General features: G+C 39.7%; 1 protein-coding gene, 1 long non-coding RNA gene and 1 pseudogene across 9 annotated transcripts; all 3 read left to right on the top strand.

The window, feature by feature from the left end:
- Positions 1 to 16,524: 16,524 nt before the first annotated feature.
- LOC148874363 (Calcium-binding EF-hand family protein) lies at positions 16,525 to 58,201 on the top strand. 8 transcript variants are annotated; one of them, XM_088952297.1, is made up of 7 exons: positions 16,525 to 16,983; positions 17,088 to 17,127; positions 54,804 to 54,971; positions 55,269 to 55,518; positions 55,943 to 56,145; positions 56,580 to 56,754; positions 57,824 to 58,201. In XM_088952297.1, the coding sequence occupies exons 4-7, from the start codon at positions 55,320 to 55,322 to the stop codon at positions 57,937 to 57,939; spliced, it is 693 nt and encodes a 230-aa protein (XP_088808423.1). In that variant the 5' UTR covers positions 16,525 to 16,983; positions 17,088 to 17,127; positions 54,804 to 54,971; positions 55,269 to 55,319; the 3' UTR covers positions 57,940 to 58,201. The 8 variants fall into 8 exon arrangements, with proteins under 8 accessions (XP_088808423.1, XP_088808410.1, XP_088808401.1 ...); XM_088952284.1 differs by having other exon boundaries at positions 16,643 to 16,983; positions 17,088 to 17,139; positions 54,856 to 54,971; XM_088952275.1 differs by having other exon boundaries at positions 16,705 to 16,983; positions 54,856 to 54,971.
- Positions 58,202 to 58,224: 23 nt separating this feature from the next.
- On the top strand, positions 58,225 to 58,749 carry LOC148874362 (uncharacterized). The gene is made up of 2 exons (XR_016101387.1): positions 58,225 to 58,311; positions 58,439 to 58,749. It is a non-coding gene; the product is annotated as an uncharacterized LOC148874362 (long non-coding RNA).
- A 1,401-nt stretch (positions 58,750 to 60,150) lies between these two features.
- LOC148874361 (uncharacterized) lies at positions 60,151 to 60,416 on the top strand (annotated as a pseudogene).
- Positions 60,417 to 72,089: the final 11,673 nt, after the last annotated feature.

Here is a 72,089-nt window from a genome sequence, read left to right as displayed (position 1 = left end):
CCTTAGCACTACATTCCAATGTGGGACCAAAGGTTTCTACATGAACTAACTCGCCATACTAACCGCAAATGAAATATCTGGCCGAGTAATGGTTAGGTAGTTTAGTTTGCCTACAAGTCATCGGTATCTGCCAGGATCTTCAAATACTTGACATATATCATTGCTCAGCCTCGTATTTGTTTCCATAGGTGTCTCAGTCGGTTTAGTACCCAACAAACTTGTTTCTTCCTGTAAATCAAGCACATATTTCCTCTGACACAAATTAATGCCATGCTTAGACCTTGCTACCTCTATGCCCAAAAAGTATTTCAATTTGCCAAGGTCCTTTGTCTGAGAGTGTTCCTGTAGGAATGCCTTCAATCTGTCAATGCCCATTTTATCATTCTCAGTCACAATGATATCATCTACATACACCACCAGTAGTATTTTGCCTGTTGGAGAGTCATGACTGAAGACAGAGTGATCAACTTGGAACTGTTTCATACCAAACTTCTTGACCACCTCACTGAACCTACCAAACCATGCTGGAGGGGACTGTTTAAGTCCACATATAGCCTTCTTAAGTCTGCATACCTTACCATCCTCCCCCTGAGCAACAAACCCTGGTGGTTGCTCCATGTAGACCTCTTCGAGCAAATCATCGTGCAAAAAGGCATTTTTGATATCTAGCTGATATAGAGGCCAATCATACATAGCTGCAAGGGAGATGACAACACGAACCGATCCTATCTTAGCAACCAGGGAAAATGTCTCTGTGTAGTCAATGCCATAGGTTTGGGAGTACCCTTTTGCAACCAATCGCACCTTCAGGTGCTCAACACGACCATCTGGCAAGTACTTAACGGAATACATCCACTTACAACCGACAGTCTGTTTCCCAAGAGGAAGAGTGGTGAGGTCCCAAGTGTGATTATGATGGAGGGCAGAGAGCTCTTCTTCCATAGCACGACACCACTCTGGAGAGGTAAGGGCTTCCTGGACATCCTTAGGAACAGCCACTGAGGATAACAAAGAGATGAACTAGCGATGGGAAAACAAAATTGGAAATAGGGTGAAGGGTGCAGGTGTACTTACCTTTCCGTAAGGCAATAGGAAGATCAAAGTCGAAGGCTGGTGTCGGATCTAGAGCTGGATCTGTCGATGATGATGAAGCCGGAGGAGTCGCAACTAGTACATGTGGGCGATGTGTATACACGTGAATGATAGGTGGACAGTCAACGGACGGTGGCATCGGAGGCAAGGATGTGGGCACGACTAGAACCAGAGGAGGAGGATCAGCCACAGGAAGGGGAAGAAGAAGAGGTGATGTGGAGGAAGCAACATCACCGGACCCCACAAAGAACGGAGTAGACTCGAAGAAAGTAACATCAACACATACCAAAGAACGATGAGAACTGGGATGGTAACACTTGTACCCTTTCTGAGTCAGGGAATAGCCAAGGAAGATACACTTAAGGGATTGTGCATCTAACTTGTCAGTCCCGGGACCCAGATTATGGACGAAGTAGACACACCCAAATCCCCGAGGAGGAAGCGGAAACGGAGACATGTTGGGGAACAAGACACTAAAAAGAGAACAGCCATCAAGAATAGACGTGGGCATCCGATTAATTAAGAAATAAGAGGTGAGCATTGCATCACTCCAAAAGGGTTTAGGAACATTCATGTGGTGCATGAGTGAGCATGCTGTTTCTACAAGATGTCAGTTATTTCTCTCAGCAACCCCATTTTGTTGTGGGGTGTAGGTACATGAAGTTTGGTGTATAATGCCATGTTTGTTCAAGTATTATTGAAAAGATGAAGACAAGTATTCACGGCCATTATCAGAACGGAAAATTTTGATGTGAACGCCAAATTGATTGCAGATCTCAGCATAAAATTTCTGGAAGATGGCAAATAATTCACTTATTTCTTTCATTAAATAAAGTCACATTATTCTTGAAAATTCATCCACAAAAATATCAAAATATTTGTATCCATTATATGACATCATTTTATAAGGACCCCAAACATCTAAATGAATTAAAGAAAAAAGGACTTGACACACGGTTATCAACCCTAGAACTAAAGGGAACATGGTGGTGTTTCCCAAATTGACACGACTCACAATCTAGATCAGAAAGTTGACTCAATGAAGGGACCAAGGACTTCAACACTTTCAACGAAGGATGACCAAATCTACAATGCCAATGGAGAGGAGAAATAGATGACTGAAGGGCCATTGACGTTCTTCCACCACCATCAAGATAATACAGTCCACCGGCTTCATGCCCTCCCCCAATCTTCATCCCCGTCTTGAGATCTTGAAAAACACACATAGAGGGGTAAAATGTAATGGAACAATTAAGGGACTTGGTCAGCTTACTAATAGACATAAGATTAAATGGAAGCTTAGGTACATATAAAACAGAGGATAGGGATACAGAGGATAGGGATACAGGGTCTAGGTCAACATTACCAACACCACGAATAGATGATGTGGAGCCATTAGCAAGGGTAACAGATTGTGATGTTGAGCAATGAGTGAGAGATGAAAACACACCTGGAGTTCCCATCATGTGATCGGAGGCTCTAGAGTCAATAATCCAGGGGTTGGGTGTGGATGCCAAACAAGCCATACCTGAGTGTGCAAAGGTAGTTGTGTTCTGCTGCGATGTGGATTGAACAAACCTTTCATACTCATCACGAGGAACACTCACCATCTCTTTGCCTGAACCATTTGAAGAGGTAGAAGGCATCTGGTCAGCTGATCGGTTCTCCTGTCTAAAGTTGGAACTGGTGTCACTAGTCATGGCATGGTTAGCCCACGTTGAAGGTGGACCATGTAAATCATAGTAGTAGTTAATAGTATGTCTATCCAAACCACAATGAGTACACCTCCGTGGACCCGAGCCACATCCTCTACCACGAGCTCCCCTTGAATCTATGCCTCCAGTACGACCACCACCACGGATATGTGTAGATCCACCACTACCACTCCGGCCATACACTGGACCACTACTGCCACCACGACCAAGCTGGGCTCCTCAAGCCCCACTTCTGCTACCTCGACCTCTCAACACTACAAATACTGATTTATCTGAGATATTAGAGTTTTTCATAGATCCAATGGAAGTCCTCCGAAGACGAGCAAACACCTCCTCTAAAGATGGAAGGGTAGATCCTCCTAATATTTGGGCTCGTACTGGTTCATACTCAGACTTCAGCCCCATAAAAAACTGAGTCACATCAATCTGCTCTCTCTGTTGCTGTTGAACCTTGACAGCAAAGGTGAGAGGATGATAGACATTTAACTCATTACAGATATTTCTCATACTGACATAGTACTCCTCAAGGTTCTAATTTCCTTGTTGCAGATTGAAGTATTCCTAAGATAGTTGATATACCCTAGTTGTATTATCCTGATCAGAATACAATTTCTTAGCATGATCCCACACCTCTTTGGCTGTGTCAAGAAACATGAAGTTCACACCGATTTTGGGTTCCATACTGTTCCACAACCATGTGATGATCTGTGCATCTTTCTATTCCCAGTCTTCGTACTCCTGAGAATCAGTTGGGGGTTTCTCCTCTCTTATGTGCTTTACCTTCTTCTTCGCCTTCAGAAAAACCTCTACAGACTTGGCCCAAGGGACATAATTCTCTCCATTCAGTTTAATAGAGGTCATTGGGACATTCAGATAGTCAGTATATATCATCACACTAGGCTTACTATCACTGTTATCTACCATTGCCGAATTCCCTTATCACTGAATCCTGAACACTACACACTACACATTGCACACAGACACTTCACCAAAATCTACACACTGATTTCAACAATAATAAAGGCTGAAAGCCGTACTTGTAACACCACAAACCCTACTCTATAGCTACCGGAAGTTTCACCATTAAGTAAACACTACTTCCCTTCAAATCACACACAAACCAACATAAACCCTAGTCTACTGCAATCTGAAAACCCATCATACGATATGTACCACACCTCTCATGTGCTCCATAACAGAATTTATGCATAAAAAAACTCCTTACCTCATCGCCTGAAGGCCAACCACACGAAGGAATGAAACACCACTGCACCACACGCATCAACCCTACATTAATTAGGGGAGGGCTTATAAACCACAACAACCAATCACCAACGACACCATCGAAGGCATAGAAGCCTCCAAGGGAAGAGGGCGATCACTCCTTTTCATCCCTTTTCCCAATCTCCAACCAACGATTGAGAAATCCAAGAGAAACCCTAGTTCGAATGCAGAAAAACAAAATTCTAGAAAGTCTGATTTGTTTAATGTGGCTCTGATACCATGTTGAAGTTCGGCCTGCTCTAGAAGTCTGTTTTGTTTGTTAGCTGAAAAGTAAAGTAAACAGCAAGAAGGAAGAGAGGAATGAAGAAGGAAGAAAGAGGAAGAAAAAGAGAAAAGGTATGGTTCAAATTAGGAAAAAGTCAACCCTAGTTTCGGCCAGACCTGCTATTATATTATTAATATAATTGGAAAAGACATAAGCGCCCTTATTTTAAGTAAGAGGCACTCGAACTAACATAATAGTACACATCAGCATTCTCAACAGGTACAAAGACTTAAATACCCCTTCACTAACAGAATCAAAGTGCCAGTTGTAGCAGGAACCGAGCCCAACACCGTCCGGTTTGAGCACACCTTCCTGGTGGTTGCCACCTCGCCCCCCCTACAATGCAATTCTAGGTTAGACCATTTTGCATGCACTTCATGCAGTGGTGTCGACCTACCACCTCTCGATGAAATTTTCGACGAGGTATGGAGTGGGTGTCGTATAGGGCAACCAACTGGAGTCTCGGAAGTGCTACATTGTGGCACTAAAGGGAAAAGTAGAGCTGGCAGACGACGTCGAGCTGGAGCCGCCTCCTGAGCATATCGATGAGCGAGCTGCATCGATGGAGGATACAGTCCAGGTCCTGGTCCCTGACACTGAGCCCACGAAGACTATCCAGATCAGCACTCGCTTGAATGAGCCACTTCAGTCTACTTTGGTATGTTTTTTACTTAAAATTTTAGATGTTTTTGCATGGTTGGCATCCGAAATGCCCGACATAGACCCAAGTGTGATTACTCACAAACTTAATGTGGAACCTTTAGTCATGCCAGTCAAGCAAAGGAAAAGAAACCTTGCCCAGAGAGGTGGAGGGTAGTAGACGAGGAGTTCGAGAAGCTCCTTGCAGTAGACTTTGTTAGAGAGGTCTAGTACCCAAGCTTGGTAGCCAATCTTGTGCTCGTTAAGAAGGCCAACGACAAATGGCGCATGTGCGTCGACTACACCGACCTCAACAGAGCTTGCCCAAAGGACAATTTCCCACTTTCTAGAAGAGACCGCCTGGTAGACATGACCTCATGGCACGAGTCGTTGAGTTTCATGGACGCCTAGTCCGCTTACAACCAAATCTGAATGGACCTACCTAACCAGGAAAAAACTGCATTTGTAATAGAGTTGAGTTGGGGCTATACTATTATAAAATCATTCCCTTTGGACCAAAAAGTGATGGAGCAACCTTCCAGTGATTCATAAATAAAGTTTTTGAGCCTTTGATAGGTAATAAAATTGAGTGTTATGTTTATGACATGGTCGTGAAAACCCAATTTTCAAATTCTTTAATTAACGATTTAAAATGCGTTTTTTCAAATCTTAAGAAAATATAACATGAAGATCAACTCCGACAAGTGTGTCTTCGAGGTCACGTCAGTCAAGTTCCTTGGCTATATAGTGCATCGACGTGGTATCGACGCCAACCCGGATAAAATCCATGCTATTTTAAATATGAGACCACCTAAGTCAATAAAAGAAGTACAATGTTTAATTGGTTGAATTGCCACCCTAAATTGATTTATATCTAAGTTGGCTAGTCGATGTTTACCTTTTTTTAAGGCCATAAAAAAGAATGAGGACTTTGAGTGATTCGAAGAGTGCCAGCTCGCGTTTGACGAACTCAAGAAGTACATAAGTTCACCACGTGTATTGACCCGACCTGAACCTGGAGACAAGCTAAGACTCTACCTCTCTATGAGTGATGAGGTAGTTAGCTCAATACTAATAAGGGAAGTAGACCGGGTCCAAAGACCCATCTACTATATCAGTAAAGTTTTGCAAGTAACTGAGACCAGGTACCCCGACATCGAGAAGTTGGCATTTGCACTAGTCATATCAGCTTGGAAGCTATGTCCCTACTGCCCACACTATTGTCGTCTTAACTGGTAGAGCTCTGAGGCATGTTCTTCAAAAGCATGAGGTCTCAAGACGGTTGATGAAGTGGACCATCAAGCTAAAAGAATACGACATCTGGTTCGGGCCATGCCCAACAATTAAGAAACAAATCTTGACTGACTTTGTCGCCGAGTGCACGTTCAGTATGCCTGCCGCTTAGGTGACTGAACTGACCAACACGTCAGAGGCACCCACCAGCACAACACCCATTCTGACCAGGGAGACCCCGGCCTGGGACAAGGAGCCCTGGATCCTCCACGTCGATGACTTATCTAATCAACGAGGAAAAGGAGTTGGACTCATATTCTATGTATCAAGCGAGGTGAAGCTGGAGTACACCCTCCAGTTTGCGTTCAAAACATTGAACAAAGAAGCGGAGTATGAGGCACTGATAACCGGTTGGCATTGGCGAAGGAGGTCGGTGCAAAGCACGTCGTGGTATGCAGCGATTCTCAGTTGGTTGTGAACTAGGTGAATGGTGAGTACGAGGCTCAGGAACCTGCCATGATAGCTTATCTGGCCAAAGTGAGGGAGATCCTGCCCGGCTTCCACTCCTAGTTCATTCGACATGTACCAGGATAAAAAAATGCTAAGGACAATGCACTTTCTAAGCTAGCCAACACAAGCGACCTCACAATGAGGACAATGTACATTGAAGACTTGCCACAACCTAGCATTGTGAGGGCGACAGAAGTGGTCACTCCTGTGTTGACTATAGAACCGAGCTGGATTGATCCGCTCATCGATTATCTACTCCACGAGACCCTACTAGCAGATTGTAATGCAACTCAAAGGGTTGAGTGTCAGTCAGCTCGCTATGTTCTCATTGGTGAGCGGCTGTATATGAGATCTTTTACGCTCCCCTACCTACGCTGCTTGTGGCCCTCAAAAGCAAGTCAAGTGCTACACGAGATCCATGAAGGTCTTTGTAAAGGACACCTAGGGGGTAGGGCGCTCGCCCAAAAGGCGCTAAGGCAAGGATTTTATTGGCCTACAATGAAGGCGGATGCACTTGAGCTCGTTTGGAAATGTGATAGCTACCAGAGGCATGCCAGCATACTTCACCAGCCCGTGGCCCTTCACTTAAGGGGGTATAGACATCCTCGATTCGTTCCCCCTGGCGACCGGGCAAAGAAGATTCCTAGTTGTGGTGGTTGACTATTTCATGAAGTGGGTGGAGGTAAAGCCACTAGTGACCATCACAACCTGAAACATACAAAATTTCTTCTAGAAGAATATTTTATGCAGATTCAGACTACCGAAGGTGCTGATATCCGACAATGGGAAACAGTTCGAGGACATAAAGTTCCAGAATTGATGTGCTGAGATGGGGATCTAGCAGAATTTCACTTCGTTAGCACATCCACAGGCAAATGGACAAGCCAAGGTAACAAACAGTGCAATCCTCCGCAGACTCAAAGCTCAACTTTCTCAAGCTAAGGGTTTGTGGGTTCACGAGCTGCACACTGTCCTTTGGGTCTACTGTACTACCATTAAAACTGCAACCGAAGAGACCCCATTCAACTTGACGTATGGTACAGAGGCCCTCATCCCTGTCAAGATCGAAGTACCGACCTTGTGGTTGGAAGTGTACGACGAGGAGGCCAATGACAATGAGCTACAGACCAACCTCGACCTGATCAAAGAAGTGCGCGACTTGGCTTATATCCGGACTACAACTTACAAACAATGAGTAAATCGGTATTACAATGCCGGAGTCGAGCGACAATACTTCCGACTCGGTGACCTTATACTTCGGAAAGTCATGGTACTTGAGCCCGGTATAGGTAAGCTGGGACCAAACTAGGAAGGTCCCTACAGAGTATGATAGGTGTTCGGTGAAGGGACATACGAGCTCGAGACATTGGAAGGGAGGCAGGTATCCCGCGCTTGGAACGTCGATAACCTAAAGAAGTACTACATATGAGCTTGGAAATCAAGCATCCGCCGCATCAAAGTTATTCTAAGTATGGATGACCGCTTGCTTCGACAACATGGTCAAACCGCACAATGGATAAATTATGTATGGAAGAGTGAATGTTGAGTCACTCTAAGCCTAAGGGCCCCTGTACCGAGTTGGTGATGACTGCACCACTGCGATAAAGTAAGACCCAGTCGCTTTTAAGCATATGGGCGTTTTAGTGACATCTTTTATTATGCCTTGTTGGTGGATAGGTAGTTTGGATTACATCCCATACTATGCCTAGTTGCCTCGGCTCACATTCACTCTGGGTTATCCCATACCGTGCCTAGCCATTCTAGAAGTTAGGCACCTCGGGAGAACCTACACTTAGAAAATTTTTGTGAAGTTGAATGTATAGAAGATGATTGTATGTGAGGTGGTCAAAAGAGAGATTGCATTTTCATTACTTCAAAATGTGAGTTCATACATCAATGTAAAAAAATTGAAAATCCTACTAGACTAGGCTTGGAGGCTCAGTGAGTAATGTTTGTACAATGGGGGTCCAAGAGAAGAGTCAAAGAGAGAGATCAAGTATTCCGGGGCTCCTTGCCCCCATCCTCCTCAGCAGTAGTGGTGTCATCCTTGGCTTCGTCAGTTTCCATGGCTTCATTTGCATCAGCATCCAAATCGTCTTTTCCCGCAACTCCCTTGTTGAGGTTGTCATCCTCCTCCTCGGAGTTTGGGTCTTCTTTGGCCCTGTCCAACATCGTCGAAGTGACGACCGAGGTGGTGATAGATCCAAAGTTGAGCTCGAGAAATGCCTGTCTCATCATCCAGCAATAGAGTTTAAAGCCCTTGCAGAATGCAGTGGTACTGAGGTTCTGTCTATCCTCGTGAAACTCTACCGAAGCCTTATATTTCTTGACAATGAGAACCTTGGCATCTTTGATCCCCTTAAGGAGAATAGATTTTCGCTTAACAGAAGTGGTCTTCTGGTCCTCGACTTCCTTCTTTAGCCTTTTGTTCTCCTTCTACAGTTGCTCTATATCAAGCGCCTGTCTTTTGGAGTGCTCGTGTTTCGCCTGCACCTCATTCTTTAATTTGCTGATGACACCAACGACCTTCTCCACTTTGACCTGATACTCAGCCACTGCCACCTCGACACTCTTCACCCTCGTAAGTTGTTGTTCGAACTACTTCAGGAGTGTGTGAGTCATAGAGTTGGCCTACAAAAGGAACAAATTTCAGTAAGTACCAGAGATAACATCTTAGCAACAACACAATAATGAGGTTGGGACATACCACCATGAGATAGCGCATTATCTTCGCGCCCAATTTAGCACTCTGATGCTCAGCAAGATGGGAGACCTCCTTGGGGAAAGTAGCCTCCATAATCTTTTTGAGATTGGTCCAGAAGTCCATGATGCTTTGGTTCTCCTCAAGGCCTTCACTTGAAGAGTCGGCCCCAAGATGATTGGACCGCAGCTCGAAAGACCGGGCCACCTCTGGCTAACGGGGTGGTGACCTCCTTTCTTGGTCCTCCTTGACCAAGTTAACAACTGGAACCTCCTCAGCCTTAGTAGGGGCGGTGGGCTCAGCTGTCGGTTCATGAGAAGAATTGCCTCGGGGTGCCTTCCTCTTCCTCTTCATGTCAGAGAAGAGCCCTTTCATTGAAAGATCAGTCATGATGCCTGTAGAAGACAAGTAGAAAGTCAGTCAAAGCAACAGAAAAGTGAAGTAATATGAAAATAGGTGCCTTCACCCGAAGTGGTGACCTACTTGGAGGACTAAGCCTGGCCTTAACCAGCTTCTCCTCGGTCAAGTAATCCTCTAATTTCAGGCCGAACTCTGCCAGGTTGTACATCTTAATGCCTTTCCTCCAGTGCGTTGGGAAATGCCACTCCTGTCAACAGCAAGAGTAAAGTATCTCCTTTTCTAGGTCAAGACTTTTGAGGGGTACTTGTGAAGGAGTTTGTATCTAGGTTGGAAGGACATATAATAACTAAATTTGTCCTCGGCCGTAGGACTAGAGGGATTTTGTTCTATTGAGCATACCAAGCCGAAGGTGTTTATTTCTAAAGGGAGGCCAAAGTCATGGAAAACAGAAATGGTGCTGACTAGGGTACGGGCCGAGTTTGGGTGAAGCTGATTAATGGTGGCATCAAAAAATTTCAAGGCTTCAACGATGAATGGGTGAAGTGGAAAGCAAAGCCCATCCTTCAGGTGCTTTGTGAAGACAGTTATCTCCTCGTCATCATGGTCCTAGGGAAAACCTTTTAAGGGAAGGCTGAAAGAATGGTAGGATCCATCTAATGGATGCCATAAAGGTTGCGGAATGGGTGGGCGAATTTCAAAAATTTCCTACCTTCTCTCAACTGGGAATCATATTCCCTAAATTTAGAATACAATATTCAAGGATCCTACTTGAACCATAATCAAACCAGATCTGTACCAAAAGATAAATGGAAGGAATATACCTGATCCGGAGAAGCAGTATCTCCCAAAGTTGGTGTTCACGCCCAAAGAATGCTCCAAGATCCGTTCCTGCTGAAGATGACACAGCTGTGAATGGAACAGAACCAGCAGGGTGCGTCCTACACACTGGATCCTTCACAAGAATCCTCTGGAAGTATTAAACACTGAATCTTTTTCAGTCTTTCTTGCAAGACTGATGTCAAGAACAGATTTCTTGACTTTCTTTTCTGCAAAGATCTAATCTTGCAATGGCAGATGGCGGCGGCAGGAGGAGATCTCCAAAACGAAAAAGGCTGAACTGCTTTTTCTATTTTTCTGGAGAGTATGAATGAGATCCTCTCTCAATTCGCAGGAGATATCCTATACCTCTTCAAGGTGGTTCGAAATCTCCTCCTTTCTTCTTGATTAAGAAACCTCCTTTTTAGGAGTTATCCCAATCCAAATCAGTATTTGGATAGGGGATAATCTTAATCCTTTCTGCAGATAGAGTTAGCTTACTCCTGATCTTATCAGGAGGTTACCAGATTCAAATCTAATTTGAATTTGGTCTCTAAGAGTGGATAAGGCTAAAGGCCCAATCCTTTTACTAACTTTAATCTCAAATTCGCCCCATGGATGGGTGATCATATCAGCCCACCTCGAAATGGGTTTTTGGCCCATTAAGTGTTCAGTGTCTAATTACTTTCCAATCTGCTGCCCAGTTGGGCTTCTTTGTATGGCGTGGGACCCAAGCATTGATCTACACACTAGCCACATGGGTTCGGCCCAGCCTCTAAAACAAGGCCCAGCCGAATTCACTGAAAAACTCAATGAACCCCTTGAGTCCATCATATGGACCCTATGGGCCCAACACTTACATTAAATGGTCCCTGGGCCAAGCCATCTTATAAAAACCCAGGGACTGTGGGCAGGTGCAAGATTAGCCCATCAGGTATTATCCTCAATGGTCTTACACTTAACCTCTCAGCCCTTAATGATCAAGCACTGCCCGACAAGAGAGGACCTCTCCCTCGGCTGCAAGGAACAGTGCCGCACTCTCCTCTCACATGGATCCTGGGAATTAAAACCATTTGCAAACAATTCGAAACCGTACATATATATATAAATATATTAATTTTGCAAAAAAAAATTCCAACGATTGAAATCAACTACCGGCAGTTTGGTTTCCATCAGAGAGATTGCATTCCCGATCATTACCCTTTGTCCGACAAAGTGGCTGATTCTGTCACTATCATCACCCACTCAGATGAATTCTCAAACTGCCCCAACATACCCAGGTTTTGATCCCTGCTAAGGATCTCACTGAATGGCATATCAAAGGCAGCCTGATCCAACACCTAGTGAAATGTCATAATCGAGTCTAGGGGTCAGGTGTAACTTTCCAGTTTTGCCCATCTATCTCCAAGGTCCAGAGCAATACTGGAAATCAGGTCCGGTTCAAGGGTTCAAGTAATCTCATACTGCATGTGCCTCGGGTCTTACCCTGATGGCTGAGACAGGCCATTCCAACACTTGGTGGCACACCAGTATCAGTCTTGGCAGGATAAATCTCCCCAGACTTATCCAACGGCTGTGAACATTTAAAACTAACATGAGTCTCTATAAATGTCCAGTTTTAGGGTTTTACACAGAATTAAACCAAACAACATGAATCAAACATGCACTTTATTTATTTCCACTAAATAACAAAAGTACATCAAATCAGATTGAAGCTAAGGGCATACAAAACTGTCTAACAGTAGTAACAATACCGATCATGGAATTTGTACCAAGCAGCCAAAGCACTAACGTCTTCGGTAGACATCGTGGAAGGACCAAAGCGGTCTGGTTCTCTAGGACTAGCTATGTAATGGGAAGACAAGGCCCTTTTATGGGAGACTCACCGGTCCTGAATCAAGGTACCCACCTCGTCCGGACCAGACTCCAGGTCTTGAGCCAAGGTACCCTCCTCGGCCTGATTAGACTCTACTCCCTCTTCACTAAACACACTACTACTAGACATGATTTAAAGAAAAAGAACGAGCTAGAACAAAGGAAGATGGCTTACCTAAGGGAAGAGGACCGATGACCAACCTTGAAGACAAAAGACTGAAGACCGACCTGGTGACATCGAAGCTAGTGCACGACCTCCAAGTGCGAGAACTTAAGCAAGACAAGGAAAAATGGTCCCCAAGGGCCCTATTTATAGCTGGTATGGCCGATCATGGACGGTCCAGATTAATCTGATCCAACGACTCCCAAGAGGGTAGTCACTCGACTTTCGAGGTCAAATTTGGTTGAGCGTGTGTTTGAAGTCCGCAGACTTCATAGTTCGCATGACATCTGCATGTTCTTGAGATGTGATCTAATTCTATTGTTGAGCCAATTGGGTTGTTCAGGTTTAACCTGTAAACCGGATGTCAGCCCAGCTAGAGACTAGACCAAATTCACCAGGCTCGTCGTGAACTCCCGCACTGAGTTGATCACCTCTAGCATGGGAGTGGGAGGCAATTTATGAGGGGTAATTTGGTCCAACCTATTAGCATGCGGGCACATGGAATGAGCTGGTGACTAGATGACGACTTGGCATTTCTTGCCACCTCAGTCGGCTAGGTCCGCTCGGGTACCTTGGGCACCTTGGCCAAGACCGAGGCCTGGGCAGTTTGTGATGGCCTGACCTATCGAGGTGACACGTAGCCAACTGTCTTTGACCTTTCTGGGATCACACCGCACGTCTACAAAGCCTCATCCTTATCCCGCCTGGATCAGACAAACTTGATAAGGCTTATCAACTCACACAAAGTCCATCTTCGGGTGCGGAACAAACTCTTGGTAATGCGGGCTAGGGATCTCGGAGGTGTTTCATAAGACCTATGACAGCTCACCTATATAAGGGCTTCAACCCCAACGTTAAAAGGTATGCGCGATATTAGCTCACTAGCTCTCTTGCTTATAAGCTTTTCAACTTGCAAAGTCTATTAGCTAACTTAAGCATCGGAGTGCCCACGCCGGTTAAGCCACCCCAAGTCCTTTGATCATACTTTCTTGTAGTTTGTCCAACCATCTAAGCAAACCGACATCTAAGCTGCCATCCAATTAGGAGTGACCAGATCATGAACCATTAGAAATGAATAATAAATAATAGTTATTTAAATAATAAATAATAGTTATTTAAATAATAAATAATTATTAATTATATTTTCACATAGAAATTGTGCCAATGCATGTTTTATGGTGGGATAGGAGAGTTGGGTTTTTCCCATCCCATAAAGCATTAAAACTTAAGAGTTATAATTTATATATTATAGTTAAGCATAGGGTTTTTAATGAAATTATAATTAGCTACAATATATTTCTTCATAAAACTATTAAAATATATTAATTTAATGTATATACACCTCATTGATGTCTTATATTTAGTGTTATGTATTTGTTAGATAGTGTATGCCCTTAGCTCCAATCAAATTGATGTACTGATACATTATTGTAAATGAGTAAAAGTACATAATTGTTTCATATTATGATTTGTGTGTTTTTGTGTAATTACCCCTTAAACTAGACACTTATGGGACTCATGTTAGTTTAGAATGTTCTCAGCTATTGGATAAACTTGGGGAGTTTATCCTGCCAAGGTTGACACTAATGTACTACCAAGAAAGTTGGGGCAGCCTGTCTCAGCTGCCAGGGTTGGACCCAAAGAACATGTAGTGTATGTTTGTTAGAAACACTGAACTTGGACCAATTTCCAATTATGTCTTGGACCTTGGAGATTGATGGGCAAAACTAAAAAGTTATACATAACCCCTAGACTTGATTATTGTACTGTATCGAGTGTCAGATCAGGCTGTCTTTGATATGCCAATCAGTGGGATCCTTTGGGGGTCAAAACTTAGGTATGTTGGGGCAGTCTGAGAATTCACTCAAGTAGGTGATCATAGTGATAGGATCAACCCATTAGTCGAAAAAAGTGAATGATCGAGACTGCACTCTCTCTGATGGAAACCAAAACTACCGGTAGTCAATTTCAACCGTGTTTGAATATATATATATATATATATATATATATATATATATATATGTTTTTAAGAAAAATGTTTGCAAAAGTTTTAATTCCTGGGACCCATCCAAGCATAGAGTGCAACACTGCACCTTGCAGCCATGGGAGAGGTCCTTCCCTGTCGGGCAGTGTTTGATCATTTTGGACTGAGAGGTTCAGTGTAAGAGACCATTAAGGACTGTTTACCTGATGGGCTATATCTTACTTAAACTGGACTCAATGATCGTTTACTGTAAATGTTGGGCCCATTAAGAGTCCATATTGATGGACTTAGGGATTCATTGTACTTGATAGTGAATTCAGCCAAGCCTTTTCACAGAGGCTGGGCCGAACCCATGTGGGATTATGTAAGGTCATTGTTGGGGTCCCACGCCATACAAAGTGAACCTAAATGGACCAGCAACTACCTAGGGACGTGAGCCACTTACTTATTGGGCCTAAAGTCATTGATTAATTTGATTAATTAGGGTGTTACATGACAACTTTAAGCAGTCATGTGATTTGGGTGATATGGGTTTGAATATGAGTTTGGATCAACCATTACGATAAGAGGATAAGTATTATCCACATAGAGAGTCGAAATCTAAATAAATATTTGGATTATGAACCTCCTTATTTAATTAGGAGTGATGACCCTTAAGACTAAGAAAAGAGGAGATTGAATCTGCTCCAATTAACTTTGCTCTCAGTTCTCTCTCTCTTTGTTCTTGTCGCCCTAGAAACCGTAATTCGACCTCCACTTTTTGGATTGATCTTGATTAGTTCCACCTCTGATTTTTGCAAGAAAAATACAGAGAAAATTCGTGCTCACCTCCCTTATACGATCAAAGGTGTTGGGTTGTAGTTTTGTTGAAAACTACGTTGCTGAACCGGCTTCAATTCAAGTTGCACCATCTTCAATGGAAGCTAGTTTTGGGATTTAGTTTGGGTGTGAACTACCACTTTGAGAACTACATTTATGGAATCTGTGTCAGATATATTTCTTCATTTCTTTTGATTTCATATCTGGTCTGGTTTCGATGCAAGAACAATTCTAAAAAAAGGCAATTTTTCTAAAATTGGGAAGACGATTTTCAGAAAATTGCAAGAAAAATTTTTGAAATTTCACCCAACCATCTGACATGGTTCGGCCATCTATACGATGGATTTCACCTTCCTTCATTATTTTTATGATTTATTAAAGTATTTATAATATTTATAATATTTCCAAACGTATCTATACGTTTCTTAATTTTTCTCTGATACACATACCTATATAAATATATGAAGCGTAACATCTCTTAAAATTGCCTTTGCTATACATTTAACGTTTCCCATAATATCAACATCGCGTATGTACTCAAGCTCCACCAAAACTTGAAAATATGTTCGTTTGGTTTCTGGGTTTTGACAAATTAACTGGTTAATCATTATACGAATGTTAGGTTGGCTCCAACCGATGAAGACAAGCTAGTTTTCAATAACAGCCGAGAGATAGACCGGAGCTCCTACACCAACACACTCAATATATTTGCTGGCTTTGAGAAACCTGGCAATCCTCCCCACGGGGAACTGTAGACCGGCCTTCTGAGACCTGAAAACCGATTTGGAAGCCTTTGGCATTCCCTTGCCGCCCTTAGTTGAAGCTGAGGAACTCATCTCTCTCATATTCGGTTCTGACCAATCGTATTACAGTGTTATATCCGTCCCTTCTTCAACGGTAATTTTTGAAGTGATAAATTATTAACAACGGATGCTAAATTAATGTTTTCTAAAATTTAGATAGGGTGATACGATTTAAAGTTGATGGATTAACTTCACACTACCCTGAAGTACAGGTGACATGATTTTTGAAGTTCAGCAACTAACTTGAAACTACCCTAAAGTACAGGGTACAATCTGGAATTTTTCCATTATTAATGATCGATGATATTCTAAATGCACGGCGGGATGTGCTGCTATACACGGTGGGATGTACTGTTAGGATGACCCCTCTCTGTACGTTGAGAAAGTAAAGCCGTACAAGTGTAAAGATGACAGATAATGCGTGGTAGGTTAGGCGCACGTCGTGGGTAGAAAACCAATAAAATCTGAGGGACTCAAACGAACTCAATTTACTTCTCCCCAAGGCAAGTGTCCTCTGGGTTCTGGCAGCACATTTCCTCCACTTTCCCCTCTTGTGCAAAGATATCCCATGGCAAGCACTTACAACATCCGCAGCAAGCTTAATTACAATTAAGTCTTTCTCTCTCTCTGCTCTGTTTCTTTGGTTTGTTCCTTGCAGATTCGTTAAAGAAGAGTGGGAAGATCAGACATCTCTCTGTCGATTAAATATTGGGTGCATGCAAAGGTCTGCAAACATGCATTAAATCTATTGTTTGAAATTCTTCTGTTCCTCAGTGTTTCTGACTAGTGCGTTCTCGGTGGCATTTGCTTATTCTATTCTTTTACCAGCTCTATGGAAATTCAGTAACAAAAGGCTGGAAAGACCCAGGTGACTTTTGTTGTGAGTTTCATGCCAAATTATTATACTATCCACTCCATGTCTATAGGCATAGTTAAAATAAAAAGAAATGGGATTCTTTCGAGATTAAATCTGATAAAGAGGCATCTTCGGTTGTGAAGTATCTCATTTATTTTACTTATTTCTGTTTAGTCGATGGAAATTTCACTTTTGATCCTTTATGGATATCGATTTTCATGTCCTTTATTGTTTTAACGGTTATCCATTTCACTTTTGATTTACTTATTTTTCTGTTGTCATCATTTAATAGACATTGCAACTATTCTATGCTTTTCTTTTACATACTTAAAAATGTGTTTTTTTTTTTTTTCCTTTTGATGGCTATGCAGTTTTTTTTTTTTGTAACGGATCACTTTGATGGGTTGGCGCTTTACTCAAACGTGCAAAGATGATAAGAGAGTTCCAAGGAAATGAGAGGAAAGAAGAGTCTTAAGATTGTTTTCGGTTCATGTTTATTTTTAGATATGTTTAGGTCTCATGCTAAGGAGATCTGGAATTCCAATACCAGGTAGTTAATGATGCGTTTGCCATGTATTAGACAGGCAACGGGGACTGATTTTCTTGGGTTAAACTGAAGATTGCTTGGGTTCAATTAACCCTATCTCTGGAAGTACTCAGGAGGGTTGGAGTTTCAGTTCTTTTTGATGAACATGGATAATTTGTCTTTGGACATAAATTCATAATATCGTTCTTTCAGGCATTCTTAGGTATGATTCATACATTTTCTATTGGGTTCTTGTTTCTCAAGGAAGAAGCTGTCTTTATGTTATAGATAGCAGGGCCAATGATAGGGATAGGATAGGACTGATTAAAAGGAGGCACCATGTTGTTTTGCCAGCTTAATAGGGTAGATAAAGCCATCTATAACAATTAACAAAGTAAATGAACAAGAAACTTCCACAAATAGAGGCTAGACTTTTCCTTGGACAAAGTTTCAAGTAAATACTAATAGATAGGGAAACAGAATTGCAGATTATGGTCATTGTTGTAGGTAAAATGTGTCATATGGGATTGGTAGATAAGATGGAGAAAATTTTCCAATGCTTAGTTTAAGGTAAAGCTCCCATCTTTAGGCACCAATGCTGATAACCATGTCTATGTTTATTACCAATCACGTTTCCATGTCACTGTGTATTAGTCCTTAATTTGAACAACATCAAATGATGACATGGAGCTGGCTCTGTCTTGCATGGTGTTTGTGTTTCTATTGTTGAAGTAGGTATTCTTCTATTTCATTATTAGATTGACTTTTTGGTGACAAAATTTGCCTTTCTAGGCAATAGATCCTTGGGACCGTATGATGATTTGATGGTAAACGACTTGTTTTTCTTTTTGAAAAAAGGGTAATGATTTTATTCAAAAGGAGAGAAATACAAGAGAGGATACACAAAAAAGCAAGGGCTTGATACAAAAAGCCAAAAGCCCAAATCAAGATATATGTAAGCTATTTCTTTTAGATAGGTGACATATGTAAACTATTTGCATTATACAATAAGTTGTCAGTGCAGTTCGAACAAGAGAAGACAAATAGATTTTGTGGTGTTTCTTGTGTTCAACCAAACCAAGAGAAAGGTATTTATATTAAAAAGAAATGAAATGGCACTTTCACCCTTACGATACAAGAAGTAAAAGTATATAATACAAGAATAATTGAATGTTTACAACAAGAACAAGTAAATTACAACTTTAACCCTCATTGTCTCTACACTCCCCCTTAAACTGATGCAAGGGCACTAGCATTAGTTTGCCCATAAGAAAAGTATGTCTGGCTCTTGTCATAGCTTTTCTGAAGATGTCTGCCAATTGAAGGTTAGAAGAAACACGAGGAAGTGAGATGTGGTATGTAGTAAGGAGATCCCAAATAAAGTGGCAATCTACTTCAATATGCTTCGTCCTCTCATGGAAAACTGGATTAGAAGCAATCTTGGTTGTGCTAATATTGTTAGCCAATGAGGGGATAATAGATGATTCGTCAATATAGAGATAACGGAAAAGTGACTTGAGCCAAATAATTTCACTACATGCCAAAGACATGGCTATGTTTTGATTCAGTAGAAGAATTGGAAATGGTCTGCTACTTCTTCTTACATTTCCAAGAAAAAAGTTAATCACCTAGAAAGATACATCACCCAATATAGAGTGTCTAGTATCTGGGCAACCAATCCAGTCAGCATTTGCATAAGTTGATAGCTGGAGAGATGAAGTGGAGGGAAAGAAAAGACCATAAGATAAAGGTACCCCTAACATATTAGATAATAGGATGCTCAACTATCATGTATGGCTAGAGAGGAGAGGAAACAGATTGCTATCAATCTGAACTCTAAGATATGTCTAGGCGTGTCATGGTGAGATAAATAAGGCCCCCCACGAGTTGACTGTATAGGTAAGGTTCAAAATTTCAATACCATATGCCCCATACGATGGGGCTTCGAGAGAGGAAATAAAGGGGCTTTGGGAATTTGGGCATTTTTAGGTGGTAGGCAAGCCTAAGATTGACCCTAGACCAATTTTGAAAAAAAAAACAAAAAAAGTGTTTTGTTGCATCAGAACACCTGATACGTCTGTTTGTGCATATCAGATATGTCAATACTTTAAACCTAGGTACAAAGTAGCATCCTATTGACTTGGAATATCAACTTGGTATTTGTATGATGAGCAATCTTGACCAAGTTAGTAGCATACTTTTGCTGATTAACGAAGTAGTCACAAGAATTATAATCAACTTCTATGCCTAGAAAGTATGTCATAGGACCTAGATCCTTCATCTTGAAGGATTGACTGAGAAGTTGCTTTAGCTGATGTATACCACCTTGGTCATCACCAATTATGAGAATATATCATTAACATAGAGTAGCAAGTGATACCCTAAGGACACTATGAGGTGAAAAAAGAGTAGTTTGAGGAGCTTTGAGTGAAACCATCAATAATAATCGATCTATTCTCTTAAACCAAGCCCTAGGTGCTTGTTTGAGACCATATAGTGACTTCTTGAGGCAACAAACAAGATTAGGATCATCACAATAACTAGGGGGTGGCTTCATATACACTGTCTCCTTCAAATATCCATGCGAAAAGGCCTTTTTCACATCCATCTAATGAACCACCCAATTCTTTGTTGTAGATGAAAAGATGAATTGTTACATCCAAGTTTTCAAAAGAAAGTAAAAGAATGGAGGGAAGAGGATCAGATGGAGTTTAGATGGAAGGGATTTAGATTTTATAAGAAGCTACAAAAGCTAAAAGCCAGGAAAGCTTGGAACAAAGAAGAGTTTGGTAGAATTGAAGACAAAAAGGAGGTTATTAGTAAAAGGATTTAAGAACTTGATGTTGCTGAGGTGGAGAGAGGATTGAGGCGTGAAGAAAGGGAAGAGAGATGGAAGTTGAAACAAGAGTTGGAGGAAATTCTTAAAAAAGAAGAGATAGCTGGAGACAAAAATCAAGATGCAAGTGGTTGAAAGAAGGAGATGGTAATACAAGATTTTTCCATAGCTTGGCAAGTGGAAGAAAGAGGAAGAACATAGTAGAAAGTTTGGAATGGAATGGGGCAATGTTGACAAGAGAGGAAGGAATTGCAAAAGCTTTTGTGGAGCATTTTAAATCCATTTATGACAGCCTCAATAGAGTAAGAGAGACTCTAACTGGCTTTGAGTGGCATGTTGGAGAAAGGGAATTGTTGGAACCCCTGGAAAGACCATTTGAGGTTCAAGAAATAAAGGAAACAATTTTCTCTATGGAAAGATCAAAAGCCCCGGGCCTGGATGGATTCACTATGGCTTTTTATCAAGACTGTTGGGACATTTTAGGTGATGACCTAGTGGAGGTCTTCTTGGAATTCTTTGAAAGAGGAAAATTAAATGCGGGTGCAAATGCTACCTTCATAGCTTTGATCCCTAAGAAGGTGCTTGCAGTTTAGCTCAAGGACTTTAGACCGATCAGTCTGATTGGGAGTTTGTATAAGATCATTTCTAAAGTTCTTGCACTAAGACTCAAGAAAGTCGTTCATTCCTTAATCTCACCGAATCAAGGGGCCTTTGTGAAAGGGAGGCAAATTATTGATCAGATTTTAATAGCCAATGAATGTGTGGATTACAAAAAAAGAAAAGGAGAAAAGGGTCTGATCTGTAAACTTGACTTAGAAAAGGCTTATGATTTGGTGGGTTGGGATTTCTTGCTAGAAGTGTTGAAGAATAGAGGCTTTGGGGAGAGATGGTGTAAGCAGATGAAGGGTTGTATTACCTCTTGTCACTTCTCAATCTTAGTGAGTGGAGTAGCTAGGGACTTCTTCCTTGCAAAGAGGGGCCTTAGACAAGGAGACCCTTTGTCACCTTTCCTCTTCACCTTAGTAGTGGATATCCTAAGTGTCTTGATTTCTAGGGCTGATTCAAGAAATCTACTGAAAGGATGGAGAGTTGGGAGGCAACAAGTGATTGTCACTTACCTACAATTTGCGGATGATATCATTCTCTTTTGTGAAGGGGAAATTGAGGAGATGGATAATTTGAGATTGGTGGTGATGCATTTTGAGAGTCTCTAATCTGAAAATCAATTGGAACAAGAGTTGTGTAGCGGGGGTGAATTTACGGGGTGATGAAGTGTAGTTGGTGGCTAGGGCTTTAGGTTGTGAGGTAAGTGGTTAGCCTCTGGTATATTTAGGTTTGCCCCTGGGGGGAAATTCTAGAACAGAAATCTTTTGGTACCCAATTTTAGAAAGATTCACTAAGAAGCTAGCAGTGTGGAAGAGAAACTATATCTCACTAGGGAGTAGAATCACTTTAATCAAGTCCACTCTGGCAAACCTTCTGGTGTATTTTCTGTCTACCTTTAAGCTTCTTGCCAAGGTTGCCAATAAGTTAGAAAAGCTCACGAGAGATTTTCTGTGGGAACCGGGTGACTCAAAAAAGGACCATTTAGTGAAATGGGAAGTAGTTTCTAGGAAAAAGGAAGTGGCGGGTCTAGGCATTGGCAATATCAGATTTAGAAATGTAGCTTTGTTAGGAAAGTGGTTGTGGAGATTTCCTTTGGAGCAAGACAGCTTGTGGCACTTGGTGGTGGAAAGTATTCGTGGGATGGAAGCTAATGGATGGGATGTTGGCGTCGACCCTAGGGCTTCTCATTTCTCCCCTTGGAAAGCAATTGCTGGAGTCTTGTCTTCCTTTTAGCCTTTCATCAGATTTGATGTGTGCTCAGGTAATAAAATTTTGTTTTGGGAGGACCTTTGGCTTGGGAACGCCCCCCTTAAGGATAGATTCCCAGTAATGTATTCTCTTTCCCTAACTAAATTCAAAACCATTCTTCACTTCGTGTGTCTGAGGGGACTTGGGATTTGGGTTTGAGAAGAGGGTTGAGGGATTCAGAATTGGCTTTTGTAGATGAGTTATTCACTTTGTTGAATTCAATTTTCCTAGATCTTTCCTACCCAGATAGTAGAATTTGGAAAGAGTCCTCTTTAGGGACTTTGTCATGTTCATCTTTTCTCAACGCCTTAGTTCAGTCTTCTTTTGTGTCTGTCTTTTTTCTTGCTAAAGAAATATGCTATTCTCCTATGCCGCCAAAGGTTAGGGCTTTTTGCTAGGAAGGGGCTCTTCAAAAGATCAATACTATGGATATACTTCAAAGAAAAAGGCTTTCCCACATGTCTGTTACCTTTGCTTAAGAGATGGTGAGACGGCTACTCATCTTTTGATTTCTTGTCCTTTTGCTTATTATTTGTGGGATTGGTTCTCTTCTTTGTTTGGTTACAGATGGAACCCCCCTGGGTGTGCTGAACCTTTTTGACTCTAGTTTCTTCCGATAACCAAGGATAAAGGGGCAGGGTAGTGTGGAGAATAACAAGAGCTGCCATCCTATGGTCAATTTGGGAAGAGAGAAACAATAGGATCTTCCTAGGGCAAGAAAAATCCAAGTAAGTACTTGTGGAGGTTGTCACCATCAAGGTTATGCACTGGTTGAAAGTACATAATCTTCCAAGGATTTCTCCTCGGTGAACTTAATTAGAAATTGGAGTACTATAGCTATATCCTCGCCTTCTTCCCCTGTGGTACAAGATTGTTGGGTACCCCTGTGGTACAAGATTGTTGGGTACCACCACCTCAGTTCAGGTTGAAGCTAAACTTTGATGGAAGCTCCTTCGGTAGTCCATGTCAGTTGGGAGTTGGGGGTGTGTACAGAAATGAGGAAGGAAAAGTCTTGGCCCTTTCCTTAGGCCCAATTGGGGTGGGAGATTCATTAAGGGCAGAAGTAATGGCCTTACTTCAAGGTTTGAAATTGATGAAACAGTGGGGAATGCAACATTTAGAGGTGGAAGGAGACTCCAAGCTGGTAATAGGGTGGATGCAAACTAGAAACCTGGGAGTGTGGTCTCTTAGACAGCCTCTAAGAGAGATTATTAGCTTAGCAATGGAGATTGGGGTGCATTTTAATTGGGTATGAAGGTCAACAAATGGAATGGCTGACACTTTAGCTAAGCAAGGAGTTACTAGGGAGGTTTTGTTTTGGGCCTGTTTGTAAGTTTTTGATTTTCTTTTTCCATCCATTTTGTGGGTGGTAAGCCTGTAATATTTTCAATTTTCTAATGAAAGTTACCGTTTCCTATCAAAAAAAAAAAAAAAAAAAAAAGAAAAGATGAATTGTCGTCATCTTGGCTATAGGAGCAAATGTCTCATCATAGTTAATTCTATATTCCTACTTGAAACCTTGAGCAACCAATTTAGCCTTGTATCTATCAAGGCTACCATCGGACTTCAACTTTATTGAATAAACCTACTGTCTTCCTATAACTAGAGCATCAAGAGGAGGAACTAGCTCCTATGTATCATTCTCAAAGAGGGTAGATGGCTTATCAATTTTGATCCCTACCCGTTTGACCCACCCATACCCACCAATTTTAGTAACAAGTCAATATAGGTTAAGTAAAAGGGTTGGGTTAGGGTGGGTCATGGGTACTCATAGGGTCAGTACACTAATCATTTAGGCCATTTAGGGTTTAAAAATCATATAATAACCATTTGCCTCCAATTCTCAGTCTCCACCACTCTGCCTATCTCTCTCTCTAGAATTGAAGGGAAGCATCAATGCCGTCTCCTACTACATGTTTACATTTGCGGTGGTCATCATTGTTGACTATTGGAGATGCCTCGTCAAATAGTTTATCAAGTTGGATTGAATCCTATATCAAGCAAACCTCTCTGCCATCTCCATTCCTACGGTCCATTGAATCATACCTTCAAAGATCAATCTCACCAACGACAACAAGACAATTAATCACAAAAAGAAGTAACCTAATATGAACGCTGTAGATTTCCAACTGCCGCTCTTGTGTTTGACAACTCGATGACCTTTATAATCCATTATACCTTATATTGTATGTCCTCCCAATGATGAAGTTTCACTCGTTGAAGTGTCAAAAACCTCCTTCTCTCTCCATCAAGAGAATTGTGACGAAAAGTTTATGTGCAATTAATGCCTCTCGTGGCTTCTTCACGTCATCTCTACTAGGCTTTTCTCTACTAGAAGCTTTTTAACATTTTTTGCATTTCTTTGCAATTATTGTTTTCTAGTTGAAAATTGAAATATATAACTTTCTGAATTTTTATTATTTTTTGTCTTTTTATCTTTTTGCAATTTTTGGTTTTTAGTTAATATATATATATATTTAAATATGAAAATTTTATCATTTTTTTGTATTTTTATACAATTATTATTCTTGTTTTTAATTGAAATATACATTTCTATGATTTAAGTACTAATAGTTTAATAGTGGATATGACTTTAAATAGAATGGATTGACAACACAGGATACATGTAGCCAACCCCATATAGTTGGGATAAGGCATGGATGATGATGATGATTATGATGTCAGGTGGTGGAAACTATAGTAGAGTGACATAAGGGAGGAATGCCTGTGGAAGAAGCAACAATAATCAACAAGAGGGGGTGGCACCCTTACAAGGACTGAAATAGATGTAGAACTATGCTTTGGAAGAGAAGTTGTGAGCATAGGAACTGGAGCAGCTACCCGTTTCCTGAAATAAGTTTGATGTGGCAACCGAAAGAGAGATGATATTGAAGGAGCAGGAGGTTATGTGATATGTTGAAAGGAGAAGCTTTTAAGAAAGATCACATTCCAAGAAATTTTAGTCCGACGAGATTTTGGATCATATCAGACAAATCTCTTATAATCAGATAACCAAGGAAAGCACATAAAGTAGACTAAGTATATAGCTTAGTACACTCATGAGGAGGAAGATGCACAAAATAGATACATCCAAACACATGTAACATAGAAAAGTTAGGAGGATATTTGAAAAGAAACTAATGTGGGGATAAGTTACCAAGAATAGATGATGGAAGAAGATTAATGAGATGCATAGCAATGTTAGCCACCTCCACCCAGAAAATTGTAGGAGCATGGGAATCCAGAGGAAGGGTCTTGACAACACTCAAAAATGGTCATTCTTGTGTTCAACAACTCCATTTTTTTGAGGAGTGCCTAGGCAAGATCTTTGGGACTGTACCATGTTGCTACAAATAGGTTTGAAACTCCCCATCAATGTATTCTCCCCCTAAGTCCAAACGAAGGGTACAAATAGTAGCATTAAACTATGTAGTAACCTTGGCATGAAAAAGTTTAAAAACAGAAAAGTTTTATGATTTCTTGCGGAGAAAATATATCCAAGTGTAGCATGTATGATCTTCAATGAAAGTTACAGAACATCTAAATTCCATTCTAAAATTCATAGAAGACGACCAAACATCACTATGCAATAACTAAAAAGGAGTAGTAGCATGTCTAGAAGAAACATGAAATGGTAAAACATGACTTTTACTTAAACAACAAGACATGCAAATTTTATTTGCATTCCTTGAAGTAGAAGCATCAAGCATATGAAGGTAAACATCCCGATGAAAAAAGTGAATCATGTTTCTTTGCAAAAGGATGGCCTAAACGGTGTTGCCATAGGTTTCAATCATTATTACGAGACAAAAACTTAATGCTAGCAGTGGTAGTGAATAAACAAGAACTAGTATCAGAAGCCGGCTTCTTCTCAAATTCGAGTGCAAATAGTTGTCCCAGTCTACACCCCTTCCCCTCCACCTCCCCAATGCGCTGGTTCTGTATCAAACAATTTCCATGTGAGAAAGTGTTAGTATGACCTTGCTCAACAAGATGACCAACAGATATTAGATCAGTAGTAAGTCTGGGAACAAACAAAGTTTGATGCAATGAGAAGAGAAGAGCAAGAGGTAGACAAAGTCGGATTATTACAACCAACTATATCAAGTTTCTGACTGTTGATTGTAACTAACTAACTATATGCTTATTAGAAGGGAGAGGATAAGAAGACTGACCATAAGTGGCCCCCGTCATATGATTGGAGGCACTAAAATCTATGATCCAGAGATGAGTAGGGGATGAACAATAATAGGTAAACTCACTAGACAATTTGAAAGTGGAAAAGGTAGAATAAATTGTCAGGACTCTGCTGAATCTTCTCCTCAGTCATAACACTTTAAACATTTCCCTTTGTTTGTGTCATTAATTAAAAAAAAACTCCCTTTGTCTGAGCAGTAGAGGATGATCTGTCATCTGGTCCCTCAACCAAAGTCTGATAGGCCTTGTTTTAATTTTTCTTCCCTCTATAATAGTTCCCTTAGGTGGTCAGGTCAAATGGGGCATTCAGTTATAATATGCCCATGTTTCTTGCAATAGGTACACATGTTCTTCTTCATGCAATGAGATACCACATGACCAAACTCCTTACATTCATAACATTGCACTTTGGACAAGTCCTTTGATTGGACTTATTTACCACCAAAAGCACAGTCTCCACTCCACATTTAGCACTCACTGCTGACTAAGTAACCATCCTAGTTTCTTCACGAAAGCAATTCATTGAGAATAGTATCAAGAGATGGTACAATATCCCTACACAAGATATTTGACCTTGTCATCTCATATTCAGGCTGAAGATGCATTAGAAAATGCATCACTTTCCTTCTGTCAAAATGTTCCATCAAGTCCATAATACAACAGATTGATAACATCTGACCCATGTGGACTAATTCATACTCTGTCCAAAGATTAATGAAACCCACATAATACTCCTGGATTTTCCTATCACCCTGATTATATGAGAAAATTTCTATCTCAATTTTGTACTGTCCCTAGATGTTTGCTTGCTGATAAACCTTCTCCAGATGATACATCTCCTTGGCTGTTTGTAGACCCCTCATAGGATTAGCTACATCTATAGTAACAGAATTAAGAATCCAGAATGTGATTTAAGCATTATTAATGCTCCAAGTTTGTAGTCCCTTTGAATCAGTCTCATTTGGCTTGGTGGTAGTTCCATCAATATACCCCCACAGGCCCTCTCCCTCGACATAAAATTGAAAGTGAACTTGTCATAGGGCATAGTTGGTCCCATCGAACTTAATAGGAAGCATATCACCATTTCAACAGTCCATAAAAGGATGCTTAAAACATTTCAACAGTCCATAAAAGGAAAGTTCACATTTAAGCCGAACTGAAGAAGGGATCAAAACCCTAGCAAATCAAGTCTGATCCTCACCAAAAAAAAAGGCTGAAAGAACAGCCTAGGGTGACACAAAATCTAAAATTTCAGCCATAACAGAAATCATTTTGAAGAAAATAGTAGGTTACCAGTCTGAATGGCATCTTTCTCCAGAAAAAGGACTCAGATTGAAAAAGTCTGAGGTCAAAGGCGAGAGGATCAAACCTACTCCAATACCATGTCAGTGCAGTTAGAACAAGAGAAGAAAAACAGATTTTGTGGTGTGTCATGTGTTTCACTACACCAAGAGAAAGGTATTTAATTTAAAAAGAAATGAAAGAACAATTTTGTTCTTATGATACAAGAAGTACACGGCAAAAGAACAAAAAAATATGTACAACAAGAACAAGTAAAATTACAACTTTAACCCTCATTGTCTCTACAAAAGTTCCTCTCCAGACTGGATGGAATCATCCATTCAATTTATTTCTCTCATTCATCTATAACAGCAGCCAAGGGAAGTAGATATCACCTTGATTTCATGCAGGAAATGGGCCAGCTTCTAGGGGCCAGTCCAAAAATTGCTAACCCAGCCAATCAAATTTCTGGAATCCCCCCTCCAGTAGGAAAGAACCAACTTGGAATCTTTGGAAATTCAAAGGCCTTCAAGAAGGGCCTTGGAATAACAGGACTTCTAAAAACAGACACACACACATACACAATTCCAGCCTTAACCTGACTGGTATTCCTCAAACTACCATCAAACTGCAAAAAAGAAGGCAGTAGGATGTCTTGGGTGTAAAGAAAGATTGGGTTGAATAGCCAAGGGGGAGAAATTTAGGATTTTGACCAGGTATCTATCAAGATCACCATAGGTCAGTCCAAATGAGCTTTTATGAATCAACATCCATGAGTTCACCAAAGAGAGGATATGCCTTCTGAGGTCTAAAAAGGAAGTGCATTTGTTTTCAAAGATATTGTGTTCTTCCCAAATGCACCACATCACAGCACGAATGATTGCTTTCATGTAAATCCTTCCATGTTTTCCCATTTTACTTCCTTTGGTGGGTAAAATCATAAGTGGTGTTGTGGGGGGAACCCAATAAAAGTTGCCATCCTGTAACAGATCAAGAAAAAAATTGTCAGTCCATGAGCTGCCCTGCAATTTATAAGAAGGTGACCAATTGATTCACCATACTGGAGGCAAAGGATGCAAACATGGGGTGATAGACAGATCTGTCCTTTTCCTATTCACCGAAGATTATCAACAGTATTAATCTAGCTACAAGGATCTTCCCACAAAAAGAAAGAAACCCTAGGGGGAACCAAGGAGAGCCAGATTTTTCTATCCAGAAAAGAGGGGAGGGTGGGTCCAGCTATTAGGCAGAGAAAGAAAGACTTAGTTGTTAAAATGTTATTGGGACTGAGGGACCAGATTAGCTTATCGGGAATGGGGGGAGAGAGGAAAACATCATCAATGGTAGAAAGTAAAATGGAAACATCAGGGATTTCTTATTCAGTTAGGTTAATCAGAAGTTGAGGTCATAGGACAAGCTATTATTGTCCTGGACAAGTACTGACGAAACTAAGGCTTGTTTGTCTAGGGTGAGACTGAACAGATTAGGGAAGGATTTTCTGAGAGGTTGGTGACCCCTCCAGGTGTTGGTCCAAAAATGGATGAGATTACCATCTCCTAGTCTGATATGAGTGAAGCTAGAAAATAAAGGAAGGGTTTGGGCAATACCTTTCCAAGGATTTGAAACAGAAAGTCTATTGAGTGACTGAGAGATGCCCCTTCCAACATCATACCTTCCATATTTGCTGCAGACAATTGAGGCCCAGATAGGCAGAGAGAGTTTTGTTCATTCACCATTCTCCAAAGCCACTTCCCAATCAGAGTAGCGTTCCTTTTCATGATGTGACCCAGTCCCAAACCACCTTCCTTCTTAGGTTTGCAAGCAAATTTACAATTAACTAGGTGATCTCTTTTCTTTCTGTTGAGTTGGGTCCGTTCCTAGTTATTGGGCCTAGTTATTTATTTCTTATTTTTAAGTTGCTAAGTTAAGAAGTTGTTGGGCTTTAGGCCCATTAGTTTATGTTTTTTAAGTTGTAACTGTTCAGCTACTTAAGTAGCCTTCCTACTAAAGGCATTCTTGTAATATCTTCTTCTTTTAAGTTGAGTATATAATACAAAGGGGGGCTGGCGGCCAGAACTAATTCAATTCTGGTTGACATCCTACTCATTTTCTTCTCTACTGCTGAAATTCTTAATCTTCTTCTTCTTTCTCTTCACAAGGAATTTATCTAAACCTGCAATCAGTGATTTCTACTTGGTATCAAAGCAGGCTGAAGGTTCCTTGAGCTGTTTTATCATGCAGCCCTAGATCGATCGACTGCATGGTGATTTAAGAGGCTGATTGAAGATCTCAGGTAAGCCCAATTTTTGGATTTTTTGGTGGATTCGTTTTGTCCTATAGCTGGTCTAGGGTTTCCCATCAAAATCAGGAGAAAATGGAAAAAGGGGGAGAGTCCTGTTTTTGTTGTACTCTTCAATTTTGACCTAGGAAGTGGCGCCCTAATTTTTTAGGGTTCCTTTGAGTTTTCTGAGGGGGGCAGTTCAAGTCCTACCTGTTTTGGAGGTTTTTGGAGAAAGCGGTTCAAGCCCTGCCTCTTCTCTCTTTTCTTCTGTACCGCAGAAAATGAATCTTTTATGGGAGGACCATCTAGGGCACCAGAAGGGTGTCATTGGTACCAAAAGTGATTTATTTGATATTCTTGCATATTATAGTAACCTTCTACTCCCTTTTTGATAATTATGGAGGGTAACGGAGTTGAAAACAAGCCCGAGAGTGAAATAAGAGCAGTGGGAGGAGGTGTTGGAGACCTTTTCGGGGCTGGAACCATTACTACAGTTGAGTTGGATGGTTCAAATTACTTAGAGTGGTCACAATCTGCAAAGATGGCCATTGGTGCTCGTGGGAAGTTAGGGTATATCACTGGTGAAGAAGTGAAACCCGAAACGAATAACTCCCAATGGGTACAGGAAAACTATATGGTGATGACTTGGCTGTGTAATTCGATGTTGCTCCATATAAGTAAAACTTTTTTGTGGGCAAATACAACTAAGGAAATATGGATGGGGTTGCAGAAACCTATTCACAGAGAGAGAATGTTGCTAGGACTTATCAGTTGAGAAATTAGATTATTGCTACAAGACAGGGAGATAAACCTATTTTTGTTTATTTTTCAGCCCTTAACACCTTGTGGCAAGAGATTGACCATCTGGAGACAGTTGTTTGGGAAACCACTAAGGATGCAACTGCCTATCAGAAGCTCCTAGAGAAGTATAGGGTTTTTGAATTTCTTGCTGGCCTTAATCCCTAGTATGATATTGCAAGACAACATATTCTTTTTAGGGACAATGTTTCTCTCCTAGGCATATGCCTTTGTGTCAGGGGAAGAGAGTAGGAGAAATGTGATGATGAAAAATTTTGGTTTTGATCAATCAGCCATGGTTAGCACTGTGAGACCTAAACAAAGTGGAGACCGGGGTGGCAGTGAAATAAAAAAGGAAGACAAAAAGGATTTAATTTGTGACTATTGTAAGAAGCCTAAACACACAAGAGATACTTGCTGGAAGCTTCATCCTCATCTGGTGCCGAATAGACTCAAAAACAAGAAGGGAAATGCTCACATGGCAGTCACTAGTGACATACCAGCCCCTCCTACTACAACTACTATAGAATCTGTTGCAGCTGCTGCAATGAGGCCCGGACTTGAGAGATGTGAGTCAGGGTCTGTGAATCAGATTATGCTTTGGCATAATCGTTTAGGTCATTTGTCTTTTTCTTCTTTGAGTTTCTTGTTTCCAAAGCTTTTTGAGTCTGTTAATTTGTCAAGTTTGGGGTGTGAAGGTTGTCAACTTGGAAAACATTATAGACATTTTTTTAAAGATAGTAATAAAAGATCTTCATCTCCTTTTGATGTTATTCATTTTGATGTGTGGGGACCTTATCATGTTCCTTCTATGGGTGGTTATTGATATTTTCTCTTATTTGTGGATGATTTGTTTTGATATTCTTGGATTTACTTAATGAGATCCCGAGATGAGGTACCATCCTTGGAAAGACAATTTCATCAGATGGTGCTAACACAGTTTGGGATACGAATAAAGGTATTCAGATAAGACAATACAAGGAAATATTTTGAAAAACATCTTGTTTTGTATCTGTTAGAATATGGTGTTGTCTATCAGAGTAGCTGTTCCTATATTCCACAACAGAATGGTGTTGCAAAGAGGAAGAACAAGCACATTGTTGAGATTGCAGGAAGTATGATGCTCACATCTACAGTTCCAGTTCATTTTTGGGGTGGTGTAGTTCTCACAGTAGCCTTTTTGATTAACAGGGTGCCTTCCTGTATACTTGGATTCATCACCCCATTCAACCTCCTTTTTCCTGAAGGGGAGATGTTCCATATTCCTCTCATAGTGTTTGGGTGTGTTTGCTTTGCACATATTCTTGGTCCTCATCGTTCGAAACTTGATCCGAAGGCAAAGAAGTGTCTTCCTTGGATATGCAGAAAATCAGAAAGGGTACTGTTGCTATGATCCAGTCTTTGGGAGTCGGTATGTTACTATGGATGTCACCTTTCTTGAGTCCACATCCTTCTTCTCGAAGAATCCTTTTCAGGGGGAGTGTTTTGGGGAAGTGAATGAACAGTCTATCCCTCTTCCGGTTCTAGTTCCTGTGCTTATTCCTGTGTCTGATTCTCCTATGCCACCTAGCTTGCCACCTTCCTTGCGTCTTGCTTCTCAGCGTTACTCACGACAGAGACTTCATAGGGAGGTTGATTCCACTACAGCATAACTCACATCACTTCCTGTCGGTTCCTTAGAGACTCCAGATTCAGTTGACACGGATTCAAGTATTCCTCTTGATCCCTCTACTGTTTTAGTTCCCATTAATTCTACTAATCCCATTACAGATAACCTAGACCTTCCTATTGCTCTCAGAAAAGGGAAGAGAAAGTGTACTGCTCATTACACAGTATTTATCCTACAGTGGACTTTCTCTTTCCTATTGTGCTTTCCTTTCCTCTCTTGACTCTGTTTCTATATTCAAGGGTGTCAGTGAGGCTCTCTCCAAATCTGAGTGGAAAACAGCTATGTAGGAAGAGATGGAAGCCTTAATTAAGAATCAAACATGGGAGATTGCGGATCTACTTGAGGGCAAGGAGACTATTAGATGCAGATGGGTTTACACAGTCAAATATAAAGCAGATGGAAGTATAGAAAGGTATAAGGTCAGACTTGTTGCAAAAGGGTACACACAGATCTATGGCATTGATTACTTAGAGACCTTTGCACCGGTTGCAAAGATGACTTCTGTTCAGATACTTCTTTCTCTTGTTGCCACATACTCTTGGCTTCTGTTTCAACTTGATGTGAAGAATGTTTTCCTAAATGGAGATCTGTAAGAGGAAGTGTATATGGATCTTCTTGCTGGTTTCTACAGTGATGTTGAAAAGGGAAAGGTATGCAGACTTAATGAGTCACTTTATGGTTTAAAGCAGTCACCCAGAGCATGGTTTGATAGGTTCAGGAAGGCCTTGGTTGCTTTTGGCTACACTCAGACTCAATCTGACCATACCTTGTTTGTGAAGCGGAGGGGATCCTTGGTGTCAGTCCTAATTGTTTATGTGGATGATATTGTTGTCATAGGGAATGACCTAAGTGAGATTGATAGTTTGAAGAAGAATCTACACAGAGAATTTGAAATTAAGGATCTTGAAGAGCTTAGGTACTTCTTAGGCATTTAAGTTGCAAGATCAAAACATGGAATTTTTATTTCTCAGAGGAAGTATGTTTTGTTTCTTCTACAAGAAACAGGGAAGCTAGGAACAAAAGCAATCAACACTCCTATTAATCAGAATCATAGAATTAATGCATTAGAAGGTGAGTTGGTAAATGATATTGGGAGATATCAGAGACTTGTGGGGCGGCTGCTATATTTGTATATGACAAGACTAGACATCTCCTATGCAGTGACTATGGTAAGCCAATACATGCATGCTCTACGAGTTTAGCATTGGGAGGTTGTTGACAAGATTCTTGCTTATATGAAAGGACACCTAGGCAGAGGCATATTATTTGCTAATCATGGACAGTTGAAGCTAGAGGTTTATATAGATGCTGATTGGGCAGGATGCCTTGATGACAGGAGATCTACTTTAGGAGTTTGCACCCTTGTTGGGGGTATCCTAGTCTTGTGGAAAAATAAGAAATAGATAGTGGTGGCAAGATCAAGTGTAGAAGCTGAATACAGGGCCATGGCACATGGAGTTTCTGAACTTCTTTGGATCCGTTCCTTGTTAGGAGAGATTGGTGTAAAGGCAGAATAACCTATGATGCTGTGCTGTGATAATCAGACAACAATTAACATTGCCCATAACCCAATTCAGCATGACCGGACAAAGCACATTGAAGTGGATAGACACTTCATCAGAGAAAGGGTGCAATGATCTGCAGCTTGCTGATGTTCTCACAAAAGGTGTTGCAAGAAACAAGCTGGAGCATGATCTACGCAAGTTGGGAATGTGTGACATTTACTCCCAACTTGAGGGGGAGTGTTGAGTTGGACCGATTTCTAGTTATTGGGCCCAATTATTTATTTCTTATTTTTAAGTTAAGTTAGGAAGTTGTTGGGCTTTAGGTCCATTAGTTTATGTTTTTTAAGTTATAACTGTTCAACTACTTAAGTAGCCACCCTACTAAGGGCATTCTTGTAATCTCTTATTCTTTTAAGTCGAGTATATAATACAAAGAGGGGCTGTCAGCCAGAACCAATTCAATTCTGGTTGACATCCTACTCCTTTTCTTCTCTATTGCTGAAACTCTTCATCTTCTTCTTCTTTCTCTTCACAAGGAATTTATCTAAAACTGCAATAACTGATTTCTACTCTTTCTTTCCCTCTCTACCTCCATCCTACAAGGAGTCATGCTGGAGTGTCTCAATATGGTCTCCAACCATGGTAGGAACTTTGAAAATTAAGAGGAAATAAATAGGAAGGTCATTGAATAATGATGCTTTTATTAGGGTGAGTCTTCCACCTTTAGAGATGTAATCAAGGATAAAAATTTTGCAACATATCAGCTGATGTGTATCATATTATTAGGTCATCAATATGCCAAATCCAAGCCTTTTGGGGTTTTGATCCATTTCAGGGGGTAAGCAAGCCTTACACTGACTCCCTGACTAGTTTTTGAAAAAAAAGCTAAAAGAAAAGAAAGTGTGGGGGTCAAAACCCTGATCCCCCCCTTCTGGCGTATTGGGATGTATCAATATTTTGAACCCCGGATGTAATTCTTCTTCCACAAATCCAGTCTTTTCTCACATTTTTCACTTACAGGATCTCAAAAGCTAGTATTCTTAGGAATTCCACCTAATGGAAACTCTAGATATTTTATCGGCCATTGATCAATATTACATTACATCCCATAACATCTCTTAGGTCAATCAAGACATCCTGTTGAATATTAGTTTCAATGATGTTGCTCTTTTCAAGGTTTGTTTTTAATCCTGAAACTGCCACAGAACACTTCAGAACTCTTTTAAGATTGAGGAGATACTTCGCTTTCCCATCAAGGAAAAATATAGTATCATAGGCCTACTACAAATGGGTTATATGAGTGTTTTCCCTTCCCACTTTGAAACCTTGAATTAGGTTCAAAGAACATCCTTTTGAATGAAGCCATCAAGAATGTTGCCCACCAGGGAGAAGAGAGGGGAGAGGGGGCAGCCTTGTCTCAAGCCCTTGGTGGCTTTGAAAAAATTCCTAGGGGTGTCATTTATAAGAATGGAGAACCAAGCTTGCAATCCTTCATCCAACAAATCCAGTTTTCTCCAAAGCCTTTCAACTCCAAAATGCGCCACAAACAGCCCCAATCCACTTTGTCACAAGCATTTTCAAGGGCGATCTTGCAAACCACTCCCCCTAGACCCCTCTTCTTTTCCTCTCTTCTACACATTCATTAGCTATAAGCACACAATCCACTCTTCCTTTAGTAAAGGTACTCTAGGAGGGAGCAACAAACTCACCTATCATTCTCTTCAGTCTTTTAGCCCAAGCCTTTGCCACAATCTTATAAAGACTTATGATGAGATTGATGTGCCTGAAATCTTTAACACCAAGGATGGCTTCCTTTTTGGGATGAGTTTGATGAAAGTTTCATTATTCCCCATATTAATTTCGGCAGATTTGTGGAAAGCCTCAGACACTTCAACCAAGTCTCATTTAATAATATCCCAATACTCCTGATAGAAAACCAAAGAGAACCTGTGGATTTGGGGCCTTCCTCTTCGTGGTTGAATACAGCCTCCTTGATTTCAGCCTCACTGAATTCTGTTCCAACCAAGATTTATTGTTAGCTGATAGTGTGGGGCCCTCCAAAACTGAAGTAAGAGGTCTTCAACATCTTTCAAAAGAGTAAAGATCCTTGAAATAACTTGTAATCTTCTCAATGATTTGGTTGGGATCCTCTATCTCCTATCCATCTACATGAATTCTGGAAATATGATTCTTTCTTCTTCTAGCATTAGCATATGTATGAAAAAATTTGGTATTGCCATCACCCTCCTTTATCTATTGAACTCCCGGTCTCTACCTCCAATAAATTTCTTCCTGCAAAGTTATTTTTCTCCTACTGTGCATGAACCCTATTTCATTCTTCCAATCCATCTCTATCCAATTGAACAATAGCCTCTTTGCTATTCAGCTCCCTAAGCTCATTTGAAATTCTGCCTTTTTTAAGGACTTGAAGTTGGTGCTACTCCATCTTCTCAATTTACCTTTAGCATACTGCAGCTTCTTAAAAAATATATACCTACTCAAACCATCTATACTGCATTCTTCCAACTACTCAACAACCTCTTTTTGAAGGAATAATGAAGCACACAGACAACAGAACTTCTCAAATCTGAAAGGGATTTTGGATCACTGAACCTTCTTGGTCTTGAGGATTACTGGCCAATGATCAGAAATGGTATGAATCCCAGAATCCTGGATAGCTCTAGGAAAGTGCTCTTCCCACTCAGGGGAAATCAAGAATCTATCAAGGTGGCATCTGATTGCCTCAAGTGCAAATTGGACCTGGTGATGCCAGCATTTTGATGGGGTAGATCTGTCAAAGAACTTTCCCAGATAAAACAAGAGAAATCTCATGCTTCTCGTCAATCTTCCACCATTTGATTTTTTGTGGACAAATCTGATCACGTTAAAATCTTCAACAACATGCCAGGGGAATTGACCATAAGTACTCACTGTAGCTAACTCATCCCAAAGTTGAGATTTCTTGGGTTGTTGGGTTCATAACTCCATATACATCCGTAAGAATCTAAGTGAAGCTATCTTCTAAGCTAGAAAATGGTTTCTTTACCGTCTATTCATTGTTTCCCTAATCATTCTTTGCAGGGGTGGAGACAAGTTATTAGGTGGGGGTCCTTGCCGCCCCCCCCCCCCCCCCCCCCCCCCACACACACACACACAATAAAAAGTCGCCTGTTAACCACACATGGCATGTGTCCTCCCCATTAAATGTTAAGGTCTCACCCACTTAACTTCCTGCTCTCTAACACCTTTCCACTTGACATCCCAAAATGAAAGGATATTTGTTTACTTTTTCATTTGGAAAAAAACTTTTGTAATTGACCTAAACCCTCCGGCCCTTTCTCCCTCCTTCAATCTCCTCCCATACTATTTCTCTCCAAACCCTGGCTCCTCTACCTCCCATCTCATCTCCTTGTCCTTACCAAGAAGATACCACCCCGAGAGAAAATCCTTTCTCTGCCATTGATTCTGTGCATGGTGAGTTGTACTTCTGCTTATTAACTTGATATCTCCCCGTATTGGAAGTATGTAATCCGGAGGTTATGGTTTCTTCCTCTATATCTCAATTGTTTTCTAAAAATCAGGAATGATCCAATGAAGGTAGATGCCTGGCTTTATACCCTTCCCTCTGCAGTGTAAGTTCTAATAGAAATGGTATGTATGTTTGCGAGATAAATATAAAAAAAAAACTTGGACTAGAAGGGAGAAAAGGTAAGTGCAACGTATTCTATGTCATTATTGTTAATTGGTTTTGGGAAAGATTTCCTTTTCCTTTCAAGAATTTTAATTCCTGGGTTCATTGTTTTGAGAATAGGACTTCACTACAATCCTAAATCTACCCGTAGGATGCCCATCATGACAAATGAGTAACTTGGTGAAAGAATGGTAGGATCCATCTAATGGACGCCAAGAAAGGTGCGGAATGAGTGGGCGAATTTCAAAAATTTTCCTACCTTCTCCCAACTGGGAATCATATTCCCTAAATTTAGAATACAATATTCAAGGATTCTACTTGAATCATAATCATAGTTGGTGTTCACGCCCAAAGAAGATACCAAGATCCGCTCCTGCTGAAGATGACACAGCTGTTGATGGAACGGAACTAGCAGGGTGCGTCTTACACACTGGATCCTTCGCAAGAACCCACTGGAAACTCTGAACACTGAATCATTTTCAGTCTTTTCTGCAAGACTGATGTCAAGAACTGATTTCTTGACTTTTTTCTCCTACAAAGATCGAATCTTGCAAGAGGGGTTGGCGGCGGCTAGAGGAGAACTCCTGGGACGAAGATGGTTGAACAACTTTTCTTCTCTCTGGAGTTTTGAGATCTAATCTCTATATGCAGAAGACTTTCTTCTCTCTTGGAAAGACTTAGTTCGAAATCTGGTATATTCGAATTAGCTTTCTCCTCCTTTCTTCTTGATTAAGAAATCCTCCTAATTAGGAGTTATCCAAATCAATATTTGGATAGGGGATAATCTTAATCCTATCTACAGATAAAGTTAGTTTACTCCTGATCTTATCAGGAGGTTACCAGATTCAAATATGATTTGAATTTGGTCTCCCAGAGTGGATTAGGTCAAAAGCCCAATCATTTTTACTAACATTAATCTCAGATTCGCCCCATAGATGGGTGATCATATCAGCCCAGCTCGTAATGGGCTTTTGGCCCATTAAGTGTTTAGTGTTTAATTAGTTTCCAATCTGCTGCCCAGTTGGGCTTCTTTGTATGGCATGGGACCCAAGCATTGATCTACACACCAGCCACATGGGTTCGGCCCAGCCTTTATTACAAGGTCTAGCTGAATTCACTGAAGAACTCAGTGACCCCCTTGAGCCCATCACATGGACCCTATGGGCCCAACACTTACATTAAGTGGTCCCTGGGCCAAGCCATCTTATAAAATCCCAGGGACTATGGGCAGATGCAAGATTAGCTCATCAGGTATTATCCTAAATGGTCTTACACTTAACCTCTCAGCCCTTAATGATCAAGCACTGCCCGACAAGAGAAGACCTCTCCCTTGGCTGCAAGGAATAGTGCCGCACTCTCTACTCACATGGATCCCGAGAATTAAAACTTTTTGCAAATCTTTTGAAACCGTACATATACATTTATATATATATTAATTTTGCAAAACAAAATTCCAACGATTGAAATCAATTGCCGACAGTTTGGTTTCCATCAGAGAGAGTGCATTCCCGATCATTACCATTGTCCGACAAAGGGGCTGATCCTGTCACTATGATCACTCACTCAGATGAATTCTCAGACTACCCCAACATATCCAGGTTTTGACCCCCACTAAGGATCTCACTGATTGATATATCAAAGACAGCCTGATCCGACACCTAGTGAAGTGTCATAATCGAGTCCAGGGGTTAGGTGTAACTTTCCAGTTTTGCCCATCTGTCTCCAAGGTCTAGGGCAATACTGGAAATCTGGTCCGGTTCAAGGGTTCAAGTAATCCTATACTACATGTGCCTTGGGTCTTACCCTGATGGCCGAAACAAGCCATCCCAACACTTGGTGGCACATCAGTATCAGCCTTGGCAGGATAAATCTCCCCAGACTTATCCAATGGATGTGAACATTTAAAACTAACACAAGTTTCTATGAGTGTCCAGTTTTAGGGTCTTACACAGAAATATACCAAACAACATGAATCAAACATGTACTTTGTTTATTTACACTAAATGTCAAAAGTACATCAAACTGGATTGAAGCTAAGGGCATACAAAACTGTCTAACACATGGAACCATTCTTGGTTTAGTAAAGTTGATAGTTAATGCTGTAAAACATTATGTTTAATCAAACAAAAGCAGTGGAAAATAGATCTGAAACAACAAAGAAGAACAGAGAAGAAGAAAGGAAGAAGGTTTTGGAAGAAGTGATCATGCTTTTTTTTTTTTTTTTGATAAATAAAAGTTCATTAAGAATTCATTATTAACAAAAAGATAAAAACTGTTACAAGCATCCCAAGGGGAGGCATGAGGTCCAGCCTCACTCTTTAAAAGAAAAAAATAGCACAAAGATCACAGTTAGGTCCAATACAACTGATCCCTAGAATAGTTGTCAAGGTGATGCCTAGGCGACAAGGCGCCTTTGAGGCTTGCCTCGCCTAATCGCCAAAGATCACAGTTAGGTCCAATACAACTGATCCCTAGAATAGTTGTCAAGGTGATGCCTAAAATACTTTTTTGTTCATTCTTTTTTGAGCTTATAATTATAAAATTGACATTATTAAACTAAAATAATCATTTTGTGAGTTTATATTGTAATTTCTTTTTATTATTTTCTTAATTATTAGGGTTTAATCAACACAAACATTGCTAAATGCTGTATTGAACCCTCAAAGACTTCAAAACCTGAACCAATAAGTAAGGAAGAACTTAATTTTATTTAATCAGCACATTTTCTTCTTCCATATATTCTTCTACTTCTACTTCTTCTTCTTCTTCTTCTTCTACTTCCAATACTTTTTCTTTTCTTCTTTTCCTATAACAAAAATAAGGGTTCAGCCCCTATATTTTTTGAGTTTTATTTTCCTTCTTCTTTTTCTTCTCATAAATATGTTGATGTTCTATACTTTAATATGAATTTTATACTTTTCTTTTGAAAATTATGAATAATTTTTAAGGAAATATGGTTACGGTACTACTCCTTTCTTGCTTGGCTAGAAAGCTAGCAAATGCATTAGCCTCCCTTCCCACCCATTTTATAGTCAAATTGATATATTGTGTTGCTCATTTGAATTTCTTCATTTCATTTCTATAGCACCATATAACTGAATCTGGATCTCTAAGCCGACCCACCACTACCTTGGAGTCCCCTTCTATCACAAATTCTCCAAGTCTCTCTCTCTTGCAATCTATACACCTTGTAGAACTGCATACAGTTCATCCCTTAAAGAGTCTCCATTCCCCAATGGTCTTGAGTAGTGTTCTCTTAGATTCCCATCCTTATCTCTTATGGTCCTTCCAATTCCAAATAGTCTTGGGTTGCCTTGACTGCTCCTTTCAAAGTTTAGTTTCATAAAGCCTCCCATGGGTGGTGTCCAAATCATCTATGTTTTAGTCTTCTGCACTAAACTAGAAGCCACCGAAAACCAATTCCTCCAAATGTTGTCAAAAGTGAAATATCTAAACAATTCCAAAGTTTGTAGCCAATGTATAGTTATAGTCCTTACACAATCCATAATTTGTTGTTTACTTCTCTCCTCTTGGAAGTATTTGGCATTTCTTTCTTCCATAATGTCCAAACTACCGCTGCTCTAGTACACGTCTACATTACTCTTCCCCTTTTATTTGGACAAGCAAATTTAGATGGATCAAATAACATCTTAATTTCTATTGGCCATATTCCACCTACACCCAAACAAAGAGAAAAACCACTCTCAAAAAAGGCCTATTCACCATCAAATTTACACCAAGTGCACCAATTTGGGGAAATACACAAAAAAGGCCTATTCTTTTGCAAGTAATCAAGAGTGTTAATTTTCCCATATACTACTTCCCAGCAGAATGCCTTAATTTTAGGGGGAATCGGCTGAAACCAAACTTCCTTCAAAGGAAAAGACGAAGAGGAAGAGAACAGGCAAAGAACTTTAAAAAAAGATGCACAAGAGAAGAAGTCTTTAGGATATGGACACCTAACTCTCTCGTTTGGTTTAGAAGGCTCTAGGCATACTTTATCCAAAAGTAAGAGAAGCTCTAACAAATAGGTGGCTTCTTCATCCCTCAACCCCCTTCGAAACCCAAAATCCCAATTGTGATTCAAAGGTGAAGTTTAATGGACTAGAAAACTCAAAATCACCTTATTTTTGTACAAGGAAATGGAGTACAATGAAGGAAACAAATCCCTAAGGTCGACCACCAAAGCAAATGTCTTTCCAAAAGTGAATTAGGTTCCTTGAGCAAACATCAAACTTGATAAAATTGAGGAACTGAGGAAGCAAGTTATGGATTGCTTTCCAATATGCTTCCAAAGTAGCCTGATGTGATACACCAACATCCCAACCACTCTCCAATCTCCCATGAATATCCACTACTTCAGCCCACAAATTTTCCCTCTCTAGAGGCCATCTCCATAACCATTTTCTTAAGAGAGTTGTGTTCTTCTTTCTCACATTTACAAGATCTAATCCACCCTCTTACACAATATCCCAGTTGATTAAATGGTCTTTTCTTGTCTCTCCTAGCTCCCAAAGGAAATCCCTCATAATTTTTTCTAACTTATTTTCTTCCCTTGGTAGGATCCTAAAAGAAGAGAGGAAATAAATAGGTAAGTTAGCCAAAGTAGATCTTATCAAGGCAATCCTCCCTCCAAGATGTAACTCCTCTTCCAAGCGGCGGCTAGTCTCTTTTCACATCTTTCTACAACTAGGTTCCAAAATCTGCTTTCCTTAGTGTTGGCTCCTAAGGGAAGTCCCAAATTGGTCAAAGGCCAAGGGATAATTTGACACTCTAAGCACTCTACTACCAAATTTAGGACACTTTTCTCCATATTAATCCCTACTACACAACTTTTGTCCAAATTGATTTTTAGATTGGACACCTTTTCAAACTTCTGAATTTTTTTTGATCAATAACACGATTCATTAATTGTCACCTTACAGAGATGAAGACAAACTTTCTTATCTTCCAACTACATCATGAGCCCCAAGAGAGGAACCAAGAGAGAAGGAGAGAATAGAAAAAGAAGAAAATTAAATTACATCTGTGCCCAGAACATGACATCCCTGTCCACCCCTTGTTTAGCTAACGCATCAACAAAAGAATTAGCTGATCTTTTTACCCAACTGATTTTAACTTCCATTTCTCGAACCAGCCATCTGAATTTCCTCTTCAAATTACTATAACTCCATAAACCACTTTCTTCTTTGTTCAGCCAACCAACCACCACCTTCGAGTCCTCTTCAATTATGAGTTTTCTAATATTCATCTCCCTAGCTTTCTGGACACCTTCCATAACTGCGTGGATCTCAGCTCTGAGAGAGTCACCCACTCCAATTGGGCCTGAGAACATGGAAGAAAAAATCCCACTCTCATCCCTAAAGACACCCCCAATCTCTGATTTTCCGGGGTTCCCTTTGCTACTTCCATCAAAGTTTAGTTTTATGAAACCCGCAGGTGGGGGAATCCAAGATACACTCATCCTTGCTTTAGTCTAGGTACAACTAGCAATCTCACCCCACTTCCTCAGCATGCCATTCATTGTATATTCTGTGAATAGCTCTAGGGACTTCATCCATTGAATAACCCTTATGTGGATCAGGGCCCTTAACTCTTCAGCACCTATCTCTACATTAGAGAAGATTCTGGAGTTTCTTTCTTCCCATAAAGACCAGCATACTGCTGCCCTCTCTACATAGTCCTTCCCCTTTTCATATGCCACCTGAAGAAAGGAGCAAAAAGGCCTTGCAAATTTGATGGAGACAATTTGTTCAAGAACAGAGTCCTGCCAGAGATTGAAAGGAAGGCCAATAAGCTTCAACTGGGTGCACCCATCTTGGACTGCAACTTCATTACAGCTTGGACTCCAGTTCTGGACCTGTATAAGGCCACCGTCCACAGCCAGTGCTTTGAAGCTTACCTCCTGGTCACCTACATCAAGAATGGCCTTACTTTCTATAAACGGGATTAACATTGCTTCATTGCCAATACCTAACTCCCCTGCAACTGCATTCAATACTTCGTTCCAGTCTTTGACTCCCTTATCAACCACTAAGACCATTCTTTTTTTCCATTCATCCGTCCCTGCTCTTACCCATATTCTCTAGTGATTTGAAGAGCATACAACGACCAAACCAGGAGACCTAGAGCCTTGTGTGTTAACACTCCCAGTAGTCTCAACCATACCTCCCTCTTCCTGCCTTGACCCTTGGACTTCTTACTAGATGCCTTCACTTCCTCTGTCTTCTTTCTAGCTGAGGCAACAAGGAAAGCTTGCAACTCATCCATGAAAGCCATCCACCCTCTCTACCTTTTCCCTTCCGGTACACAGACCATTTGTTTTCTATTTTTACCAAAAAACTCAGTCACAGTTATGAACCAACCTTTGCAGTTCCTTTTCAGTTCAATTGCAAAAGTCTTACTAGGAACTGAATAGAGTTTTTCTAGCCTTCCTCCTTACATGAGTGAATAGCACCATCAACAAAACCTTTCACCCATGCTATAACCTCCTTCGTCATCAATATTGTCGCCCTGTTACTCTCTCTGATCTTCAAGACACTTTTACCTTCTTCAAACTTGAAACTCTTCGCTTCGATCAGAACCTCCGACCTCCATCTTCCAACTTCTATAAAGTCCTTCTCACCCATCTTCCTTCAGAAAAAAATATTTTTTTAGATTGCAATATGCTACTCCATGACATTACAATAATAATAAAATGCTTGTTTATCTACCATGATGCAAGCATATGTCGGTGATCAATCCCGAATTAGTTATTTTAATTTCCTAACTCTCCTAAGATCTCCCCCTTTACAAAATACTATGATATCGTCTGCAAATTGGAGGTAAGAAATCGTGCTTTCTCCTAACCCCTTTCCCTCTTTTATTAGATCTATCATAATTAAAGTGGAGATTACATGAATGCCCCTAATAGGGTGGTTGTTAATAATAACAAGAGAAACAAAAGAAATAATAGCAGCAAAAGGGGCCTAAGGCCCATAATAACTAAAGCCCACAACATTAAAAATAAAGAAATAAGGAAAGGGACAAACTAGGGAGCTGTTTGGCCCAATATCTGAACACTCCCCCTCAATCTAAGCATGGATATTCATGCCCAACTTGCTTACATAGTGTTGCAACTTAGCCTTAGGAACTTCCTTAGCGAGAATATTTTCTAACTATTCTTTTGAAGTAGCAAATGGTAGACAAACTTCTCCAAATGCTACTCTCTCCCTTATAAAATGTCTATCTACCTCAATATGATTGGTTCTATCATGCTAAATGGGGTTGTGAGCTATACTAATAGTAGCTTGGTTATCATAAAACAACATAATTGGTTTGCCATAACTAATTCCCAGCTAGACCCGTTCATGGGCTGGGCCGGGCTTTCACTCTTCATTAATAGATTTTTTTAAGGCCCGAACCCGAGCCCGACCCGACCATTGGGCCTACAACTTGGGCCTGAGCCCGACCCTCATAAAAAGCCCGAAGCCTGGGCCTGGGCTCGAGCCCGAAGTCTAAAGCTCATGCTGTTGCTATTGTTGAAGCGGTTGAGCAGAGAGAGAGAAGTTATAAAGAAAAAAATAAAAAATGTATATATTAAATTATTAATATATATATATATATATATATATATATATAAATTAGTTGGGTTGGGCTTTTTTGACAAATCCCGAGACTGGCTCGAAACAACTACATGTCCAAGCCCGACCGGGGTGCAGGCCGAGCCGGGTCAGGCCGTCGGTCTACCCGCCCCATGAACAGGTCTATTCCCAACTCTCCTAGCAATGATCTAAGCAATAGCAATTTTGATACCTCATGAGTCATTGCTCTTTATTCTATTTTGTTGAAGATCTTGCCACAACACTTTCTTCTCCAAGAAACTAAATTACTAGCAACGAGGGTACTATATCTAGGTGTAGACCTCCTGTCATCAATGCTACCTGCCCAATTTGCATTTGTATATGCCTCTATCCTCTTATGTCCATGGTTAGCAAATAAAAGACCTCTCCCTAAAGATCCTCCAAATAACATAATATCCTTTTAGCAGCACCCAAATGAGTCTCTAGGAGCATGCACAAATTGGTTGATAACACTCACTACATAAGATATATTAGGCTGCACCATAAATAGGTATAACTACTTCCACACAAGCCTCTGAAACACACTCCTATTAGATAATAACTCCCCATCTATGGTAGATAACTTGTGATTTGCATCAATAGGTGTGGAGCAGGTTTGGCACCAAATTTACCTGTCTCAGTTGTTAAATCCAGCACATATTTTCTTTGTGAAATAAAAATCCCATCTTTCGACCTTGCCACTTCAATACCCAAGTAGTGTAGTGCACCAAGGTCTATAATTTCAAATTCAGTATTGACAAAATGTTTAAGTTTCCCAATCTCGTCGACATCATCTCTAATAACAACAATGTCATCAACAAAAACAACGAGGATAGTAACTAAGGAATCTCTCCTCTTCACAAAGAGGGTGTGCTTGGATTGGGTCTAAACATAGCCAACCCCAACAAGGGCATTACGAAACCTCTCAAACAAAGCTTGTGGAGATTGTTTGAGCCCATAGAGAGATTTTCTCGATTGACAAACCTTCCTTGCTAATTCCTTACCATACATGCTAAGAGAGAGAGAAATACACCCTTAATGAAGGTCACCATTCAAAAATACTTTTTTCACATCAAACTAATATAAAGGCCAAGACAAAGAAGCCATCATAAGAGAACTCGAATAGAATCCATTTGGGAAACGGAAGGCCAGGGGCGAAGCCCCAGGACCCTCGTGCCACGCCTCTCGAGGGAAGCCCAAACAAGTCCATGTTATGTGTTAAATTCTTAGTTCTCACACAAAAAAATTATGAATTTATAATTTTAATTGCTTTTTAAGTAAATATTTTATTAGGATGAGTGAATGAACATTAGCCCAAACAATTCCGAGAACCCCCTATTTGCTAATGTTGTTCATTCATTCATCCTAATAAAATATTTCTTAAAAAGCAATTAAAATTACAAATTCATTATTTTTTGTGTGAGAACTAAGAATTTAACACCTAACATGGACTTGTTTGGGCTTGCATGGAGGGGTGTGGCATAAAGGCGGCTCATAGAATCAGGAATGTAATATGCTTTACATTACATTAGCTACTTGAAGTAATGCAATTGAGTGAAAAAAGAGCTTAGAGGTTTTACATGCTTGAAAATGTTTTATATGGTTGATTTTATTTTTTAATTCTCATTTGAATATGCTTTACATTTTATTTTTATGTATTTTAATTTTAGATAATAGGTTTTCTAAAACTTTTATTTTAAAATTTAAGTTTATATTTTTTATTAATATTATGTTTAATATTTTTTTTTTAATTTTTGGCATTTGTTTTTGAACTTTCTAACATTTTTTTTTATATTTTTTATCATTTTTTGTATATTTGTGCCTTGCGCCGACTTCTATGCTTTTTTTGCGCCTTGTGCTTTTAAAACATTGATGGGAGCAAAGGTTTCCAAGTAATCAACCCATATTCTTGAGTATAACCCTTAGCAACTAGCCTTGCTTTATACCTCTCAGTTGAAGACAAAGGACAATGATTTGTGGAACTTTAACAATGAAAAAAAAACAGTTCTTATGGCTGGGTAGGGACATTGAGATTCAGTACAACTGGGTGAAGAGGAGTGCCAACTCATTTGCGGATGGGTTGGCCAAGCAAGGAGTGAATAGGGAGTCTGTTTTTTGGGCTAGTTTTTAATCTTTTCTCTTTGCACTCCCTTTGTTTTCTGTTTTTGGGGAGCTAAGATATTTTATATCCCCTTTTCTATCCATATTCCATCTTTTCTTTTAATTTAATGAAGCTGGTGTTATTGATAAAAAAAAAACAACCTCCCACATGTTATTCTTACAAAGTGCTTCCATTTTGACTCTCATTGAATCCCTCCATTATAGTTTAGATAATGCTTCTAACACATTTTGGGTATGGGTTAAGAAGAAACAGAGGCTAAAAAACAATAATAAGAGATCAGGGAGACCCCTCTTACTCACTCGCAGTTTGCTGATGACACGATTCTTTTCTATGAAGGCGGTAATGTGAGCTTTATTAGGAATTTGAAGTCGGTGATACAATTGTTTGAGCAAATATCCAACTTGAAAGTTAACCTTGGGAAAAGTTGTGTTGTGGGGGTGAATTTGGAGGAGGGAGAGATCAGGGAGAGTGCTGAAGTATTGGGGTGTGAAGCCTCGGGTTGGCCTTTGAACTACTTAGGGTAGCCTTTAGGGGATAATCCCATGAGAGAGAGCTTTTGGAACCCAGTGGTGGAAAGGTTCGAAAAAAGACTAGTGTCATGGAAAAAGAACTACCTTTCTCTTGGTGGGAGAATTACTCTTATTAAGGCCACGCTTGTTAATTTACCCATCTTTTTCCTGTCGGTGTTTAAAATCCCAGTGAAGGTTGCTAATAGATTGGAGAAGTTAATGAGAGATTTCTTGTGGGAACTGGGAGAGGAAAAGAGGGATCATAGAGTGAGCTGGGAGATAGTTTGTAGGAGTAAGACTTGTGGTGGCTTGGGGCTTGGGAATATTAGGAGAAGGAATATGACTTTGTTGGGAAAGTGGTTGTGGAGATTCCCCTTGGAGAAGGAGAAGCTTTGGGCTAGAATAGTGGCAAGTATTCATGGGCTGGAGCATAATGGATGGGACGCTGGAATCAGAGCTAGGACCAGAAGCAATTCTCCTTGAAAAGTCATTCATGACCTACTACCAGTTTTCTCCCCTAATATCAGGTATGATTTGAATTTCGGTAACTCCATAAAATTTTGGGAACAAACCTGGGTGGGGAGTGCCCCTCTAAAGGATCAGTTTCCTTCTTTGTTTGCTCTTTCTGATTTGAAAAATGAGCCAATTTCGTCTTTTACCACCCCGTCCTCTTCCATTTCTGGGATTGAGTGGAACTTGGGTCTAAGAAGGGATTTGAGGGACTCAGACTTTGACATTATTTTGAGCCTTATTGCAATTCTTGATAACATTGTCTTAGACCCCACTAGGGCGGACTCTAGAATTTGGACACCTTCTCCCAATGGCATTTTTACTTGTGCTTCTTTCTTCAAAGTCTTAAGTCAGTCCACTAGTCCTACCTCTCCTCCTTTTCCTGTTGACGAGGTTTGGTGCAGAGCAATACCTCCTAGGGTTGGTAGTTTTTGTTGGGAAGCCTATCTGGAAAGAATCAACACTGGTGCTTTACTCCAAAAGAAGAGACCCAATACTTGTTTGTCACCTTAGTGGTGTGTTCTTTGTAAAGCAGATGGGGAGACTGGTTTTCACCTACTGGTGTCTTGCCATTTTGCGAGGTCAATTTGGGAATGGGCTTTGTCCCTATTTGGTTGTTGTTGGAACCCCCCATCAGACTTGCAAGGCCTTTTTTCCCCTTCTTTTTTTAGGTGGCGGATAAAAAGGGGAAGGACAATGTGGAGAGGACTAAGGGTTGCAGTATGTTGGACACTATGGGAAGAAAGAAATTCTAGGATATTCTCAGAAGCTCAGAGAGGAGCAGCAGATCTGAGGGCTATCATTCATATTAGGGCGGTACAGTGGCTGAAATCTTTGGAGCTTTTCACAGATTACACTGTGGATGACATGTTGAGGAAGAGGGGTGAAATTGCAAGTTGCACACAAACTAAGTGAGTAATGAGTGTGGCTTGGACCCCTCCACCTAGTGGATTCGTGAAATTAAATTTTGATGGGTGTAGCAGGGGAAATCCGGGACAATCGGGGATTGGGGGTGTTTTTAGGGATGAAAATGGGGTCATTTCTGCCGTGCTCTCAGGCTCTTGTGATAGCAGGGGAACAACTTGCCCATGTGTATACTGAAGTATCAGATGGGTGGTAGACAAAGGAAGACTAGTAGGGGGAGAAGAAAGACATGAGAGGAGGAAGGAACTGGAACCAGAGAAGAAGGAACTAAAGAACTAGGAATAGCTAGTGACTCCTAGAGATGTCACTAGGAATAAAAGCAGGAAGTGGAATATCAAAAAGAGGAGACTTCTCCCTATGAGAAGGAACTGGATAGAAAGGAGATGACTCAACAAATGTGACATCCATGGAAATAAACCGGGTGCCACTAAGATGATCATAACAGTGGTAACCCTTCTATGTGGAGTCATAACACCCAAGAAAGATACATTTTCTGGCCTTATGTTCAAATTTGTGTCTTTGTGAACTAGGAATATGCACATAGCAAGCATAACCAACACTTTGAAAGGGATAGAGAATATATCCTCATTGAGGAAAAGAAGACTAAAAGGATATTTGAATCCAAGGACCTGTTGAGCACAAATGATTAATCAAATAAGTTGTTGTAAGAACAACATCTCCCCAATATTTTATAGGAACATGGGAGGCAAACAAAATGCTTCTAGCAAGAACAATCCCAAGGTCAACAAGATAGGTAGACAAGAGCTACCCCATTTGTTGAGGGGTGCGAGGACAAGAGCTTTGATGAATAAGTCCAAAGTCAACAAGATAGATAGAAAGATCATTCTCAAAGTATTCCTTAGCATTATCGGATCAAAGTACTTTGATACGAGTTTTAAATTGAGTGAGAACAAGTTCATGAAATTGTCTTATTAACTTTGGGACCTCATCACAAGAACACATCAAGTAAATTCATGTATATTTGGAAAAAATCATCAATAAACAAAATGAAGTATTTATAACCACCCATAGAAGGTATATGGTATGGCCCCCACACATCAATGTGCACAATATCAAAAAGAAATTTGGATATTTTATTATTTAAGGGATAAGAATTTCTAGAATGCTTTAACAACTGACATGACTCACACTATAGACTAGAAAGACTAACACTTTTAAACAACTTAGGGAATAAAACATGTAAAGAGGAAAAGGACAAATGGCCCAAACGAAAATGACATAACATAATTTTATGAAAAGACTCGAACACAATTGACACCAAAGCCATTTGTGATGATAACTTGTTCTTTTTAGGCACATCAAGCAGGTATATCCTATTCAATGACTTAGTCAAATTACTAACAGAAAAAAGGTTGTTGTTAAGTTTAGGTACATGGAGGACAGAGGGCAAGGTAAGTAGGGGTAATCATGGGTCAGGCTGGGTTAGGTTTACCACTAATGTAAGGGCTTTAACCTATTCCTGGGCCTGACCTAGTCTGCTCCTAGGCCTAGATTGTAAGCCCAAGCCTGGCCCTACATGGGCCAGGGCCTGGCTTACGGGCTTTCTGGGCCTAATGAGTATTGAGTTTGGGGCTATGACATCCAATAATAAAAATTTATTTAATTATTTAAATTTTAAATTAAATAAAATGTAGTAAATGTAAAAGGGATTATAGTTGATAAGGGCAACTTTTGGGCCCTAGTATCAATAAAAGTAATACTTCTAATAAAATTTCAAAAATAGGTTAACTTTTTAAAAATAATATCAAATAAGGGCAAAAACACTATTCATCTTCCTCTTGCAAACCATTCATCAGCGTCGTCGCCCGCCGCCACTTGCTGCCGCCTCCGAAAACCTTCAGCAACTCCTCCGCCTCCGCCCACCCCCGGCAATGCCTCCACCTCTACCCAATGCCGCCACCTCCGCCTCCGACAACATTTAACTTTTTTAATCCATTCATCATCAAACAAGAAACACGTGTCACTACTTGCTTAGGTCTCTGAAACCAGTGGGATTGGTGGTGAAATCATCGATGAAGAACCCAAAGTGTATGGTTGATGAAAATAAAGGAGAGAACCCATAAAGATGAATCTTAATGCTGAAATGTTGTCTGTCTTACAAGTTTGGTCACTGTCAACTATTTCTGCAACCTGCCCGAACATCAAGCAAGGGAAGAAAAATGTGATGATAGCTGCAACAGAGAAAGAGATTAATGGCAATCGTTCTTAAGTTTTCTTTCAAGAAAGCAAATTGACGTAAAAATTAAGAAGAAAGAAGATCCTTACTGTTGGTGGGATTGTCCTTGCAGTCGAATGGCTCGGTCTTCCAGCCTACTTTAGTGGGGACGTGTATGGTTGATGAAAATAAAGGAGAGAACCCATAAAGATGAATCTTAATGCTGAAATGTTGTCTGTCTTACAAGTTTGGCCACTGTCAACTATTTCTGCAACCTGCCCGAACATCAAGCAAGGGAAGAAAAATGTGATGATAGCTGCAACAGAGAAAGAGATTAATGGCAATCGTTCTTAAGTTTTCTTTCAAGAAAGCAAATTGACGTAAAAATTAAGAAGAAAGAAGATCCTTACTGTTGGTGGGATTGTCCTTGCAGTCGAATGGCTCGGTCTTCCAGCCTACTTTAGTGGGGACTGTTGGGTATTGCACTACCGGAATACCAGGTTGTGGTGGTGGTAGTGGTGGTCCTGGTGGAGTCTTGTAGGGGGACTGTGGCTGTGGTGGGTATTGAGGTTGTGGACTTGGCGGAGGGAACTGCACCGTCTGAGACTGAGGAGGGAATTTCTAGGGACTGGCCTGGGGAATGTAGTTTGCTGGAGATGCCTGAGGTGGGTAGGAGGCTGGCTGAGCAGGAGGATATGTCAGGTTCTGTGGTGGGTAGGAAGCTGGCTGAGAAGGAGGATACGTCGGCTTCTGTGATGGATAGGTTGCTGGCTGAGGCTGAGGCTAGTACGTGGGGTTTTGTGGTGGGTACTGTGCTGGTTGATACTGAGGGTTTTGTGGAGGGTATTGTGTTGGCTGAGGAGCAGGTGGTGGTTGATCGAACTGTTGTTGCATTGTTGAATCATTTTCCGACAGTGGGTAAGATGGTTCCTGCTGGTATGTATTGTTGAGAGGTATCTTCTCCGGTTGTGGATCTTCTCCTTGAGGACGACCCATTGGCTATTTGGCTTCTCCCTCTTGGTTCCTCAGAGATTCCAACTCACAGAGAGAGAGAGAGAGCAGCTTATGGGTTGTATAAGTGGAGAAGAGATGCATCTGATCAACCCATTCCAGTAACAGAATGATAATGGACTAATGCTTGGTTTATGTATAATTAATTCTAAAGTCTGCATACAATACAACACTAACTAAAGTCTACGGCAAATAAAGTTTAAAAAAGTTTGAGCTGAGGTGGGCAAAGGTGGCGGCGGAGATGGAGGCAAAGGTGGGCGAAGGCGGTGGAGGTAGGCGGAGGCGTTGCCAAAGGTTGCTGGAGGCGGTGGCGGGTGACGACGCTGATGAATGGTTTGCAAGAGGAAGAAGATGAACAGTGTTTTTGCCCTTATTTGATATTATTTTTAAAAAGTCGACCTATTTTTGAAATTTTATTAAAATTATTACTTTTATTGATATTAGGGCTCAAAAGTTGCCCTTATCAGCTATAATCCCAATGTAAAATGGCACAAGCCCAAGTTAAATTGGGCTTAGCTAAGCTTTGGGCCTACTTACAAAAAAGGCATGGGCCTCATTTGATTCTTAGAGTTGGTTTGGCTTGGCTTACCTATCCTTTTATAGATGAAGTCAAGACCTTTATTCCCATTCTTGAGCAACGTGGGACTTGGAACAACACTAAATAGTGAGTGCTACCATTGAGTGTTTTTCCAATCCCATATTGCTCAAGCAATGAGAATGAAGGCCTTGCATAGGAGGATAATTCACATACTTGAGTTAGCTCAAGTGTTCACGCATGTATTGACATGGGTCAACTTATTAATATTTATTTATATGTTAATACTTAAAATTATATCTTATATAAAATAATAAGCATTTATTATAAAATAAAATATACTTGTATTTATGTAACATATAATGTAATGCAATATATATGTATATATTATATAATGTATATTTAAAAATATGTATTATATTATATTGCAAGCCGGGTCGGGCTTGAAGTGATGGGCCCAAGCCCAACCCAAAATTTTTCAGGCTTGATGTGGGCCTGGGCCGGGCCGGGCTTGCACACAAAAACTTGGGTCCAGCCCAGAAATTTGTGGGCTGGGTCGGGTCGGGCTGGCCCAAGAATGATCACCCCTAAGGGTAAGGGTCTCGGTGGCTCTAATGTCTCTCTTTCGAAAAATAGGAGCAAGAGAGCCATTGACATGGGAAATCTTATCTCAGCCAGTAAAAGCCGATAGGAACAAAAAAAGATTAGGTATACTAGTCATGTGATTAGATGCACCAGAATCAATAATACGAGGGATACAATGAGTACCTAAGAAGGATGCATGATTAGCAGTGGCACAAGTACTTGACTGGGCAAAGGCTGTAGATGCTGAGTTGTCTGTAGAGTTGGAGCTAACTTCCCTTTCCAAGTGATTTAGAAGTTTCCCATACTTTTCAAATTCATCTCTCACAACTGCTAGTTTCTCAACAATATAGACTTCTCCTCACTAGGCCTCTTCTCACTATTTTCTATAATGGTTGCATTAGCATTTCCACCCTTTTTGTTATTTTTTAACCTCTCTGGCATCAAATGGGGATGAAGTTTCTTGCAAGTCTCTCTAGTATGCTTAGGCTTCTTGCATTAATCACATATGGCTGCCTTCTCCTTCTTATCCTCACTACCCTTTGGCTTTACACTAGCATTAGTAAAATGGTTAACGCTTGCTAATGCTAGTGTTAGCATCTTCACTTGGTAGGAGTGGCTGAGAGTCAAGGAGAAAGCCATGGATCTTCTTTTGTTTCTCCCAGCCCCTTTCTCTCTTTCATTAGACCTATCATAATTAAAGGGGGGATTACATGAATGCCCCTGATTGGGAGGCTATTAATAATGATAAGAGAAACAAAAGAAATAAAAACAACAAAAGGGGCCTGAAGCCCATAATAACTAAAGCCCACAAAAATAAAAATAAAGAAATAAAGAAAGGGGCAACTAGGAAGCCGTCCAGCCCAATATCTCAACAAGAAAGACCTTCCACAACATCATCTGACTGATTATTACTGAGTGTGAAGATCTTTGAAACTGATAAATTTCAGAGATGGAAATTTGTTTTGTTGAAAATCTTAGTTTAATACATTATAGGCACCACTTTTTGATGGATTCTCAGAGATTCTTTCATCATAAAGAAAAGATTTGATAGAATGACTTTTTTTTTTTTTTTGACAGAAACGATAGATACAAGTATCTATGTTGGAGCTAAGTGAGTGGTTACTTGCAGGAACAAGGGAGACTGCACATGAAAAGCATTTAATAGCACCCGAATCCTGGGAAAGGAGTAGAAGCAGCTTTTTTTGAAAGTAAAAGGAAAACAAAGATAGTTATAGGATAATCAAGGTTTGGCAGGATTTTATTCATTTGTGCTTTATCTCACTAAATGGAAGGAGAGTTTGATGCAGGAAGAAACATTTATTTATTTATTTAAAGCTTATTCCTTTTTTTTTTCTTTTTCTTTGACATGTGGTTGGGATCTGATACAAAGAAGACGTGTAAAATGGGATTATATGGACAACTAATGTGTTCACTCTTGATTGGGTTATGTAGCCCATTGTATTCGTCTTGTCTGTAGCAGATTCGGAGTCTTTGAGATGGCCTTATTTATCTACTGACATTTCATTTCCAATGTCCTCCCAGGCACATACTTGGCTTGTATACCACATCCCAAATTTTCTTAACAACGTGAAAATGGGTGGCACATTGGGGAAGGGTGACAAGCCTAGAAAGGGTTGGACTCCAGAAACAAAGCTTGAGGCAGAAATGGTAGAAGCAATGCAGAGGAGGGCATCCAAAGGATGTGTCATGAAATCATTTGACAGCATAGTCTTGAAATTCCCAAAAATTGATGAGAGTTTTAGAAACTGCAAGACCATTTTTGAACAATTTGGTAAGTATCATTTTCCAGTTTATAGATGCCTTCTTAGTTTGTATTTTTCAAATTTTGGAAATTGAACTGTAGCTAGCAAGGACACTGCCTGAGATTTCTGTAGCAGATAGACTTGTCAGGTCAGATGATAGGAAACAACAAAGCTTCATTTATCCTTTGTTTTTTTGTTTGGATTACACAACCACTGTTTTATTGTTTATTTTGGCCTGTTCACTTCGATGCATGTCCATTATCATAATTTGGCTATATTACATCTCTGTTTGTCAGGTTTTCTTTGGCATTTTATCACTAACTAAAGTGATGGAAACTCATTTGAATTATATAGTTTCTTCATACATATTTTGATGCAGATGAAAACCATTTACACTGAAGATGCCTAATCTAACAGTTTTTTGTGTTCATATCCCCCTTCCTCCTATGACAGATGAGGATTCAAATGGTGCAATAGATCCAGAGGAGCTGAAGCATTGCTTCCACAAATTGGAGATATCTTTTACAGAGGAAGAGATCAGTGACCTCTTTGAGGCGTGCGATATCCACGAGAATATGGGAATGAAGTTTAATGAGTTCATTGTTCTCCTCTGCCTTGTCTATCTTCTCAAAGAGGACCCGGCTGCTCTCCAATTTGTATCCACTATACAATAGTTTTTTCCAACTCCCTTTTTCATCTATATTTGTTGTCTTCCATGTTTAGAATATAAAAGAGAGGTATACAAGGCATATGGAAAGGGAACAGAGCCTTAAGCACAAACCCCAATACCAAAGGCTCTATTCCACAACCAAAAGTGCCTAGCCCTGACCCCAATACCATTGAAGTATTTTTAAGGAGTCTCCTTGCTCTTGAAACCAAAATGATGGTATTTACCTTTTGAAGGATCTAGGAGACTAGGACTAGTGGTCACAAAGAATTCTAGGAGTGACCATCTGAATGGTAATTTCTAGCTCTCTGGATGTGATCATGTGTATGAAACAGTGAAGGAGAACCCATCTTGCAATATGCATTACTATCAGTTCTGACACATGCAAGATCAGTTATTGCGTTTCCATAACCATGTTTCTAGAAATCAAAGATGGGGTTCCCTAATCTTGAGGCAACATTTGAAACATTGGTTGATGCATTCGTGTTCTTGGACAAGAACAGGGATGGCTATGTTAGCAAGAATGAGATGGTTCAGGCCATAAATGAAACTACTTCGGGGGAACGCTCTTCTGGACGAATAGCCATGAAAAGATTTGGTCAGTCTCTCTCTCTCTCTCTCTCCCTCCCTCCCTCCCTCTCCCCCTCCCCCCTATATGCGTGTGTGCATATATATATATATATATATATATATATATATATATATATATATGAACACACACACACAAACCACCACCTTGTATGGTGATTATTTGATTACTTCAGAGTTCTAATTTTATAATGTAAATGTTGCCAAAAAGAAGTGCTTATTGTGGAAACTTGGCAAGTGTTTTTGGGATGAAACTTACCTCATGAATAGAAGCCACCAAGACCTGCATGCTATCAACTAAAGTATCAAATGAAAGAATTCAGGTCGTTTAAGGAAACTCATCAAACTACCTGACTAGCCAGACTAATTCCCCAAATGAGCATGTGTGTGTGTGTGTGCGTGCACAGAGACAGTCAGTTATAATTTAAATAACATAAATAATTTAAATACATAAAAATAAGAAATTGAAAGAAAATATAAAAAATAATATATTCGTACCTTATTGGATTTTCTTCACTATACATTTCTAGGAGTGATAAGCTCCAATAGTTTTTTTTTTTTTTTTTTTTTTCGACTATTTGGAGCACTGACAGTGTTTCACAACTACAGTGCCAAAGTGTAAAGTGTCAGCATGGCCTGAGCCTTAGTTTTTTATGTGTCAGGTTTTTTGTGGCCATAGATTTGCTGAGATAGAGTCAATCAGTTGCCAGGCCCTTCCATGTTATATCTTTTCCATCTATATATTTTATTGACTGAAAAATGAGAACTTTGGCACTCTAGGTGACCCTTGAGGGATTTGTATTCCTGTCAACCAACCTAGAACTCTTCAATTTTGTTCATTCCCTTGAAGGTTGTTTGATTTATACCATGCGGCCCAAGATTTGAGCAAGAGTCCCAAATTCCTTATTTTGTAAGTAATATAATGGTGAGTCTCAGTAGTTTACATGAAGCTTGCAGGCTACCTAACCTAACCAAGTATCAATTATCTTGTTATTGCTAAACTCTTTCTTTTTTTTTTTTTTGGCTTCATGATTTGGTTATTGCTAACTCATCTGATCCTAGTAATTTGGTCTCCACAGAAGAGATGGACTGGGATAAGAATGGAATGGTCACCTTCAAGGAGTTCCTTTTTGCTTTCACCCGTTGGGTTGGGATGGATGACATTGAAGATGAAGAAGGAGAAGAGAAAGTGTAAATAACAGAATAGATGACATCCCTATAATACTGCCTTCCTGCACTTGAAAGCTGCAACTAAGCTTGTCTGAGCAGTCAAATTCTGATGTAAGGTCCTGGTTTGATTTCCCAATAATGGTTTTAAGTATTGATGAACATTTTGAATCAATCACATTGGTCATTCCTCTTGGGTTTGCAACAAAACTCATGTAAATAGACTGACGTGAACCATTGTATTTGATGCAATTATAATTAGATAATCAATCGGTGATGGTTCTGAAAAAGAATATATGATGTTTCTGGGCAGATATTACTTGTTAGAAATTGATGTGTCATCCACAAAGGCCAACTGTTCCTGTCAAGCTCCTAATTGCAAATTGTTAATCTGAGGAAAGTAAGGGTTGGATCTCCGACTCTACATTGCTCTCAGAGTCTGTCAATGATTTGAAATGGACATGGCCAATTATATCACTGATATGAGGTTGCTTATTTTCTATCAAATGGAACATTTGTTTTTGTAGGTATCACCCTAGGCGAACACTTGATGATTTTTACATAGTTTCTATTACCGTTCTTGCTAGAATCGTGGTGCTGTGTAGGGATTTTTGCGCCATTGGTAACCCTCGTCATATATGACTGGAGAATGAATCCATACTAGCAACTACACCATCGCATCATTTTGTTTTTTAGTAATAATATCATTTTGTTTGAGCTCGCCATGTACCTAGTAATTATATTTAATTTGAATTTTTTATTTAATTCAATTAATTAAAATAGGTTTAATTTGTAATTTAAAGGTCTTTATAATGACTTTTTATTTGAATTACAAAGATTAACATGGGCCCTACATCTATGAAGTGGATGCTTTTTTTTTTATAAGTAGCCTTGTGTCTAAAGTTGACATTTTTTTGGAAAATAGAATTAACTACTCATTTCTTGTATGAGTGGGTACTGACATTTTGGATACTTAAAAAAAGAAAAAAATAGAATGTCATGTGTATGTCTGAGGATTTTCTTGTACAAAACCAATGCATCTCATAAAATATGTTATCCATTCTTCTGCCCATCTTAGTTTTGAAAACTTTTTTTGGCGTCTTAATTTTTAATAGTTGGCACCTGGTTTGGGGGATATTTCATACATAATAGTCTGGACTTATCCCTTTGTCTGTTCCTGCCACATCAAACGCAGTATGAGAGTAATGCGTCCACCAGTTACCTTGCCAGGCAGGATAGAATTCAAACGTTTTCAACCCATGCAGCAAGAAGCCAAGAAGGCCTGTAGATTTTATTTACATTTGCATGATCTTCTTTATTGTTTCTTTTTTATTTTGTGTGTGTCATCTGATGGAAATCCAACATTTTCATTAGGGATGATCCACTTTGTATTTTGGGGTTGTTATTTTAAAACTTCACTTTTTTTCTATTTCTCTTTTTACTTTTCAAAATATGTAGAGGCCCCATGCAGCTTTTTTTTATATCTAAAATAGACTTATTCATAGGCCAAGTCGGGCTTGGCTTTTTCCAAAATTTGAATGGGCCCTGGGCCCAAAACAATGTAAAGTTCCGTGAACAGGTGACGGACTTACAGGTGTAATCTAAAACGTGGCTTCTGTTATATCACCGTTAATGACCATTAACAGAAGTTGTCCATCTGGGCCCTAAATTAGAGTAATGACTAGAGTGACCCTGAGAGGTCATATTACCGTCTCTTGTCGATTGTCATGTTTCAATTTTTCCTATTTAACAGTTAAAGGAAAATGAAAAGGTTGGACTCTCGATCTGCTGGTTAAGGGTGTTCACGGTTCAGTTAACCTAACTGTGGGCAATTTTTTAAAACCAAACCATTATCATTGGGTTTTGCAATTCTTTGAACCGAAACCAAAACCAATATCACCACCTAACCGGTTGATCAGTTCTTTGCTTTTTTATATTTGTAGTTATAAACATACTATATATGGGTCAATTGGGTTAACCGCATTTTTTTTTGTTCAATTTTCTTGATTCGGTTTCTTATGAGCACCCACCTAAAGACCGGTGTATCTCCAACAGTCATCAGTGTTAGCGATCAACATTGCTTTGTAACAGTTTGCATATTGCAAGATTGCTAATGGTGGGTCGCTACAATGGCACTGCAGAGAATCATCCTTCCAAAACCTCACAGTGGCAGTTGGGATTTGGGCAAATCGAGAGAATGAGAGTGTTAAAGGTGGAAGAAGAAAAATAAGCAAGAGGCATGGCGAATGAGAGTTGCCTTCATCGGGTCATCACCACAGGCGTGAGGCGTTATCGTGGGCGTTGCTGTTGCCTGTTGTTGTACCGGATGTCGGTGCCATCCGGTACAAGGTCCCAGTTAGATACATTGGCCAAACCACACTTAGCAGTACAGTTATCTTTGGTCTTTTCCTGGACGCCGGAAACTTGATACATTGTGGTCTTGTTGAGTTCCATTATGTATCAAATAAGTTCTTCTTTGGAGAAAGACCACCGGATGCAAATTAATGTTTCAGTTTTCAGAATATTAATTAGGAGGCCTGAGGCCTCTTTGCATGTGGAGATCAGCTTTTAATGGAAATTAGGCATTTACATGGTGCAATATTTCTGCCTGGGTTGTTTGTGCCGATGAGGCTTGCTGTTTCTGTTTTCCACTGATCTTCTGCTACCCACTGGTTGTTCCCACATCCTTACCCCACGGGACATTACAGCTGCGCATTGGGATTATCTCTCTTTTTGTTATTCATTGGGTGATTTCCCATTACATGATAATGATGTCGTGTGGGTAGAGACGTGGGAACAATTTCTGAGTAGAAGATCCCAAGTGCTTAGTACCACTGATCTGCAATCCACAGGATATTCCCACATTCCCCTATCCACGGGGTATTACAGCTGTACATTGGGAATATCCTTAATGACTATCCTTGGAGAATGTATCTGGGAGGAGGCTGCTTTGGAAGGATGCATGAGAAAGATAATAACGGAATTAATTAAGCAGTCATCGTTCCGTTGCTGTATTGCAAGATTGCCAATGGCGGATAGCTACAATGGCCTTCAGTTAAAGATAAGTGCAAAGCAAGATTGCTAGTGGCATAGTGGCATTGCAGAGACAAACATACACCAAATGTCATTGCAGATGGAACTCATCATTTGAAAATTGAAGGTGTAGCACTGCAGCCACTAATTTCAAAATGTAGACTCTTCCCACGAACTAGGATCATGACTGATCATATAAAACAATCGTTAGAGATAGATTATAGATAAAAAGTCAAATCCATGCTTTAATTGGAGATGGAGTGACATAAATGTGGTGGCGATCGAATTCTTTGGCGGGTCTCTGAAGTCTAAACTAGTTAGTCAGCCACCGTTTTGGCATTATATTGTTGTCGGAGACAAAGTGGAAAAAACATTACCTGCATTATTGAACACGCCAGTGTGTGGTGAAAAAGACAAACATCACGTAAAACCGGTGCCTGATTAACACACTGGCATGTTCAAAAATCACTGCAACGTAGTTGAGTTGCTCTACGTATGGGATTTGGTCGAATCCAGTCCAATCCAATATTGATTCATTTACAAATGAACTAGACCAAATTCAGTCCAAATCAAGTCCAACCCTGTCTAAATAAAAGGCAAAAAGGTCAGATTAGGTCTAATATATATAATCCAAATTAAATCAAACACCAAAATAACATAAAAAATTTAGAAAATATGTTAAAAAAACTACAACACCTACTACAGTCCAATCGCCCAATTAAAATGCAAAAGGATCAAGCTTGGTCCAATCCAATCCAAAGTGAACAAATAAAAGTACTTTTTTAAAAGTGTTTTTGTAAAGTACTTTGAAAAAAAGTGCTTTCATAAAAGTGTTTTTGTAAAACTATTATTATAAAAGTACTTTCATAAAAGTGATTTTATAAAAATACTTTGGTAAGTGTTTTTATAAAAGTGTTTTCATAAAAGTACTTTTATAGAACTGCTTTTACTAAAGTGCTTTCATGTAAAAGTATTTTTTGCAAAAATTTTTCCATAAAAGTACCTTACCTTTCATAAAATTACTTTTGTAAAAGTGTTTTTCATAAAATTACTTTTATAAAAGTGTTTTTCATAAAATTACTTTTTATAAAAGTGCTTACATAAAAGTACTTTCATAAAAGTGTTTTTATGTTGGCTTCAGTTTTGATTGGTTTCAAATTGGACAAGGGTTTGGCCTCATGATCAGATTATTGGGAATTTGGTTTAGGTCCAATTCAGACCAATAAGAACATGGACCAACTTATTTTGGATTGGCCTAATCTAATATATATAACGAATCATCCAAACCCGATTTGATAAGTTTGGATCGGTTTTGGATCGGTCCATTGACACCCCTAATCACAGATAATGTTTGCTCAAAAAGAAATGTATGAGCCATAAGAGAACAAGAACAGGGATGCGGACAACAAGAGAAGAGAGGGAAAGAGGAGAAAGGACCCCTTTTGAATGTTGTCACATACAAAGAGTAGAGCTATAAAACTGGTCTGGCAACTTGTGGGCTGACACAACCTCACACAACTAGGGTTGTGCTAGGCACGACATGTAACCCTAGTCCTTGTTGGGAGGATGGGTTTGAAGTCAATACGACATGATCCAGGTAAAAGCCAACATGTACCAAACTATCTATGAGAATATATCCATTGGGACCCCCAATGGTGCAGGGTCCGACTATCCATATGATGGATCTCTCATCCCTTCAGTGGTATCAGAGTCATGGTTCAAATCTTGAACCGAAATAGATCAGATTTGAACCTGCGCAAATGGGCAGAAGGCGTTCTATTTCAGTTTAAGATTTGAACCATGGTTCTAATACCACTAAAGGGATGAGAGATCCATCATATGGATAGCCGAACCTTGCATCATTGGGGGTCCCAATGGCTATATTCTCATAGATAGGCTAGTGCGTGTTGGTTCCACTAGGTAACTATCCTGGTCATAGCCAAAACGGAGTGGAGGCCTGGAAACCCGTGTAGATCTTCTAGGTTGGTCACTACGTAGAACTTGTGGGACACCTCCCACTATTCCTGAGCTCTCCTCATAAAGAACAACTTCCTAACAATGATTGTTTAGGATGTAATCGCCCTCAAAGAAATGGGCATTTTGGCTACAGAACACCTTCTGATCTCTTGGGTCATAGAATAGATAACCCATAGAGCCCTTGGGGTAGCCTACAAATAGGCAACAATTAGTCTTGGATTCCAATTTGTCCGCACTCATTCTTTTAATGTGTGTTGGACAACCCCAAATCTTCAAGTGTCTTACACTTGGTTTCTTTCCAGTCCAAACCTCATAGGGAGTCTTCAGAACTAATTTTGTTGGAACCCAGTTCAGAACATATATTGCAGTCTCCAATGCGAAACCCCAAAAGGATATGGGCAACTCTAAGTGTACGAGAAGTGACCGGACCATATCCAATAAGGTCTTATTCCTCCTCTCTAAAACATTGTTTAGTTGTGGTGTAGTAGTGGAGCTAACTGTGATACTATCCCGTTGACCCTTAAGTAGTCTCTGAATTCATCAAAGAGATACTCGCCACCTCAATCCGATCGAAGGGTCTTAATTTCTCTCCCTAACTGTTTCTCGACCTCTTGTCTGAACTCTTTGAACTTTTCAAATGATTTAGTAGGTACACGTAACCATATCGAGAATAATCACCGGTGAATGTAATAAAATACACGTGCTGGTTACGAGTTCTAACACTCAGGGGACCATATACATCAATATGTATAAGGTCAAGCGTGCCTGTACATCTTTCAGGATTACCGTTAAATGGCCATTTTGTCATCTTACCCCAAAGGCAAGGTTCACAAGTGGGAAGATCTTCTACAATTAGAAAATCCAAAGGACCATCCTTTACCAACCTTGTGATACGATCTATATTAATATGGCCAAGTTGATAATGCTACAGGCATGTGGGATTAACTGCACCACAGATTCTTTTCTTGGGGATATCAACGGACGTAGTTTCGACTATGTTAGTTTCCAGAGAAGGATGGAGAGCATAGAGACTATTCTCAAGTTCTCCGTATGCGATGAATTTATTATTTCTTTTAATAGTAATCGTATTACCAAAAAGAATAGAATATCCATTCGCACACAATTTTGAAACAGAAATCAAATTTCTTCTCAAATTCTATACATAAAGACAATCTTTCAATACAATAGATCATTCTTTGAAAAACAACTCTACGGTTCCTATAGTCGTAGCTACAACACTTGCAGATGTCCCCAAGTAAAGAGTTACTTCTCCGTCACCCAGTCTTCTGCTTATCCTAAACCCCTGCGGTGAGTTACACGCATGAGTCGAAGCCTTGGAGTCAATACACCAAGAAGCAGTTACCAACAAATTGGTTTCTATGACACAGGATTCGATATTACCTTTCTTGGATTCTAGGTATTGAGGACAGTTCCTCTTCTAGTGGCCGGTCTGTTTGCAGAAGTGACAAGCATTTGATGCTTCGTCCTTCTTCTGCTTTTTGGACTTGGTGGCTTTCTTTTGGGGCTTCTTCTTTGCCTTCCACTTTTTCTTGCCCAACTTGCCAGCTTCAACAAGCATAGCAAGAGGCTCATCCTTCTTAATCAGTTATTCAGCCCTCTGCAATATATTGTTGAGTTCCTGAATGCTGACATTCAGCTTGTTCATGTTGAAATTCATGATGAACGGATTGAAGGAAGGAGGCAAAGAATTTAGTATGGCATCTACCTTAGTGACATGGTTCAGCCCAGATCCAAGAGCCTCAAGTTCATTGATATAGCCCATCATTCGAAGACAATGGTCATGAACCCATTGGCCCTTGGACATTTACGCGGTCATGAACTGTTTCAAGACCTTTTGCAGAGTAGAACGGCTCTGCCTTTCATACATTGTCTTTAGACTATCCAATATGTCCTTGGCCAGCTCGATCTAATCGAACTGCCTCTGTATCGGATTGTCCAGGGAGGCAATGATATAGTATCAGGCTAAGGAATTTTTTTCTTCCCACTCTTGGTAGTCCCTCCCACGAGCCTCAAAAGCCTTATCTCTCGGATGCTCCGGGGTAGGGTTTTTAGCCACCTTGTCCAACTTCTCAGAAGTCAGGACCAGCATAAGGTTATGATACCAGTCAGCATAGTTTGGTCCTTTAAGTTTGTTGTCATTCAACAGCTTTGCAAATTGTTCGTTTGCCATTTCTAATAACAAGCAAACATTAGTCCACAACCTAATTTGATTCATGTTATTTACATAGATATGGCTTTTAATCTATGTTACATTTTCTATGTGGAAAATCACATAGGGTGCATGGGGCCAACTGTTTCAGCTGCATAACTCCACCACCTTTCTATGAAGGATCATATCCATTCAACACATGAGCTTTCCCTTTGGCCTATTCCAGACAAGGTTCATATCCATTTTGGGTTAAACATTTCTGTCTAGTGAGTGCACACCCATCATATCCGTGAACGCCAAGGTACCGTGAGAGAGTCTTCCATTTTAGGATAGGCCCCTCCCACATTGGTCTATGATACCCCTATCATCTTATGAAATATTCTAACAAGTCCAACAACAAATGGATAGCCCAATTTTATGGTGTGTTTCCTCATTACTGAATGACCCATCTTCATGCTAATGATGAAAGGCCTTTAGAGAGTTCATCATATGAATCTCCCTATCACATGCACTTATATTTTAGGAGGGAACAAAGTTATTACACACTAGTTTAATTTAGGTCAAACCAAAGTGGCTCCCACTGACTTTCATAAAGCCAGACTTCGGTGGGCCCTAAACGGATAGGGTTCCGCACAGATCCTTTTCAGGGAAGTGTGGGACGCACCACAAATGGAGGATCATTCAATGATCTTAAGGACACCATGGCAATGATGTGCATTCAGCCATGGTGTGTGCAAGAGCCACTATCGTATCTGCATGGGCCAAGTACTTATGGCCCATGTACGTTGCACATCACACATCCATGCATCACATGCAAGGATAGAATTGATCCAATCAATTAATATCTGTAAAGCCCATTATTAAAGCCCAATTTAATCCATAATATTACCGATTAGTATTATCTAGGTATATGGGCTGAATAGAATTAAGCAGTTCGGCCCATATAGCTTTTCTGTAGTTAGTGGCCTTAAGGAGTTTTAACATCTTAAAACTGGGCCTTACAGGTGTGGGCCGAATTAAGTCTTACAATTAAACATCAATCTCTTGACCCAAGAGTGGGAAATTAGGGCTGAGATCAGCCCCCATCGAACCATAGATTAGGTCCAACCAGTTTGGTCCAATCTGGTTCAACTGGGACTAGGGTTTGATTTTTAATTCAAGAATTGATCTGAAAAATTAAATCACTAATTAAAGACAATCAAAATCAGAACTAGGGCTGTTCTTACATCTGCAACCTGCAAAACAGATGTTAGATCACAGTTTGCAGTTTCACAAACTACAAATCGTAGATAGCGATTTCTCCATCTGCGAAATCTCCTTCTCCTACACATCCAACTTTGATCTTGAAATAAAATAAAATAGAAAAACCCTAATTTTCTATTAATATTACATCAAATCGAATTCCTATACATTAAGTCTAGAAATTAAAAAAAAAAAAAAATTACAGGCCAAAATTTAAAGAACTGCAAATCGCAGTTTTTCTGTGCCATTAAAGAATTCGATCGTACGAACAACCCATAAATCAAGAAAAATATAAAGAACTATTCTAAATATCATTCAAATTTATAAAGATATAATTTCAGATCAATAGCCCTTAATCTGGGAACCGATTTCCTAGAAAATCAATTATATGCGCAATTCAGGTAGAACACCTTCTACCCATTTACACAGGTTCAAATCTAATCTATTCCGGTTCAAGATTTGAACCATGGCTCTGATACCACTGAAGGGATGAGAGATCCATCTTATAGATAGCCGAACCCTGCAGGTAGGTAGGGCAAAATTTCAAAATTTCTCACTCTCCCATGTGGGAATCACATTCTTTGTTTTAGAAAATCTACATTTTTAATGATCAATCTTGAACCTAAACTGAACTAGATCTGAAACCAAAAGGTAGGAGAGGCATATAACTGATATGGAGTAGTAGTAACTCCCAATGAAGGTGTTCACGCTCAAGGAAAACTCCAAAGACTACTCCTACTGAAGATGACACAGTGTAGGGTGGAGTAGAATCAGCAATTTCTTCACAAGAATTGAATCCTTTAGCAAGAATTCGATGGAGGTATGTAAGAACAACTTCAGATCAGTTTTTCTCCAAAAAATGATATCAAGAACTCTTCTTGATCACTCCTACAGAGGAGAATGAATTGGCAATGGTAGTAGTAGGAGGAGGGCGCAAGAGCAGAAGATGGCGCAGTCTTACTGTAGTTGTCTTCTCTCTTTCTGTGATCTAAAATCTGTTGTGATGAGATGAATGGAGGTTCGCCCTCCTCCTCCTTTTATAGCCTTAAATAGAGCTCCTAATCTCATTAGGAATTTCCTAATCCAAATCTGTATTTGGATCAAGACTTCTCTTTAAGAGATAAAGATAAGCCCTTATCTTATCTATAGATTAGATCAGCCCCTCCTAATCTTATTAGGAGTTTCCAAATCCAAATCTGTATTTGGATCTGGACTCTCTGAGTGGATAGAGATAACTCCTTATCCTATCTGCTGATCCAAATCTCATATCCGCCCCCTTCTTTAACTAATTGAATTAGACCAATTTGAATTGGACTTTTGGCCCATTAAGTCTATGTTTTCACTAACCTTCCAAACTGCTGCCCAGTTGGGTTTCCTTGTATGGCGTGAGACCCAAACATTGATCTACACATCAGTCACATGGGTTCAGCTTATCCTCTATTACAAGGCCTGGCTGAATTTACTGTTATGGGCAGTGAACCCCTAAGCCCATCACCATGGGTTCTTAATGGTCCCAACATTTACACTAAGTGGTCCCTGGGCCAAGCCACCTTATAAAAACCCAGGGATTGTGGGCAGATGCAAGATTAACCCATCAGGTATTAACCTCAATGGTCTTACACTTAACCTATTAGCTCGTAATGATCAAACGCTGCCCGACAAGAGAGGACATCTCCCTCGGCTGTAGGGAACAGCGTTGCATTCTCTACTCACATGGATCATGGGAATTAAAACCTTTTGTAAACATTTTGAAACCATAGTATATATATGCATATCTCTATATAAATATATTTTGCAAAACAAATTTCAATGATTGAAATCAATTTCCGGAAGTTTAGGTTTCCATTAGAGAGAGTGCATCACCGATCATTACCTTTGTCCGACAAAATGGCTGATCCTGTCACTATGATTATCCACTCAAATGAATTCTCGGACTGTCCCAACATACCCAGGTTTTGACCCCCTTTAAGGATCTCACTGGTTGGCATATCAAAGACAGCCCAATCCGATACCTAGTGCAGTATCATAATCGAGTCTAGGGGTCAGGTGTAACATTCCAGCTTTGCCCACTAATCACCAAGGTCCAGGGCAATACAGGAATTCTGGTCTGGTTCAGGGTTTCAAGTAAACCTACACTACATGTACCTTAGGTCTCACTCTGGCAGCTGAGACAGAATACCCCGACCAACTTGGCGGCACATTAGTGTCAGCCTTAACAGGATAAATCTCCCCAGATCTATCCAACGGCTTTGAACATTCTAAACTAACATGAGTCTCATATGTGTCCAGTTTAAGGGTATTACACAGAAACACACCACAATAACATGAATCAAATATGTACTTTATTCATTTACAATAAATTCCATAATGTACATCATTCTGATTGGAGCTAAAGGCATACACTGTCTAACAAATGACTATGATAGTTTTTTAGGGGAGAAGTTTACTAAAATTCCCTCTTCCAACTATAAATGACTAGTTTGGGGGGGGGGGGCATTTATTTTGCCTTAGGAGGGCAAAAAATGACTAAATGCCTCAGTTATATAACAATTAGTTTGGGGTTATCTTGGTAAAGTGATAAATTCACTTTGTGAAAAAACAAAATACCCCTCTCAACAATCATAAATGACTAGTTTAGGAAGGTATTTGATCAATTGAATAATTCTCAACTCCTATAAATAGTCTTACCCTCTTTCATTCTCAACATAACAATTTTCATACTCATAATCTCATATACTCATGTACTCTCTCACTCTCAGACTTTCTTAGTCTTTTTGCTCTTTAACTCTCAACTTTATTTAAAGTTTCAACAAGGAAGAGGATTGTTCAAATGTCTCAAGTAAACATTTGGGAGTCTTAGAAGCTTCATTAGTTGAAATCGATTTGAGATACCAGACCGATGAATTGGGCAATCAATAGTTAATTTTTTTTTCTAAATGTTTTAATATTTTATATTCATTAAAATGGTAATTTCTTCTCAAACTCCATTTCCCTATGCTGAGGGAAAGGGAAAGAGAGCAAATTGCAAAAAAAAAAAGAAGAAGTGATTTTAGCTATTAGAGAAAAGGTGGCATTGGCCATTTAGCTAGACACATGGCACTGCATTTAAAGAAAAATGTTGATGCAAACAAAACACAAAAAACACAGTGTTTTTGGTAAATTTCAATATTCTCATGAAAAAATGAGACAACAATTTGAAAAATATATTATACACATTGAACAACCATTTTATTTTTTGAAGATCCTAGGCTCGAAAGAATTTTACAACAATTTGTAAATTCTCAATGTAAAAAGTTTTTAGAAATACTATAAAAATGGATTATTTAATTTTTTTTATTCATATAAACAAATTCAATTTCTACTTTTTCAAATCTTAATTTTAAAGTTTCACTTAATTCTGATAATTGGAGTTTAAAATATAACACTAGTTATATTTGTGTCACCAATATTTTATTGATATCATGCCTTTTGCGAAAACAAATTTTAAGTTTCACAAGATTTAAATGGCCACATACTAGCTCAACAATTGCAATAAGTTTTTTAAATATTTTATATATTTATGGTCGGCCATGTGTCTCTCAGGACTAGCTCAGCCATGACCTGAACACCACTCCCCCAGTTCTGAAGTCGAGGAATGAAGTGTTCCCGCTTTGTTCTTCGACTGAGGAACTTCCAAGTTGAAGTCTGGTTGAGCGTCTAGTCCATTTGGTGTTCCTCAGTGCTTGCCAGAATTTGGGATCCGGGCAATGTGGAGTGTGGTCGAGGAGTCCTTCAATCATCGGCTGCAAAACTCCAAGAATTCGAGCTTTAGAATTCAAACACCCCCCCACCAATTTTGGAGTTGAGGAGGGGGAATGCTCAGGCGAGGTGTTGTGCGGTCATTTAGCCAGGCGAGGCACCGAGGTGTTGAGTTGAGTTTCGAGGTCTGAATCTTCCCGATGCAAGGTGGAGCTATGCCAAGGAAGGGCACTTTGCTCCTCGGCTGAGTTGTTGCGTGGTAATTTAGCTCGATCAGGTGCCAAGGTGGAGTTAGGCTTCGAAGTCGAGGGATGCTCAGTGGCGCTGTGCCGAGGAAGGGCGCTTTGCTCCTCGGCCTAGTTTCTATGTGGCTGTTTAAATCAGTCAGGTGCCGAGGTGGAGTTAGGCTTCAGAGTCGAGGTTCCTCTGATGCTCGGTAGTGTTGTGCCGAGGAAGGGCTCTCTATTCTTCGGCTGGGGAATTTGTTCTTGAAACTTTGGAATTCGAACAGTATTGAAAAATAAACTTTTTTCTATTAATTTTGATAATGTTAGTAATAATAAATCTACTATAAATGTTTTAAAATGTTAATTAGAACCATTTATCAAAAGGAAAACTACTTCAAATTAGGTTGTCATGTTTTATATTTATGTGTCCAGGAAGCTTTAAATATCACTTCACCATATGATTCAAAAATTAGAAATTATATTGTGTATATTAGAACTTCCGGTGCAAAAAAAAAGAACAAGAATTCAAAATTTTATGTCATTAATATGAAAAAATATAAAGTATTTATATTAGATGTTCACCATAAGTAAAATTCCACATTTTGTATGTTAGATAGTTGCATCCCATATGGGGAAATTGTTACCAATTTTTATAATGACAAAATGCCCATTGATTTTATAACTAATGATGATTGGAAGTTGCAATTTGTATAAAAGATTTTTACAACATTTTTATGATGCAATTAATTTATTTTCAATATTTATTATCCAACACCATATACATTATTAAATAATCAATTGCATATAAATAATTAGTAATTGTTTTGCAAAATATATAAATAATCCAAAAGTTAAAAATATTATTGAAATAATGGAAATTAAATTGAAAAAAAAAAATTGGTTGAGAGTAGAAATGAGCAAAAGCATTGACCAAGGAAGACCGGTAGGTGATTAATTTCTATTTTCCTATTCCAATCCACAAATTTCTGCACCTGGACCTGAAGTCTCTGGAACTAAGTTGATAGCCAAGACCTAGCCCACATTAAGCCTGAAATTTTATTGACCATGTCTAGCCCTTATTTTTAGGGTCTAGAATGGGCTTAGTCTAAATTATGCCCCACAATAAAGGGCTGTAATTTTAATCTCTTCGTAGTAATATGATACCATGGCTGTTTTTTTATTTATCATCCATCTATTTTTTTTTTTTTTCGGATAAAACCAGAAATGCTCCCATTGAATGTGATGGTAGTTCAGTTTGTATCATTTTTTTTTTGTTAAATTACTAAATTTTGGCTTTTGAGAGTGACACTTTACCCCTCTACTATTTTAGCAATAACCCCTTCCCTCACCATTCCATTTGAGTTAATGGTATACAATTAAATCCATTTACACTGAATTATCAGACATTTCTGAAATCCTAAAATACTGTTATCCACTTTTTTTCTGTTCCAAAAATACTATTATCTATTTTAGAAGACCATTTTTTTTCTTTTCTCACTCATACCCATTTAATAAATAGTGAAGAGATTAGTCATGATTTTCTAACTAGAGATCCAGACTATTTAACTCATGCTTCAAGAGTAATAAATTAATCTCAAAACTACAAGTCTCAACTCAAAAAATATGAAAGTTTCATATAATTCAGGGCCTTCAGGCTATATACCAAATAAAACTATTGGCTTACTAATAGCACATTTCAATGCTAGTGGCACCTTGTTAATGGTGAGAGAAATTGATTTCAGGGTTTTCTAATCATCTGATGTTCTAGCTAGAGATCTAGACCATTTAATT

This window comes from Nelumbo lutea, chromosome 1, assembly GCF_056320005.1.
Source record: "Nelumbo lutea isolate HS-2025 chromosome 1, American lotus-T2T, whole genome shotgun sequence".
Taxonomy (NCBI): domain Eukaryota; kingdom Viridiplantae; phylum Streptophyta; class Magnoliopsida; order Proteales; family Nelumbonaceae; genus Nelumbo; species Nelumbo lutea.
This window is presented reverse-complemented; position numbering and strand designations above follow the sequence as displayed.

Bases quoted from the DNA above. Each gene is read 5' to 3' on its own strand.
- LOC148874363 (XM_088952297.1), top strand. From the start codon at position 55,320: ATGGGTGGCACATTGGGGAAGGGTGACAAGCCTAGAAAGGGTTGGACT. The intron at 55,519-55,942 runs GTAAGTATCATT...CTCCTATGACAG, and splicing joins GACCATTTTTGAACAATTTG to ATGAGGATTCAAATGGTGCA. The intron at 56,755-57,823 runs GTCAGTCTCTCT...TGGTCTCCACAG, and splicing joins AATAGCCATGAAAAGATTTG to AAGAGATGGACTGGGATAAG.